The sequence below is a fragment of the Sminthopsis crassicaudata genome, chromosome 3, assembly GCF_048593235.1.
Source record: "Sminthopsis crassicaudata isolate SCR6 chromosome 3, ASM4859323v1, whole genome shotgun sequence".
In the NCBI taxonomy this organism is placed as follows: Eukaryota; Metazoa; Chordata; class Mammalia; order Dasyuromorphia; family Dasyuridae; genus Sminthopsis; species Sminthopsis crassicaudata.
In genome coordinates, this window is record NC_133619.1 from 165,812,538 (window position 1) to 165,884,626 (window position 72,089).

Below are 72,089 nucleotides of genomic sequence, written 5' to 3' on the forward strand. Positions count from 1 at the left end.
CCAATTTTTCTTCCCTGTTCTGCTGTCTTTTACACTGTTGACCACCCTCTTCTCCTGGGTATTCTTCCCTCTTTGAGTTTGCATGACACTGCTCTGTCCTGGTTCACCTACTTTTTGTCTAACTGCTCTGTCTCATTCTTCTATGCTATATCATTATAGTTGAGGGTGATCCTCAAAATTCTGTCCTAGAACCTCTTTTCTTTTCTCCTCTACTCTGCCTCTGTATGTCTGTCTCCTTGTCGCGTTCTGTTTTTCTCTGTCCTCTATTTCTCTGTGTCCCTCTGTTTCTGTCTTTGTCTCTCTCTGTAACTGCATAAACTTCCCTGACAATCATCTCTGTGCAGATGACTCCTGAATCTACTTATTCATTCCTGCCCTTTCTCCTGAGTTTCAGACTTGCATCATCACTTGCCTAATAGACTTTTTAAGTGAGATATCCCACTTATTCAAACTCAGTATTTCCAAAATTGAACTCATCTTTCTCCTAAACCTTCTTCTCTTCCAAACTTTGTCATCTCTGTCAAAAGCACAAGCCATCTTTCAATGCTTCCAGGTTCAGAACTTCATACTTGTTCTCAAGTCTTCATTATTCCACACCCTATATATTCAAAAAGTTGATTAATTTTGCCATTTACGTCTTCACAATATCTTTCACATATAACCCCTTCTCTCTGTTTCACACAACTACTATTCTTAGATTGAGTTTTCTTTACTTCTCATCTAGATTATTGCTAATTGGTTTCTTTGCTTCAAGTCTCTCTTCACTATAATTAATCTTATATATTAATGCCAAAGTAATTTTCCTTAAACACAATTCTGACTATGTGATTCTCCTGATCAGCCAACCTGCCTCAGGCTTCTTGTTGATTCTAAGAAAAAATACAAAGTTCTCAATTTAGCCTTTAAAGTATAATATAAAAATGTAGTCCATCTTTCTATAATCCCTGGATATTTTTCCTTCTGAACTCTGTAATTTTGGTATTCTCTATGTTGTTTATACATGAAACTTCATTTCCTTTCCCAATGCCTTTGCATTAGTTTTCCTGATGACTACTGACTCCTTAACTTTCTTTATATTTGTCATATACATTTACATACACACACACACACATATATGCCTATCTCTTCCATTAAAATATAAGTTCCTTGTTTGTTACCAACTATTTCATTCTTTGTGCTCATATCTATAGGAAGTAGCACAAGTTTTAGAACACAATTTTCTTAATTTGTGCTTAACAAATATTTGTTGAAAACCTAAACTCAACAGAAAATTTATAATCTAAGAGCCAATATCAAAGATTAATTTAAAGGGACTCAATACAGATTGTTTATGTTCTATATGTGGAAATGTAAACCATATGTCTAAGATTGACATTAGTAATTGGGTAGTCCAAAAGAAAGATTGTGATAGAACTCAATGTGATGTGACTCTAAAAAGCAAAATAACCTAGAAAAAAGTAAAAATAATTATTATGCTATATGAAAGAGGCACAAGAACTGACATAGAAGAATTAGATGGGAGAGGTGGACTAGTAGTTCTGAAAACCTACACTCACATCTGAAATATGGGATAAAAGAGGGAACAATATGTATATATGTCAGTATACACATATGTATGCATACAAACACACAAATAGAGTGTAGCACCCTCCAAAATTTATAAAGAAATAAGTGGGGTGGGAATAAAATAAGGTGGGGTATAGAAGAATGTGTAAATTAGTGGAATTAGGATAAGGTGTGTATATGAATGGGAATGGGATAAAGAGAGAGGGAAATGGTGGGAAGAGAAGATAAGGAACTGATCCATGATGAGGGCAGGAGGTATATGGTGGGGTGACAGGGAGACTAAGTAATAGTAAGGTAGCAATTATTGCTCTCAGATGAAGTCAAACTTAAAAATGATTCAATCAAAAGAAATCTACATTATGTAAGCCATATTATTATTTTAAATGTATATATTCATAAATATGTATGTCTATGTATGTATTTAGGTGTAGGTATATGTATATGTACATGTAAATATGTGTATGTATTTATATTTGTACAGACATATATGTATGTTTGTGTATGTGTGTATCTATGCTTAATTGTAGCCTGTTTGGGGAGGTGTAGGGAAGAAGAAAGGGGGGAAAAAGAATAAAGTAAAAAGTGCACTGCAGAAAACAAAAGAAAACCTATAAGAAAGTAAAGAAAAAATGGACATTCCTGAATATAATCTCTTCTATTAATATATATACTATCTTGAATTGGAACTTTACTTTTACTCCCTGATGTTCTGGTGGGCAATGACAGTGTTTGGTTTTTTTTTTTTTCCCTTTATTTCTTTTTTTTTCTATTTTGCTTTTTTTCTTATTCTGCATTTAAGTTTTTAATAAATAAATATTTGTTGATTGAAGAGTTGATTTTGGGTTTTTTTGGATTTTTTTAATTGTTATTATTATTGTTGATTGATTTATTTCCAATCTGTGACTTTTTTATTCTCTGATTTGGAAAATTTTCCTGGAGTTCATCTTGGAAAGATGGATAAGATTTGAACAGACAGACAGAAGGAATCTCCAGTATGAAAAGGATGGTTAATGTACACAAAATAAAAACAGGCATAAAGGTGATACTGAGCATAGTATATGACAGGCATAAGGTGATACTGAGCATAGTATATGTGGAAAACAATGGAAATTCTAACCCAAATAGGTAATTGTCTCTTGTTGTTAAAGAGCTTCAGTATGTCTCTATTTGTAATTTATGCAAAATCCTGCAAGATATTTTCAGTGAGGTAAAATATTGGATTTTTTTTCCCCTTCATCATAGCTTATTTAAATTTATCTTTCAATTTAGGCACATTTCTTATATTGTTAGATGGAATAAAAACTAGTGATTTTCATTTCTCACATAATAACCCTTCATCTGTTTTTGTGCTTCAGATCACTTTTGAATCATTCCCCAGAGAAAACTACATTGTACTTTATTTAGTTGACCCTACCTAATCTTTATTAGTTTAAGTGCCCAGGATTCTTTCTAGAACTCTTTCCAGGTTTTCCTCATCTATCTTAAAAAGTGGACAGAGCCCAACTAGAAATAATCTATTAAGGATTTCATATACGGCTACTTAAAAAACACTGATGTGTTTTTGGGGGGGTCTTAAAATATTTTCCCTGATATACCTCTTAGTCAAAGGTCAAAGCTGTTTAAGAAAGAAGGACTATGAAACCCATTTGCTCCTAGAACTTTTAGAGATGCCAATAAAAACATATAACAAAAACTGAAAGTGAAAAGAGGAAGGCTGATTGAGCAATAAAAGAGGAGAAAACGTTAGTAAAAAACCTATTCTATGGTAACTACAGAGATGCATAGCAGAGGAAGGAAGAAAATTCAGGAGAGGCCTCCTGATGAGGCAAGAGAGGCTCTTAGATCCCCTCAGTGCTGGACATCAGCAAACAAGGCTAACAGGAAATGATCCATTCCATGTGGTCACTTATTCTGCCTTCTCTAACTCTCAAAGTTCAAGTAGTGAAATGGATGACGACAGAGAAAGAGGAGCAGTTAAGTTTTACTTCTTTACTTCTGGCCTCAAGAAAAGAGAAGAAATGAAAATCATGGATTGTATGTCCACCCTTCCTCAGAGAAAAAGCTCTGCATGGCAGTCTAGAGAAGGACTCCTGTCAGCCACTCTATTACTGACACTTCTCTCTGGTGGCCTGGCTCTGATTTCGTTGTACCAAGTGTTCACCCTGCAGGCTGAGTTGGGGAGTCTCCGGCATGAACTTCAGGCTTATCAGAGCAGGACTGAGCAACTGCAGGGCCTGCAGAGTGAGAAAGCAGGAACCTATCCTACTATTCTTCAGTCAGAAGCTGCTGCCATCACAGGACAAGTGAGTTACCAAGAAGCTGGCTAGCTCTGGATAAGGGTTACTTTTTCCTACCTCTATTTATTTATTTTTTAAATATTGGGTCTTTTCCATTAACAGGAGTTCGGAGAAGCCCCTGTCACAGGAGAAAACAGTCCCCAAATCAGCCTTAGACAAAGCAGAAGGAGCAGAAGAGGTGTTCCGGACTCAGGGGAAACTAGTAAGTTGAGGGGAAGCAGTCTTTCAGAAACTTCCCAACTGGGGCAAATATCATAACGCAAAAGTGGGGACAGTTAGGTGAATTCATTTTCCTTCCTGGATCTCTGATCTGCATGTTTGCTCCTTGCAAATAAAACCTGACCAGCTATGCTGCTAAAACAAGGAAGCCCTTTACAAGTATTGGTTCAATTGTTCCAGGTTCTAATGAAGAAGAGATTTAAGAATTAGCCTTCATGAGCTCTGGAAACATTTGGGGAAGTGGAGGAAGGGAAGGGAAAATACCTTTTTTATTATTCTTTCTCCTTATGGTGAACTTATTAAGCTTTCCTAAACAACAGATTTCATTGGAAGAATAATACACCTCTGAATGAGATAAAGGAAGCAGTTTGTTTAATCTTCAAATAAAATAAAGGCCACTTTGTCAGAAGCATTGCCCATGACTCACCTAATAAAACCCCACCTTTTCTTACCCCATTTTCAATTCTGAAACTATAATCAAATTAGGAACTGTCTTTGCTTTTGTATTTGTATGCTCACTGTTACACACAATGCTTGGTACATAAATGTTCTTTTTTTTCCCCATTCTTTCATTCAAATGCTTTCATCTCACTATTATTAGAATATGCCTATTTGGGACAGAAAGTTGGCTAAATACATTCTCTTCCAGGTGCCATTTTGTTATACTTATACCCAAACAGGTGTATTGCTTTAATCTTCTTGTTTCTCTCTAGACATTGTTTACAGACACTCCCTATAAAAACTGAATATGATGTTAATCTTTTTAAAAAATAATTCTTCATTAAATCCTTAATTTTAAAACATCTCCTTATATTAGAGATATGACATGTCAGAATGAATAGAGATCTGGCCACTGAATCAGGAAAACCTAAATCTTCCTGCTGTTGATACATACTGACTATGCAAATATGCAAAAAATATTTTAAGTAGTTCTCTAAGACTATTATTTACAGTGAAGGTACCTACTTATAGTCTAAACAGAGTTCCCTCTTCTAAGAGTTTCCTAATCTAATATAATCAGAGGTTTAATCTTTATTCTTCTGCTAGTTAATCTTTTCCCAGCACACATTTCCTAGAATAGTTTATAGTATCACAGGGTGTTAGAGATGACTTAGAATCCTCCCTATTTAGTGTATTTTAATGTAAGAGAAAAATTGAGACCCAGAGAGATAAAATATCAGATCTGAGATCACCAGTTACCTTTAATTATTTGTACTGCTTTGCATTTAGCCATCCAGAGCTCATTTGCACACGATCAAAAAATATATAATTCATAATCATTTAGGAATTTATGTTTTAGAATTGACAAAGTATGATTTAAAATATAATGTTTGCCATCATATTTTTATTAAAGCCCCAACTATTCCCTTTTAAAAGATGTGCTCATAAAATGCAATCCCTCTTTCAAATCCAAATTTAAGATATATCTTCTTTGTGAAGCATTTCCTTACCAATCCAGATCATTATAAATCTTCCCTTTTCTGAGTTCCTAGAGTAACATTTATCATTTTTACAAGTCATACTCATTTGGGATTTATGACATTTTACTTTTCACTCTTGGTTATATTTGTATGTGTCTGGTCTACTTACTAATAGAAACAGAAGCTCTGGGAAGAAGGAAGGAGAAAAGAAGGATAAAACCTGGTTTTTCAAACAGTAGCTACTATAATCCCTTGCACATAGTACACAGTAAAAACATGTTTGTGATTGATTCAATAGGAATTTTAAAATGACTTGGAGGTTACTTCTCAGTATATTTCTTCTGAATATCTTCTCATTTCTCAGTTTGAATTTAATAAGAAAACATTTTATGAAATATTAAAAGTTTATATTTAATAAATGTGATTGAAAAACATAAGAGCACTGCTATGAAGGCATAGAGTTCCAGCCAGGATGGTCTAGGTCTTTTGGCTGCGAAGGTGACCCAGGGAGGATAGCTCCCTGAAACTTTCAACTCAATGGCCACAGAAACAATTACTTTCAAATATTTCTTTAGTGAGAATTCTGATGAATTGGAATTTAGCTTCCATTTCATTCTTCAGTGCCAATATTTTTTCTTAATCATTTTTTTAACTTTTCAAATTAAAGACTTAGCTGGGTTCAAAATATTTCACAAGATTGTTTCTGATTAAAATATAACAAACAGAAATGTGGGGAAATCCAGTATAAAAGAGGTGCCAAATAGCCCAGAGTATCTCAAATTAATTTCATGCCCAAACTCATAAATATATCTAGAGTTTGACTATTTAGTAGTGGCTTACTCTAGTACAAACTGCTTTCTGCAATAGCAAAGGCAAATAAGTACCACTTTTTTAATAGATGAGGGCTTTACTATCCAACTTTCCAATCCTACTTGTTTAAATCTCTTTATTCTTAGATATCCAAGGAGTACATCTATTTTCTATAGCTTGCTCCTCTTTCCATGCTTATTTTTGGAAAAACTTCAAATTTGTCTTCTTTACAGTTCTAAATTTGTTGTGACCTGTGAAGCTACAGTGAGAAGAGATTATAAAGATGCTTAGCCTGATAAGTTTAATGGGTGAGTACAGCATTGAGTTTCAGGAGAAGCAAGAGGCCCTACATTCTTGTCTATATAGAAAGCAATCATGAATCTCTTTTCCACCAATCCATACAAAAGCTTATATCAAAGAGCCAGCTGGCTACTGACACTGTATCCTTTGGCCAAAATTTGTCCCTGAGATTTTTTTTTCTTCCCGTGCATCAGAAATTTGGTCTCCAATGTTTGCAAAGAAAAACATCTGTTTTATTTGTTAGAGTGGAATATACAATTGATAGCTGTGTCCTAGCAACCATATTTTTTTAAAAAAATAGTTTTCCCCCCCCAGTTACATGTCAAAACAATTTTAAACACTTGTTTTTCTTTAAAGTTTTGAGTTCCAAATTATATCTTTTCCTCCTTTCCTTACTCCCTCTCCTTCCTCTTTTGTGAGATAGTAAACAATCAGATATAGGTTATACATGTACAGTTATGTAAATAATTTCCATAATAGTAATTTTTTTTTACAAAAAAGCTTGAGTAAAAAAAAGAATGAAGGAAAGAAAGCAAAAAATAGCATGCTCCAATCTGTTTTCAAACAATATCAGTTCTTTCTCTAGAGGTGTATAGTATACTGCATTCTTAGTCCTTTGGGATTTTCTTGGATCATTTTATTGCTGCAAATAACTAAATCATTCCCAGTTCTTTATTGAACAATATTGCCATTACTATATACAACATTTTCCTGGTTCTATTTACTTTACTTTGCATCAGTTCATGAAAGTCTTTCCAGGTTTCTCTGAAATCATCCTACTTGTCATTTCTTATAGAGCAATAATATTCCATTGTGATCATATAACACATCCTGTTTAGCCATTTCTCAATTGATGGACATCCTTTTGATTTCCAATTCTTAGCCATCACAAAAAAGAGCTACTATAAATACTTTTGTACAATATGCCCTTCCATCCACTCTTTTTTTTTTTTTTTTTTTTTTTTTTTTTTGTCTTTGGGATATAAAACTAACAGTGGTAGTGGTGGATTGAAGGGATTGCATAGTTTTATAATCCTTTAGGCAGAGAGGAAAACCAGTCATTACAGTTGTCTGATGAAGTGTCTACATGAAGAGTGTACATGCATACAAACATACATTATGCATAAACACAAGTGAAAGTCATGGACATGACTAAACAACAACAACTGTACCTCACTCCTTCCTTCCCCAGGCTTAATATTCTCTTGTATACTTGGTCACAGCTTCAAGCCCAGCCTTATCCCAATTAGGAGGACTAGGCTCCATAAATATGAGACTCTCCCTAATGAGAGAAGAAATAGCCAGAATAACGATTCCAAGGAGTAATCCCTTATTTGAGAAAAAATCAGTAAGGTTTGAGATAGTGGTTCTTAATTTTATCTGGTGAAATCTGGGTTTCTCAAAATAATGCTTTCAATTGCATAAAGTAAAATAAAATACAAAGGAATACAAAGAAAAACAATTGTAAGTGGAATGTATTACTTTTTTTAAAAAATGGGTGCTGGATGACTGCTGACTCCCCATTTTGGGGTACTGGGTCAATTACTGCTGATCTCACAAATAATAATAAAGAACTATGCTGTTTTCCAGAGGTATCTATGCAAGATGTAAGAGGGCTTCTCAAAGGTTATCACACTTGATAATTAATATCAACTTCTGGTAATGCAGTAGTTTTAGGATCCAGGAATTTACTCTGGCTTCTTTTTATCTCCCACATCTTAGATTAGGTGATGAAATCAGCAAAGTTAATTTCTGGCTATTTTCCACAATTTTCCATGAATCATTTATTCTTATTTTATCCCCACAAATCATATTTTAGTGAATCCATGACTTTATCAGTGTAAGTAAATTTAAATTAGATCACACTCCCATCAAACTTTTCTCATGATGGATAATGGATATGGATATATCCATATTTCCCAATAAATGTTCCAAAAGGAATTTATTCAATAAACCAAAAGGTTAGTCTTTTATTTTCTTACTGCATTTTTGTATGAGGACCAATACACAATTCAAGTTGTCCTTCCATTATTTTTCATTCTTCTTATATGACCGATTTTTGAGTTATTCTTATGCAAGAGTACTGAATTTGGTCAGAGGACTTAGACTGGTATCTTGCCTTTTCAAATCCTTTTTTTTGACAAGGCAGTGGGGTTAAGTGACTTGCCCAGGGTCACCCAATAGTAAGTATTAATGTGTGAGGCTGGATTTGAACTCAGATCCTCCTAACTTCACAGCTGGTGTTCTGTCCACTGTACTTTCCAGGTGCCCCACTCTTTCAGATCTTCTTATACCTTATAAGGTATAAGGTTTATACCCTTCAACAAGTATTCTTTAACTCAGTGATAATGGTCTGGCTGTTCCATGAAAAAGATTCTATTTCTCAGCTCTGGGCATTTTTTCTGCCTCCCCTGTGCCTAGAATGCTCTCCCACATCTGCTCTTCATAATTTTTTTTGAACTTTGTTATTATTAAGCTTGATATTTTAGAAACATAAACAGCCAAGAAACAAGTTAAACATTTTTTGTAAGTCAACTCAATCAAATGAGATGTTATACATCAATGTGCCATTCATTTGGTTAGAAGCAACAGATTAAACAACTAGTATTTCTTCATACATTCAAAATTTTTTTGAACTCATATCAAGGTCAAGGTACTAGTAATAGGCTAATTTTCCAGAAGTTTCTACATTTTGGTAGACTATGTAATAATAATTTTCCAGATGTGGCTGCTATTGTTAATATTTGTCAACTGTATCTTTTTCTAGATCAATTCCTATTTATAAAAAGCTCTACTAATCTTTCTTTTCACACTGTTGTAATAGAATTTAACAAGCATATTTCTGGAAATACTAATACAGAAGGATTAGAGAACAAACAACTGACATCTAATTTCTCTTAGTCTAAAAAAAGTTCATTCAGCAATTTATCAATAATGAACATTTTCACTGAGTTTTCACATAATTTGTATCTCTAACATATTTATTCAGTGTTATTTTGTATATTATAATTTTCTTCTAATCAATCATATATCCATGCTGAATTTTATGTGCGAGAGCAACTGCTACGTTTTGTCTAACTTTTCTACTTTACCCAATACTCCACATAATGATCTGTATATAATAAATACCACTCTCACCTCCTAGATATTCTCTCCCTGATACTTTCCAGATACTTCTTTCACCTGATTCTCCTCTTTCCTGACTGTCTCTTTTCAGAGAAGAGAAACTCATTATATATACTATGTCTTCTAACCTTAGGTATTACTCAAATTCTGTCTTGAGATTTTTTTTTCTTCTTTTTCTGAACTCATGGTGATTTGACTATTCCCAAAAATTTAATTCCTATCTTTGTGCATATGACATTCAGATGTACATATAGTCCCAGTGTCTTCCCTGAGCTTTAGTCTTGTACTGATAACTGCTTTATGGAAATTTTGAACTGGATGTTCCATAGATATTTCAAATTCAGCATGACACAAACTCTCCTCCCCAAGCCTTTCCAATGTTTTCTATTTAAAGGCACCACCATTGTTTTTCAGTCTACTAAGTTCATAACTGAAATATTATCATTGAACTTCTCACTTTCCCTTATGTAATTTCCATTATTACCAGTTGCCAAGATTTCTACATTTATATCTGACCCCTGTTTTCCATGCATATAACCAATATCTTACTTTAGGCCTTTATCACCTTTCAGCCAGTTTATCTCAGTCTCCTAATTAATTTCTCTGCCCTCTTTAGTTTATCATTGTCAGAAATGCTAATGTAATTTTCTTTAGATTCAGATATGATAATATAATTCCTCTAATTAATAAATTTATGTGACTTCTTATTGCCTCTAGAATAAGATATGAACTCATCTCTTGTACTTTTAAGCTGTTTACAACCTGGGCCCAAATTATAAATGACTCCCCTTCCTCTATTATGTGTTCCACAAACTACTCTTCTTTCTGTTCCTCACACCTGATATTCCGTCTCTTAGTGTTTGCATTTTCATGGATTGTTTCTTATAACAGAAATGCATTCTCTCTTTTTTCTCTGCCTTAAAAAAAAGTCATTATTTTCCCTCAAGATGCAACTTAATAGCTACTTTCTTCTAGCTTCTAGAAGCTTGTAAATGGAGCTTTTCCTGATTGCCCTAACAGTTAGTAATCCTTTTTGTATGCAGGTTGCTTATATATATTCTGTACATACTTATCTATGTATATATTGTCTTCCTAAATGAAATGTAAGTTCCTTAAGAGTAGAGATGATCACATTCTACATATTTGAATCCTTGGTGCCTAGTATGGTGCCTTCATAGTGGGTGCTTAACAAATGCTTATTGATTGAGTTATGGTTTTAGGGAATAGTCATGATCAGGTTGTGCCTTGGAGATTGAGTAAGAGCTGAATGAATGTAGGGTAGAAGAGGGGATTTTCAATGGTAGAAATGACACTAAATAAGCAAGTTTGTGGGAAGAAAGATGCATCATTCCCAATAAATTACATTTGCACCTTTGAAAAATATGTCATTTAAAAAAATTCATTTATTTTTTAGTAGTTGTGGTAGATGATGTCATTTAGGATATTTGATGTATAGACAGATGTGAAAAAGTATAGTCTGATGAACTTCAAAGATGATAACAGTTTATAAGGTCCATAATAACAACTCTTCTCTTCCCATCCCTCTTAAGATTTAATATTTATACTGAATTAAATGAGATCAAATCAGATATTTTGTAAATCGAAAAGTATAAGGTTTTATTATTTTAATGTGTTGCTATTTAGGAATCATTTAGATTCTGAATACTAATTGGAAAATGTCCACACTTTTAAAATAGTTTCCAACTTCATTATTTGCCTTGAAGGAATTTTTCATTTTGCCTTTGTAAGTTTCTCTATTTTGCTGGCATTAAGCAATAATTGAATAAACCTTTTTTTTTTTTTTTTTTGTATATCTACTACATCAAAACACTTAGATTAGGTACAAAAGACAAACAAAAATTACTAAAATGAAGTGACTATGTGATTAAGAAGTTGGTATCAGAAAGAATAAGCTATCTCCTTCATCAGAATGTGATATGTAGGGGGTCACAAAATTATGATTTGTTATTAGTAAATATTTTATTTGTATACCTATTATGTATATACCCAGGTCACAAAATTTTCTTCTGTAAAAAGGAATAGCTAGTGGAAAAAATTTTAGAAGCTCTAGGTTAGACTAATGAATACAATATATAATTGTATTATATATAAATATGTAATAAATCTTACATGTTATTTTCAAAATTATCCTGCTTATTTCCTTCAGTTTGCTTATGTGCATTTAAAAAATGTTAAAGGAGACCCTGCTTTGTCACCACTATTGCAATACTCCTATCCTTGACCCCCTTAATTAAAAATGGAGAAAAAGAAATAAGAAAAAAGAAACATAGTTAAACAAATTAATCCATTCAGTGACCATGTTTTATATATATATATATATATAAAATCTGTACCTGCTGTATATTACCTCTCTATCAAAAATGGTAACATGCTTCATAATGGGTCCTTCATACACAATATATTGAATTGAGTTCTTTAAAAAAATTGTTTTTCTTGACAATGTTACTCTCCTTATATAAATTGTTCTCCTGGTTCTGCTCACTTCACTCTGAGTTGGTCCTTAATATCCTAGATTCTCTGAAATCATCCCATCATTTCTATATGTATTAATATTCCTTTAAACTCATTTGCTACAATTTGTTCAGTAATTATTTAGCTAAATTTTAGTTGTTTTTTTTTTCTTTCTCCATTTTTTTTAATCTCCCTTCAAGATTAGGAAGTTTTTTTGTAAATATTCTTTTCCCAGTATTTTTCTTCTTTCTTTTTTACTCTTCTCCCATCCCTGCTATCATGTTCTACCCTAAATTTTCTCAAGCCTGATTCCTTCAGGTGATCTTTACATGGGATAAGCTTGAGTTCCTTTACCATTCTGTCTTCCTTTTCTGGAAGCTCTCCAATGTATCATTGTTCTTGTGTATAATGCTCAGAACTAAATACCCCAGAAACCTATAGATTAAAGAACAGCTATCCACTCCTTTTGTAAAATGGCTCAGAATCTCATCAGCTTTTGGAGCTGCCACATTTTTTTAAACTGCTAATGCATTTTCCAATTCATTCAAACAACTAGATCTGTTTCCAACAAAATTTCTCTAGCTATGGCCAATTCTATCTTGTACTTGTGAATTTTATTTTTATTTTGATATTCAAGCGTAAAACTACAAATCTCATCTGATCTGATTCAGCTCAATACTTTTACTTGTTGAGATATTTTGAACCTTGATCATCATTACACAGTCACTAAACATTAATTAAACACTCAATATGGGCCAGGTATTGTACTGAACTCTGGAGATTCAAAGAAAGACAAATGCCTGTCCTTAATCTCAAGGAGCTTATTCAGTTTAGTGACATCTATAAATCTGATGTATATGCCATCAGTACCTTTAAATAAATAATTAGTTAAGAAAAATAAACAGCACAAGTCCAAGCATAGATCTACAAGATAATCCAATGGAGTACTCCTGCCAGTTTGCCATTAAACCATTAACAAAATACTCTGTGAGTCAAGTCTGGAAATTAGTTCTGAATGCATAAAATGTATTCTTTCACAAGTTTTTATTTTGCTGTCCAATTAGCATTTTCTTTGAGATATTGATTATAGCTATTTTTATGTTCTTAATTTCTTTTGAGTTTATGTTTTGGTCTTACTTGCCAGTATTACAGCTTTTAATTGTCAAGATTTTTTTATTGTTATTGTTTGCTCATATTCCTAGCCTATTTCTTGATTTCAAATTTTATAATAAAGTTGAACTTTGCTCATCTTGGGGAGGGGAAGCACTTATTCCCAAACTTTCAGGCTTTTTCATGTTACTGTTAAGTGATAATTCTGGAGGTATGAGATTTTGGTGCTTCCAAGGTGGTGTGATCTGTCCCTCAGACTATGCTCTGGTCTTTAGGAAGGAGTCCTGTTCCTCTGAAGCTACAAGTTCTAGCATTCCCCTTGGCCTTGAATCTGTGACCAGATCTCTTGATCTCCTGTAACTGGAAGTACTAGTGCTACTTTTTGCCTTGAAATTGCTCTGGACCTTTCTCAACCAAAAGCTGAAAAAAGGAGGAAAAAAAAATTACATATAATCCTCTACTTATCTAGTTGGGGAAATTATCAGCTTTTCTCCACTAATTAACATCCTGTCCCCTCCCATCTGTAAGCCCCTGTTTTATTTTATTTTGAGGGGGATGGACCTTTTTTCTGATTTTAATTTGTGGAGAACTGTATGTCATGGAAAGTTATGGGAATTAGTAAGTTTAGCTCTTTTTCAATGCACCAGAAAGGTGATCAAAATGGCACAATAGTATATCTTGCCTTTTTGTCTAGGTTGTAGTAGTGGTAGAAAGCTGGATGAAGAATAATGTTACATATATCCTCTGAAATGTGAAAGAGAAAATTAAGCTATTTAAGATATTTAGATACTGGTTTTCTAGCAAATAGTATAATACATGACCTAAAGTAAGCACTTAACATTGATTATTGGTCAACTAGTTGAAATTGCTTTTTTTCTTTAAAAAAAAAAAAATCATTCATTGCTGAAGTATTAGAAAGTCAAACATTTTGATCTCTGGTATATTAATACTTCAATAAACCAACAGTAGCCAAGTCTAATGAATAGAAAGAATATGATTGACTAATGCTATCAATAATAGAGTAAGGCATCTTTTTCTGAGGAAAAAAATATGGATGTTTGTACTTTGATTTTGATTTAATTCATATAGCAGTATGTGGGATTGGTGCTAGACCCCCTTTCCCAAATTAACTAAGCAGAGACATCTTCAGGTACAAAGAGAAAACATTTATTTAATCCTGAAGAGAGAGGCCCAGGAGTCATCCCAACTCCCAACATGTGCTCCTGAACCTGGCCAGCAGGAAGTAGAACAAGCGGTTAAATAAGAAAAAACCCAAGCCTTTTCATTGGATAGACTAAAAGGATATAACCATCCTTGACCAATGGTCACCAATGTTGTCTGCTTCCCACAGGTCACATCACTTCCTATAACTTCCTGTCACTTCCTGGAACTTCACTAACTTCCTGCATTCCAGGGTTTAAGACTAGGAATAGGGATCATGTGACTTTCTAATAAATCACTAAAATAACCCAGCAGTAAATCTAGTTATACTGTAATCTAAAAACACATCAATGCTATATTTTCATGCTTACTTAATATATATTTTTATATTAACCTATGGTAAAAAACAAAAAAAAACATTATTAATATTTACATAGGATTTTCTATTCACAAAACAATATCTCATAAACTTGTTTAATGTGGAATTAATTCTTGAAAGTTTTTTTTTTAATTTAGAATCAAATAATCAGTATTGCAAGAGTAGCAAACATATTTAATATGTTCTTTATTATATTAGTACATACTAAGCTAGATTTTTAGGTATTTGAAATTTTATTCTATTTTTTTTTTCTTTACTGGAAGAGACAGCAGGGGATTATTTTCCAAAATATAATTGCTTGATTATGCAATCTTATTAAGAATTCATATTTTATTTGGAAAAAAGTATTGATTTCTTTTTTGGTTCAATACTGTAAAGTGAACTCATTTTCACTGTTAAGTTTTCCAGCTGATTATGCTACATGTTAAATATAATTGAAGTGGATGTTATAGTTTCTCTATATCCCAGTGCATTTTACAGACAATCCTACTGAAGCTTCTGAGATAAACGCTTAACATTTTAAATGAAACTAGATTAAAAACTAAAGATGAATAGAAGACTTCCTTCGATTTCTGTAGCTTTTCTAGAACCATATGAATATAAGTGTACATCATATTGAAAAATTGGTCTTTATATGTGTAGCTACACATCTGATAATTATATCAACAGCAGTCATGGATTCCACTGCAAGTGGTAAGAAATATTTCTTAGATATTATGCTGACATGTTGATTTGAATATTATCAATCAAATAAGAATTTAATATGTTGTGGCATGTCCCACTATGCTATGCTTTGGAGATACAAAGACAAAAATGAAATAACATAAATATCTACATATCTCTACATGTGCCCAAATGTTATAAATAGATATATTTATGTATGCATGTATATTATAATTACAAAGTAACTTTAGAGATGAAGACTGTAGCAGTGGGGAGGACTATAAAAGGCTTCGTGTAGAAAGTTGTTTTTGAGATGACTCTTGATGTAAAACAGAGATTCCAAGAGGTAGAAGCAAAGAAAAAGGCATTTCAGACAAAAAGGACAGAAAATGCAAAGTTATGGAGTTGAGGATATTCATATGCAAGGAACTGAAAATAGACTAGTATGAATAGACCATAGGATATTTTGAAAGGAATATTATGTAAGAAGTCTGGAAAGTAGGAAGGGACCAGGTTGTAAAGAGTATTTTAAGTGTCAAACAGAAGAGGATAATATTTGGTTGGATAGAGACAATAGAGAGTCAATGGAGTTTTCTGAGGTATAGGAGGAAGGGGAGGTAACATTGTCAGATTTTGATTTTTATAAAAATCACTTTGGTGTTTGTTTGAAAGATGACTTTAAGTGGGGAAAGCCTTGTGGTCAGAGAATCAATTCATATTGCAATAGTTCTTCTAAGAAATAATGAATATACTATTAGCTTTATTTTTCAGGAGAAGGTAATTTGTATTAGTTTCTTATTGTTTCTACTGACATAACATTTTTGTGTTTTAGGAATACAAGACTGCTTGCAGTTAATTGCTGATGGTACAAGTCCCATGATACAAAGAGGTAACAATAATGAATCATATTTTGCCCCATTTAGACACTATATTAAATGTCTAATGCTATCATCCTGAATTACAGGTCAAACAACATAGCATATGTTAAAAACTAGCATATCTAATACTTGCATGATGGGCCTTAAAATTCCTCCTATAGTGGATCCCTTCCCCCAACTCTTTTCTTACTTGGGCTAACCATACCCAATTTCTTAATTTATTTCTAATATGAAATAATTTGAAAGTTTTTCTTGACTCTGTGGATTTTTCTCTAGACATTTCTAGACATTTCTTTCTCTAGACAGCTTATCAATATTCTTCCTAAAATGGGTTACCCAGAGTTGAATTTAATACTTCATATGTAATTTGACTCTTAAATAATATTGAACAATTCTATCCTGGCAGTTTGGTTCTGTTAATTTAGCTCATTTTTATTAATCTTACATATCCAGTAGGAAGTTTGAATAAAAAGACTATGACTAGTGTCCTATAGATTTCTAATTTCTTGGGATATTTGTAAAACACTAATTTAAATTAATAAGGTGACCATGAGTAAATATATTGAATATATAATATACTTAAGGCAATACAGAAATGGAATGGTATTATAACTCTATATAAAGAACTATAGCTAGGCCTTTTGGGAAATAAATTCAGGGAATATTAATAACAAATCACTTTTTTTCCTTTTGTAACAATCTCATTAGCCTTCTGGTTTGTTATTTAAATAATACATAGTATTCCTAATTGAGGGTTACTAAAACTAATATGATGCTGAGATGGAAAGGACGTTAAAGTTCCTCCACTACAACAATCCTTTTGTTTTACAGAAGAGGAAACAAAATTTAAGTTTATGCAACTGTATTAAATGATAGAACTAACATTTAAATCTATTTGTTGTTTTTAATTCAAGGTTTCTTTAATCTATTGATCATTAGGCATGGAGCTATTTCTTCCATAGTCATAAACATCAAAATGGGTTTATGATGTCATATATATGGCCATTCATCCAGTGATGCAGAACAAATGACATGTTTTGAAAATATGTTTACTTAACAATATAATGGGAAGGAAATTCAGTAAAGAATGCAGTGTTAATTTTTTTAAAGCAAATTATAATATTTTAAAATGTTTAACTTAAAAAAAAATTGAGTCCCAAATGATCCCTCTTCCTTACTCACTGAGAATGAAGGCAATATGATATGATTGTACATATGAAATCAAGAAAACATTTCCTTATTAATCATGTTATTAAAAAGCAAGAAAAATAAAGAAGATTATACTTTAATTTGGACTCAGAGTTAATCAATTCTTCCTCTAAAAGTAGATTGCAATTTTTATCATGAGTCCTTACTAATTGTCTTGGATCTTTATTTTGCTGAGCATAGCTAAATCATTCACAATTGATCATCGTTCAATATTATTTTTTGCTGTATACAATGATCTCAGTCTGATTGCTTCACTTAGCATTAATTCAAATAGATATTTCCAAGTTTTTTTGAAGTCATACAAAAGGGATGACATTTCTTATAAAACAATAGTGTTTCATCATAACTTGTTCAGCCATTCCCCAACTGATGGGTATCCTCTCAATTTCCAAGTCTTTGTCACTGTAAAAAAGCACTGCAATTTTTTTTTGAACATATAGATAGATCATTTTTCCTTTTCTTTTATCTCTTTAGGTTACAAGCTTGGTACTAATATGAGGTCAAGGAGTATGCAGTATTTTTTGGGCATAGTTTCAAATTGTTCTCTAAAATGGTTTGACCAGTTCATAACTCCACCAACAAACAGCTCATTAGTGTAGCCATTTCCCCAAATCTCCTTCAATATTTGGTATTTTTGATAGTTGTGAGGTGGGTACTTCAAAGTTTTAATTTGCATTTCTCTAGTAAATTGTGATTTAGGACTTTTTTATGACTGTTAATAGATAATTTTGATTTTTATTCAAGATTGCCTGTTCATATCCTTTGACCATTTATTTATCAAATGAAGAATGACTTATTTTTTTATAAATGGGATGAATATTAGAGAAAAGAGGACTTAGTCTGAGAAATTTGCAGTAAAAATCTTTTATACTACTTTGTTGTCTATGGTACTATTTATCAAAAATATAGTTTTCCTATTTGTATCCCTTTATTAGATCTATTTTTGCTTTTTCTTTGAGATTATAATTGGTAATAAAAAATCCTTTTTTCCTTCATTTGAACACAATAGATTCTACTCCAACTTATTTAACTCTGTTAAAACTCTGTCTCTCTCTCTCTGTTTAAAGTGTATCTCTTGTAAACTCTCTTGTAAACAACATATTGTTGAATTCTGTTTTCTTTTTTCCTCCCCTTTTTATTGTTTTGTTTTTTTCTGATTATATATGTATATTAATTTTAAAAAATACATATTTCTTTATGAATAATGTTGGGAAAGAAAAATCAGCACAAAAGGGAAAAACCATGGGAGAGGAAAAAAAAAAAGCAGAAAGAAGAAAAAAAAAAAGAAATGACTATAACATGTGTTGACTTACATTCAAACTCCATAGTTCTCTCTTTGGATGCAGATGGCATTTTTTCTAGAGTTTATTGGAATTGTCTTAGATCATTGAACTGCTGAGAAGAAACAAGTCTTTCATAGTTGATCATTGAACAGCCTTGCTGTTACTGTGTATATGTATTCCTGGTTCTACTTGTTTCACTCAGCATCAGCTCATATAAATCTTTCCAGCTCTTTCTAAAGTCAACTTGTTCATTTTTTAAATAGATTCCATATACCATAACATATTCAGTCATTCCCCAATTGATAGTCATCTACTCAATTTTCTAATTCTTTGCCACCACAAAAAGAGCTGCTACAAACATTTTTGTACATATGGGTCCAGTAGTGGCAGTGATAGATCAAAAGATATGCACAGTTTGATAGCCCTTTAGACATAGTTCCAAATTGCTCTCCAGAATGATTGAATCATTTCACAATTCAATCAACAATGCATCTGTCCCAGTTTTCCCACATCCGCTCCAACATTTATTATTTTTTTTCTGTCATCTTAGCTGATCTGAGAAGTGTGATGTGGTACTCAGAGTTGTTTTAATTTCTCTAAGCAACAGTGATTTAGAGCATTTTATCATATGACTATAGATAGTTTTAATTTCATCATCTGAAAATTGTTCATATATTTTTTACCATTTATCACTCGGGAAATGACTTGTATTCTTAAAAATTTGCCACAGTTCTTTAGAAATGAAGCCTCTGTCAGAAAAACTAGCTAGAAATTTTTTTTTCCCCTGCTTTGTACTTCCCTTTTTAATCTTGTTTCTGTTGGTTTTATTTATGCAAAGCCTTTTTAATTTAATGTAATCAAAATGATCCATTTGCATTTCATAATGTTCTCTAGTTCTTCTTTGCCATAAATTCCTTCCATCTCTAAAGATCTGACATGTGAACTATCCTTGATCTCCTAATTTGCTTATTTATACTCAAATCATATACCTATTTTGCCCTTATTTTGGTATGGGGTGTGAAAAGAAGGTCATGCCAAAATTTCGATCTATTATTTTCCAGTTCTTCTAGCAAGTTTTGTGAAATAGTGAATTCTTATTTCAGAACTTGGAGTTTGAAGGTTTATCAAATACTAAATTACTATAGTCATTAATTACTGTGTCATGTGAATCTAATCTATTCCACTGATCTACCACTTTGTTTCTTAGCCAGTACCAAATGGTTTTGATGACTGCTGCTTTATAATATAGTTTTAGGTCTGGTACTGCTAGGCCACATTTTTAAAAATTAATTCCCTTGAAATATCTTGACCTTTTGTTTTTCCACATAAATTTTATTATTTTTTCTGGCTCTAGAAAATAATTTTTTGGCAATTTGATTAACATGACACTGAAAAAATAGATCAATTTAAGTAGAATTATCTTTTTTTTTTTTTTATTAAATTAGCTCAATCTATCCAGGAGCAATTGATAATTTTCCAGTTGTTTAGATCAGATTTTATGTGTGTGAGAAGTGTTTTGTAATTGTGTTCATATAGTTCCTGGGTTTGTTTTGGGGTAGACAGCCAAATATTTTATCTTATCCACAGTAATTTTAAATGGAATTTCTCTTTCTATCTCTTGTTGATGGCCTTTGTTAATAATATATAGAAATGTTGATTATTTGTGTGAGTTTATTTTATATCTTGCAACTTTGCTAAAGCTTTAATTGTTTCAAATAGTTTTTGGATTCTTATTTAGAATTCTCTAAGTATCTCATCTTATCATCTGCAAAGAGTGATGATTTTGTTTCTTCATTACCTACTATAATTCCTTTAATTTCTTTTTCTTGGTCATAATGTAGTATCCTGTGGATGAGTTGCTGTAATCTCTTTGCTAATATTTTGTTTAAAATTTTTGCATCAGTATTCATCAGGGAGATTGGTCTGTAATTTTCTTTCTCTGTTTTGGCTCTGGTTTGGATATCAGTACCAAATTCATGTCATAGAATTTGACAGGACTCCTTTACCAATTTTTCCAAATAGTTTGCATAGTATTGGAATTAATTGTTTTTTTAAATTTTTGGTAGAATTTGGTAGAATTAATTTGTAAATCCACCTGGCCTTGAGGATTTTTTCTTAAGGAGTTGATTGATGGCTTGTTCAATTCTTTTTCTAAAATGGGGCTTTATTTAAGTAATTTATTTTTTCTTTTATTAATCTAAACAATTTATATTTTTTGTAAATATCCATCCATTTCATTTAGATTGTCAGGTTTGCTGACATACAGTTGGGCAAAAGAGCTCCTAATTATTGTTTTACTTTCTTTTTCATTGGTGGTAAGTTCATCCTTTTCATTTTGATGCTGGTATTTTTTTTCCTTTCCTTTTTCTAATCAAATTAACCAAAGGTTTAACTATTTTTTGCTTTTTTTTTTCATAAAATAAATTCTTAATTGTATTAATCAGTTCAATAGTTTTCTTAGTCTCAATTTTATTAATCTGTCTTTGAATTTCAGCATTTCTAATTTGATAATTAGGGGTTTTTAATTTGTTCTTTTTCTATCTTTTTTAGTTGCATACCCAAGTCATTGATCTCTTCTTTCTCTATTTTATTCATATAACTATTCAGATCATATAAAATTTTTCTCCAAAACTACTTTGGCTGCATCCTATAGGTTTTGTATGTTGTCTCATTATTGTCATTTTCATAGATGAAATTATTGATTGTTCCTATGATTTGTTGTTTAGCCCCCTCATTCTTTAAAATTAGATTTAATTTCCAGTAGGCTTTTAATCTATTTTTCCTAGACCTTTATTGAATATAATTTTCATTGCATCATGGTCTTAAAAGGAAGCATTTAATATTTCTACATTTTTGCATTTGATTGATTTATGTTCAATACATGAGATCAATTTTTGTGTAGGCGTCATATACAGCTGGGAAAAGGGTGTATTCTTTTCTGATCTTATTCATTTTTCTCCAGAGGTCTATCATATCTAAGTTTTCTAGCATTCTGTCAACTTCCCAAGTTTCTTTCTTGTTTATTTTGTGGTTAGATTTGTCTGATTCTGAGATGGGAAGTTGAGATCCCCTACTAACATAGTTTGGTTGTCTATTTCTTCCTATAACTGGCTTAATATCTTCTCTTAGAATTTGAATACTCTGCCAAGTTACCTCCCAGCTGCTCACCTCATCAGGGGTCAACTGGCTCTTACCTTCACCAAGTCTTCAGACATCTCGGCTCTGATTATCTCAATCAGAGAGCTACCTCTTTAGAGGTTCCACCACAGAACACCCAAGTCACTCAAGTATGCAGCAACAGGTCTTTATTTTAACTCTTTACATAGAATTCCCTAACATTCCCTCTAGCCTTCCCTCCAGAGTTCTCCTGGAGTTCCCTCCCCCCACCTTCTGCAAACCCCTTTTTATAGTCCCCAGATCACGTGACTAAGAGTGCACAAATTTGAGCATAATCCGCAAGAGCCAGGAGGCTTTTCCTCGTTAATGAGGCTTACTCAATACCTCAATGTCCTGTTATCAGGCTCAGGCAGAATAAGCCTTCGAGTGCCTCTTATACTCTGCCCTTGAGATCTGCCCCTGACTCTAACACTACCACTTGGTGCATATACATTTAGTATTAATATTACTTCATTATCTATGGTACCCTTTAACAAGATATAGTTCCCTTCCTTATCTCTTTTAATTAGATCAATTTTTGCTTTTGCTTGATCTTTGCTACCCTTGCTAAATTTTTTTTTGCTTAAGCTGAAGCATAATAAATTCTACTCCAGCCTTTTACCCTGATTCTGTATGTATCCCTCTGTTCCAAATGTGTTTCTTGTAAACAACAAGTAGGATTCTAACTTTTAATCCAGTCTGCAATCTGCTTCTATTTTATGGGCAAGTTTATTCCATTCACATTTATAGTTATAATTACCAGCTCTGTATTTCCTTTCATCCTATTTTCTCCCCTATATATACTTTTATCCTTTCTTTCCACCCTGTCCCTCCTTACTAATATTTTGTTTCTAACCCTTTCTGCCCTCTTTCTGCCTTCCCTTCTATTACTCCTCCTCCCTTCTCTAATTCCTTTCTCTAGTGTTTTTGCCCTATCTTTAATTCAGCCTCTCCCTTTTCATTCCCCTCTCTCCCCCTTGTTTCTCTATAAGGTAAGATAAATTATATGTATATATATATGTATATATATATATATATATGTAAATATGGATATATTTTTCCTGGTTTACCCTGCTATGCTTCTCTTGAGTCCTGTATTTGAAAAGCAAATTTACTGTTTAGTTCTGTTTTTATTTTTTTCAGTAAGAATGATTGAAAGTCTCTTACTTTATTAAAGGTCCATCTCCTTTCCTGAAAGATGACGGTCAGTCTTACTGGGTAGTTTATTCTTTGCTTCTTTAATATGGAAACTGCTAAATCTTGCTTGATTCTGACTGCAGCTCTTCAAAATTGTTTTCTTCCTGGCTGCTTATAATATTTTATTCCTGATTTGGGAGCTCTGGAGTTGGCTATTATATTCCTAGGAGTTTTCAATTTGGGATTTTTTTTAGGAGTAAATTGATGGATTCTTTCAATTTCTATTATGCCCTTTGAACCTAAGATATCATGGCAGTTTTTCTTATAATTTCTTGAAATGTGATGTGCAAACTTTTCAAGTTTTCATGTAGTCCAATATTTTTTAAATTCTCTCTCCTAAAACTATTTTCCAAGTAAGTTTTTTCCAATGAAATATTTCACTTTTTAAAAATCATTGTGACTTTGTATTATTGTTTCTTTATGTCTCATGGAGTCATTAGCTTTCAACTGCCCAACTAATTTTTAAGGAATTATTTTCTAATTTGTCTTCTCTACACTTACCTCTTTCTTTAACTCTTCCAGGGATTCTTATTGGGCCTTTCTCCTGAATGTTTTTTTTTTCTTTGAGCCTTTGGATGTAGCTGTTTTCACATCATTATTTTCTTCTTCTGAATTTGTATCTTGGTCTTCCCTACCTCCATACTGTTTTTATTGTCAAGTTCTTTTTGTTTGTTGCTCATTATTCCACTCTGTCTCTTGATTCTAGAGTTAAATTGGGCTCTGCTCACCTGGGGTTGTGTAAGCACTGTCCCAAGCTTGAGATTTTTTCTTTTTATTTTTTCGTCATTGTAGATTTTCTGCTGCTTTCAGGCTAATTCTGGGGGGTCTCAAAGTTTTCAGTGCTTTCCCTGATAACAGGGAAAGGCATGATCATTGCTCTCCTTGTCTGTACTCTTGTTTTTTTTTATCTAGGAAGGGCCTTGTTCCCTTTCAGCCACAAATGCTGGTGCTCCTCTTCTTTTTGGGACTGGGACCAAGTTCTGCATTGACTTGTGACTGACCACAAGGGCTTCTTTCTGTCCTTGAACTGCAACCCAGCAGTGCAACCCAGAACTACAGACGAGCAATAGAGTTACCAAACATCACCAGGTCCTACATCCAGTGCCAACAAAAGGTTCACTATTATCTCTTTCTCAATCTTGTCCCCACCCCAATCTCTGGATTGAGAGTTCCTGAAGCTGCTGTTACCATTGTTGCAGGAACCTCAAAGACCCACCACTTGTGTGGCTACAGTTGCCTCTATCCCAGATCATAGACTTCTTTTGCCTAAATTGTCTTCATTTGGGTAAATTTCTCATATTGATCTTCTGTTGAATCTACTGCTCCAGAATTTTTTTTGAAGTATTTAAAAGATGTTTGAAAAGTTATTTTGAGATCATTCAGCTACATTGCTGCTTCTAATCTTCCATTTTGGCTCTACTCCCCTCATCTTCCCAGTCTTAATAGGTATTTCTCCTATTACAGACATTCACAGTGAAGACATCTTAAAGCAGGTTTTGGTAGTTGAATTGGGATAGAATGTAATCAACAAAGGAGAGAGTTTGGAGAGATAGGAATAGACATTGGAACTGGGTTTTGAAGAGTAATATTAGGGGTTTGATAAGAAGAAAGAAATAACTAAGCAAAAAGAAGTCAGGGGATATGAGAAAAACTAAAAGAATGCGGTGTCTTTGAATCCAAAGGAAAATATATTCCAAGAGAAGAGACAACAGTGTTTAAGTTCTAAGCACTTTAGGCAGTGTTTGAGATGCTGTTCAAATTGCAAGGGGATGGTGAGGGAAAACAGACTTCATATTTGTCTATTTTTCAACTAATCTAGATTGATAGAGACAGAAGATAGGGTGATAGCTTAATGTGGTAGAAGAATTAAAGAAAAACTTTTTAGGATGAGGGAAACCTAAATAGAAAAGAATTGCTTTAAAGTGTGATACTGAAGAAACACGATAAGAGATGATTAATGAAGTAAAGTCCCCAAAGGAATTCAGAGGGGATGGGAACATGTATATAAGTGGAGAAGTTAACACTGCCAAGAAATACTTTATCCTCTAAGTTAGGAGGAAGATGGAGAGAATAAGTGGTCATATTGAGGTTTTAGGCATAGAGGAAGCTTTTCAAAAGGATGGACTTTAAACTGTCTTAAGTGAGATAGTAGAGTGGGTAATTTTCAGTAAGTATAAGGCCTGGAGGTGGACTTGAGAATTTGAAGAAGGAAATGGGTTGAGATAATCATTGTGGAGAGCTGAATAGAACTGCTGACCAACAATAAAGGCCCAATTTAAGTTATACATGTTTATCCTGGGTGAAGTCAGATGTATTGTGTGACTTTCTCCAGCAATGCTAGAAAATGGAAGAAGAGATGGTTGGGTGGGTGGATATACCTACAAGCTTAAGAACGGACTGGAACATTTTGTGTATTGATGAGGACCAATCAAAAAAGAATAATTGGGTTTCCTGATCACCAGTCTTTTAGCTTTAACCCCACATGTTGCTAGAGCCATTTGGTTAATTTTCAATCTTGGGTACTTTTCTCTTTTATAGTTCTTCCTGTGTCATTCCTAGGCTGTCTTAGAGACACTATAGAAATGTGAATCACTGAAATCTCATTTTAGTCTTACTAGAAATAACCATGTTGAGAAGATCCCAGCATTTATGAAAAAAAACCTCACTCACCACCCTGAGTACTTCACCATCCATCACCACCCTCTCAGCTCTTTTTAACTCACAGTACAGAAAAATCAGGGCTGCAATTAATAATCACACAATCTTAAAGGAAATTGTTTCTTTTAATAGATAGAAAACAAAATAAATTTGTCAAGATCAAAAATTAACAAAGCAGAATCATCCCTTTATTGACTGAGAGAATAAAAAAAAAAAAAAAAAAGCTATGGATGGGAGAGTAGAAATCAGATTTTAACTCCAGTATTGTGGCAATTTGCATCAGCTTTCTCTGGCATCTGGGTGGGGTGTTCCAGGCAGCAGTAATTCCACTTTCCCTAGTTTGTTCTGGCAGTGGCAGTTCCTTCAGGGAACTATCTTCTTCCTCCTCATTAATGATTTCACTGCTGACATTACTAACACACACAGGCCACACACACATCCTCTTCAGGTACTTTGCTCACTTTTTAATCTCTTACAAGCTTTTGTTCTGTATATTCCTTTAGGATAAGAGAGACAGACAGGGAGGCACTAAAATAGAGACATTTAGACTTACAAAAAGACACAGTGAGAGAGACAAAGATTCAGACTTATTAAAAAGACAGAGAAAAATAGAGCCCGAGAGCCAGAGATCAGAGATGGACAAAGATGGGGAGAGGAGGAGAGAAAAGGGGAGGAGAGGAGAGAGATTCTGATTGACCACACCTTTCACTTCCTCAGTCCTGACACACAGGCTTCTGAAAAAGAACAGCAGAACTTCAAGGAAATAAAGGATTTTAAGAAATAGAACTATAGAAAGCATATGAAGCCAGATTGAAGCTAGAATTTGTTTTGGTTTTGGTGATACTGGTATTGTTGCTTAAAAATTATTCCTTTTTTTAAATTAAAACTTTTATTTTCAAAATATATACATGGATAATTTTCAACATTCATCCTTATAAATTTTGTGTTCTAAATTTTTCCCTTCCTTCCCCCCCCAGATGGCAAATAATCCAGTATATGTTAAACGTGTGCATTTCTTCTATACACATTTCCACAAATATCATGCTGCACAAGAAAAATCAGATTAAAAAGAAAAAATGAGAAAGAAAGTAAAATGCAAGCAAACAACAAAAAAAAAGACTGAAAGAACACACTATGCTGTGATCCACACTCAGTTCTTAGTCCTCTCTCTGGGTGTAGATGGCTCTCTTCATCACAAGATCACTGGAACTGTCCTGAATCATCTCATTGTTGAAGAGAGCAATGTCCATCAGAATTGATTGCCATATAATTTTACTGTTGCAGTATATAATGATCTACTGGTTCTGCTCATTTCACTTAGCATCAGTTCATGTCACTCTCTCCAGGCCTCTTTGAAATCATCCTGCTTATTGTTTCTTATAGAACAATGATATTCCATACTATTCATATACCATAATTTTATTCAGCCATTCTCCAACTGATGAACATCCACTCAGTTTCCAGTTTCTTGCCACTATAAAAATGGCTGCCACAAACATTTTTGCAGACGTGGGTTACTTTTCCTCCTTTAAGATCTCTCTTGGTTACAAGCTCAGTAGAAATGCTGCTGGATCACAGTTTGATAGCCTTTTGGCCATAGTTCCAAATAGGTCTCCAGAATGGTTGAGTCAGTTCACAACTGCACCAACAATGTATCAGTGTCCCAGTTTTCCCACATCCTCTTCAACATTTGTCACTATCTTTTCCTGTCATCTTAGCCAATCTGAGAGGTGTGTAGTGGTACCTCAGGGTTGTAATTTGCATTTCTCTGAATAATAGTGATTTAGTGCACCTTCAAAAATAATTCTTTTAAATCAATTTATATTGTCATTATTTGTGACTTTGTCATGAAGAAAATCTTTTTAAAAAATCATTCCCCATGATTTTCAACATTCTTATGTTTACAAATTGAAGAAAAATTATTTTATGCAAAGTGGCAAATAAAACCAAGCTTTCCTTAAGAATAAGCTTTAGATCATATGTATGCCATCTGAATGTAAAAAAGTCTGGCACAGTAGATGCAATTCTGGACATAGAGTCAAGAAGACTATCCTCTGATATTAATTCCTACCTCTGATATTAATTAAATATTTGGTCATGGAAACTTTTGCTAACCTCTATAATCATCAATTTCTTTTTCTGAAAAATAATGAAAATGATACCTGTAAAACCTAATTAACAGGGTATTTCAGGGCTCAAATGAAATAATGTATATAAAGTACTTTGAAAATGTTTAAGTGAAATATGTGTCATTTATTAATATCTGTGAGATACCTAATTCAAAAGGGAAAAATGCACATTGTAACAGAAAGAAAGCCACAGTTTAATTTTTGTTTTTTCTAGGGAAAAATTACTGAGTTGATTTATGAGTTTTTGTTTTTCTAAAGTGATTAAAAATATTTGCTATCATGACTTTGGATTTTCAAAGATGTAAAAGTTGATTTTCTTTACAAAACTTTCATCCACTTAAATATGATATGAATAACTAAAAGATTTTTTAAAAAAGAAATACTTGCTCTTTGCTCTGCATTTCTGACAACAAGTATGCAACATTTAACTGGAAGTAAAAACAAACTTCTTAGAACTAAATAAAACCACAAAAATATATTCCTGTCAAATTCTAGCTTTAAACAAGTTGGAAACTTTTTGAAATTGTTGAAAAAAGTCACCACATTTGTCAAGATAATCTTTGGCAGTTCAATTCACATGAAGGAAGGATTTGTAGAACTTGGAACAAATATATACTATCTTTCATGTTTTAAGATGATATGTTGACCTACTGTCAGTGAAGGCTTTATTTAATTTTTCTACAGTTAATAGGGACTCACTTTTGATGACATCTGGCACCTTCTCCACTTGGTCTCTTACAACATTGCATCAATAAAATTATTGACTGAGATTAAAAATGCCCTCAAATTCAGCAGGACAGAGTAGAACTAATTGGTTCACATGGGATAGGATCCTTGATTTTGCAACTGTGCTGTATACTATTATAATAAATATAGAGTTATCCAAGCATCCAAGTATTGGAACATCATATGGGAAATAATTGTGAAAGAAATAATACAGTTTACAAAGTGTCTATCTCACCATGACATAATGTACCGTGAGACTCTAGATTCCTATGAAGTATTGTCTGTTTTTTGTGGAAAGAACACTAAGACTTGGAATCCAAATTCTGAATTAAATTCTGGCTTTGAAGCTTATTAATTATGTGACTTGGGCCATGTCATTTAATCTCCTTTTGTTTTATTTTTCTTTTTTATGCAAAACATTTCCATAAAAGCCATATTGTAAAAGAAAACAATAATATTCTATCATAATCACATACTACAACTTATTGAACCATTCACCAAATGATGGATGTTCCCTTAATTTCCATTTTTCCCCTGAGAAGAGAGTTACTATAAATATTTTTATACATATATGTCCTTTTCATTTAAAAAAATCATTTTGGGAGATTTGTGACTAGTAGTGATATTGTGATATTATGCACGATTTTATAGTTTTATCATTTATCTATTGGAGCATGGCTCTTATTTTTGATAAATTTGACTTTGTTTCCTTTATGTTTGATAAATGAGGTCCTATTATATAAACTTGCTTCAAAATTATTTTTACAATTACTATTGCTAACTATTATTTCCCATTTATTCTATTCTATCTCTCCTTTTACCGTGTTTCTGCTCAAAAGCATTTTGTTATTGAACACTCCTTTCTCCAATATGCCCTCTTTTCCCCATAAACCATTCCCCTCCTACTTTTCTGCAGGGTAAGATAGATGTCTGTACCCCTATTTCCTCTTTGAGCCAATCCTGATGACAGTAAGGTTCCCTTACTCCTTTCCTTCCCCTCTTCCTCTCCATTTTAAAAGCTGTTTCTTGCCTCTTTTTTATGGTAGATAATTCACACCATTCCACTTCTCTTTTTTCCTTTCTCCTAGTACATTCTTCTCTTACCCCTTAATTTCATCATTTAAAAAATATTATCCCTTCATATTAAATTCACATCTGTGCCCTCTGTCTAAATACACTCTTTTTAACTGCCATAATAATAAGAAAAATCTAATGTTACAAGTATCATCCTCCCAAGTAGAAATGTAAACAGATAAACCTTATTAAGTTCCTCATGATACCCTTTCCTGATTATTTCCTTATGCTTCTCCTGAGTCCTGTATTTGAAAATCAAATTTTCTATTCAGCTCAGGTCTTTTCATCATAAATGCTTGAAATTCCTCTATTTCATTGAATTTCCATCTTTTCCCCTGAAGAACTATATTCAGTTTTGCTGGGTAGATGATTCTTGGTTATAACTCTAGCTCTATTGTCTCTGGAAAATCATATTCCAATCCCCCATATCCTTTAATGTAGAAGCTGCTAAATCTTGTGTTATCCTGACTGTGGCTCCATAGTACTTAAATAGTTTATTTGTGTTTGCAATATTTTCTGTTTGACCTGGAAATTCTGAAATTTGATTATAATATTCCTGGGATTTTTCATTTTGGGATCCCTTTCAAGAAGTGATTGGTGGATTCTTTCTATTTCTATTTTACTCTGTGGTTTTAAAATATCAGAAGAATTTTCCTTGATAATTTCTTGAAAGATGATGACCAAACTCTTTTTTTTTTTAAATCATGACTCTGAGGTGGACCAATTATTTTAAAATTATCTCTTCTGGATCTATTTTTCAGGTCAGTTGTTTTTCCAAAGAGAGAGTTCACATTTTTCCTATTTTTTCTTTTTCTTTTGGTTTTGCTTTATTATATTTTGATTCTCATAAAGTCATTAGCTTCCATTTGCTCAATTCTAATTTTTAAGGAATTATATTTTCTCAGTGAGCTGTTACACATCCTTTTCCATTTGGCCAGCTTTGCTTTTTAAGGCATTCTTCTCTTCATTAGCTTTTTATATTTCCTTTTACACCACTCTCAATTCTCTTCTTAATTTTTCTTCTATCTCTCTTACTTGATTTTCAAAATCCCTTTTGAGTCTTCCATTGCCTGAGCCCAATTTTTATTTTTCTTAAAGGCTTTGGGTGTGATTTTTGTTTTCTTCTTCTGGGTGGGTGTTTTTATTTTACTTGTCACCATAGTAAATTTCTGTGGTAAGAATCTTTTTTTTTTTTTTAATTGTCTGCTCATTTTCCTAGTCTATTACTCAGCTTTTAACTCTTTGTTAAGATAGGGCTCTTTTTCCAGGGGTGTAAAGTGCACTGTCCCAAGCTTGCTTCAGGGATTTTGTACAGCGTTTTTAGGGATTCTTCTAAGGACCTGACCACAGGCACTCTTTTCTGCCCTGAAATTATTAGGAGTGTCCCTACCCCACTGTAGCTGTAAGATCTAGTGTGCTAAAACTTCGGATGTCCCTAAGCCTCTGGGGCTAGGACTAAGGCTGGGGCTGGGACTGGATTTGGGATCGGGATGCACACTGCATGGGAACTACACACTGGACTCCTGTCCTGGTTCCACCTTTTCTGCTTACCTTCTAAGTCATTTTTGGTATCTCTGGACTGAGAGATCTGGAAACCACAGTACTGCCACTGATTCAGAGGTCTATAGCCCATTCTTACTTTGCTGGTATGAGGCTGGGGCTGGGGCAGGATAAAGGCCTATACTGGAACTATATGTTGGACTATATGCTACCCTTGTAGTGTGCTTTCTAGAGCCCCAGTGCTGTGATGCCAAAATATGCCATTTGGACTAGCTCTCTGGAGGATCTCAGGACCAGCCCAAGTCCTTGGTCTTAGTGGAGTAATGATGAAGCAGGAGACACATGAGAATGGTCAAAGATGGAGTCCTTTTATTTCAAGTCTTCTCAGCCCCTAAATACCTTAGTACAATTATATCACTATAGCACACAGTGTGCTAACTATAAACACCCTGCTATTAATATGTAAATGCCTCTCTTTACTTTAAGTTTCCCTTGCTTCAAAAGTAGAACACAGGTGGTCATGGCTCCCTGACTTCTCAGGAAGGGTCAGACATCCCAAAGGGAGATGAGAGCCAAACCAGACATTGCCAACGGGTCCTTCTGGGCTGAAGGGTTTTATATCTCACCAAGAGTTTCCTCACTATTTATGGCTTTCTACATACCCTGGTACTACAAATCTTTCCTGCTGTTCTTAGTTTTCTTCAGATGGAAAATGTTCTTTTTGGATGTTCTGATGTTCTAAAATTTGTTTAGAGTTATTATTTAAAGGAATTTGGAGCAGTTTAGAGTAGAGGTCTGGTGAGTTCCTGCCTTATTCTGCATCTTGGCTCCACTTCTCCCAATTTTCTTATATATTATTAGAAACAAAAATGTTTACAGTACCTGTTTCAAAGCATTGTAAAGTAATTATAATTTTATAATTCAAAGTTGTTATTTTTGCATATTAAATTGACACTACTGACTTATCTTATCCCTTCAAGGATTCAATAAACTTTTGTTAAGTACTTAATAATTACAGAAAACTGAGGTAGATACTGGAGCAGATATAAAGTGAGGCAGTGAGCATGAAATAATGAAGAAAATACTAGAGTTAATTTGAATCCTACACAGGGATTTGCTCACTGTATGAGCAAATCATTTATTTTAGTAATTTTTAATGTAGCATTATAGTAGGTTGCTCATATCTTTCTTCCTCTAAACCTTAACTCTATCTACTGTGCCATCTAACATATAGGTGGTAATTTAAGCTATGGAAACAAAAGTGTATTCTAAGATGAGACAAGGAATAAGGACATTACTTTGAATAACAACCAAATTAAGAGGTCAGGAAGAAAAGAACCAGAGAAGAAACAGAATGACTATTTAGAGAGTTTAGAAAAAAATCAGGAAAACATACTGTCTCTGAAGTCAGGGGAGCAGAGATCACATAGTTATAGGGAGTGCTTAATAGTGTAATATGCTGAAGAAGGGACAAAAAAAGTAGGGGCTAGAAGAAGACAATAACATTTTATAATTAGCAGTGAACTTTTGGCAAGAAGTTGCAATATTATGTTGAGGGTGGGAAGGTCAGATTGGAAGTAGATGAAGAAAGTTGATGGTAAGGAAATAGAAGTATTTAATCTTTTCTTCCCCAGAATGTTAGTAGTATAGAGTAAGAAGAAATGAAATAGTATTTGGATGCTAGAAATATCAAAGAAATATTTTATTTATTTCTTCAAATATTAGAGAAACTTCAATGTTTTGGGGAAAATCCGAAGATTCAGTGGCAAAGATAACAGGATTTAGCACTGAAAGAAATTATTGAGAATTTTTTTTGTATATCTCCCTCTTTCTGTAGCTTAGATCAGAAATTAAATGACTTGTCACACAGCTGGTAAATAGCAAAGCCGGTGGTTTAATTTAGGTCTTTTGACTACAAATCTAGTAATTTTTTTCACTTTTCCATAATAAAGAGGGAAATTGAAGATGTGTGAGACAGGATAAATGATTGCTGGAGAAAATAAATAGGAAAATTGCCTTCACAGCATAAATTAAGCCATAGTCATAGGAAATTTGTAAATAGGATTATATAATTTGCAAGAAGCATTTAGGGGAAATCCCAGAATTATATTTCTCCAAACTACACCCTATTTATGTGAAGCAATAATGTCTAATATGAAACAAAAGTCCTTTAAATTTAGAGTTGTGAAACATCAGCAGTAAGGAGAAGTAATACAACTTTGATGATAATAATAATAATAATAATAACTTTGATAAGTTAGGAACAACAATGACTACAAAATAAAAATCTCTATCTAAGAATAGTAATCTCCTTTAAGACATATCCTACTTGGTTTTAATCACCTTTGTACATTAATATTTTATTTATAATAGAAATGTCTCTGGTTTGGGAAGGATTTCATCAGTTCCTAACCATACCAGATTAAAAAAAAAATCATCTCTCTACATCATCTCTGACAAGTTGTTATCCAGCCTTTGCTAGGAGGCCTCTGTTGAGAGGAAAGTGATGGGGGTTGAGGTCCCTTTAAGATTCCTCTCTGACTGCCCAACCCCCATGGCTGACCTTGATTCACAAATCCTGGTCAAAAGCACCCTTTTGAATATCCAGGCCCAACCCCACCATCAACTCAGCTTCCCCTGTCCCCCACTGGATCTGAGATATCTGAAAAGCCCGCCTAGAACTTGGGGGTACCTCCCACAATCCCTTTCTAGGTATAAAAGAACCAAGCCAGAGCACTCTCTTTGAAGGAACCCTCCCAGCCAACACATGGTATCCTTCCAGTCATGTAAGGGTTCCTTTCTGCCCAGTGGCCACCTCTGGCCCTAGCGTCTTTCTAACTGAGCTTTACTTCCAAATTTCTACAATAAACCTTTTATTTATCAATCTAGGTTTTTGGGCCTGTAAATTCATTTATAGGGGACACTGCACCTCATGGGATTATCTTACTATCTATGCACCGACAAACGGGGTTCCCCCTTCCCCTCATTAAAAGTACTGCCTATCAAGCAAATCCACTTCACTTTTGATTTGGTGATTACATTTTTCCTTATATTGAACTTACATATGTGCTTCATCTTTTTATTCATTGTACATTGTTCTTTTCTCAGGAGCCAAGAAGAACAAAGCAAATGATTCTTCTTACATAATAACCTTTCTTTAAAAGAGTTTTATTGGGAAGCACTTATAACAACACCTATAAGTGCTTCCTAGTAAAGCTCTTATAATTGGTACCATACGTTTCTAGATTTTTCTGGATATTTGTCTTTGGGTTCCAAAGGTCCTCCAGAAAAGATCCTCAGAAAAGCTTCAAAGTATTCCATTGCATTATAGAATAATGCTTTCTTCTGTGGGATTACACTCAATTTTGCAGAGTGTAAGCTTATATCTTAGAACCTGTAATCCTAATTATAATTAATATTAGAACTGTTTCTTTCTAGATGCTTTCAATATTTTTTCTTTTCTTTGAAATTGGAGCCTGGGGCTATGCCATTCCTGGGCTTAGTTCTTTTGGGGTTCCTTTCAGAAGATGATCCATGGATTCTTTTTATTCTTATCTTATTTTCTAATTTTAATAGATCGGGACAGTTTTCATTTAAAATTCCTTAAAATATAATTTCCCTGTTTAAAAGGAAAAAAAAATCATGATCTTCAGGGAGATACACTGATCCTGTAAGGCTGGAGAAACTGAGGCAAGACAGAGATTAGAGGGCTTTTAATATTTTAAGAGTGGAGAGTAGAACTGGCGGCCATACCCAGAGCTAGGGACTCTTGTCTCAAAGCATTCAATGACTAGGAAAGGATTCCAGAGACTCTTAAAGGGCTGGAGCTATCAGGGAAGCAAAAGCAAGAGGGTGGGTGGGGCAGAGCACTGGTGAGCCGAAACTCCAAGAAGGACTATAACTTTTTAATTCTGACAAGTTAGGTGTGAAGAAGGAAGGATCATAAATTCTGATAAGTTGGGAGGGAAGAAGCAAGGAGACTGGATGTCTGAACCAAAAAGATGCCCAAACGTTTGAGATAAGCCATCTGGAATTGTATGACTCCTTGGAATGCCAGAGTAGCCAGAGCTCCACAGTCCTAATTATCTTGGTTCTAATAGCCAAGAAAGAGAAACCAGGGAAACTGAGGCAGAACAATTCAGGGAAACTGAAACATAACAATCCTTAAATTACTTTTCCTTGACTTTCCCCCATTACATTACATTAAATACATTACATAATATTAGATATCAGATTTTCAGTTCTAGTACCTTTTTTTTTGTTCTAGTACTTCTTGCTGTGTTGTTGAATGGTTAATTTTTATTTGGTTTATTCTAATTCTCAGCAATTTTGTTTTTTGTGTAATAATTACCATTTTCTGATCAAAGTTTTTTGTTCTGATTCTTTTTTTTTCAGAGTTTTTGGTGTGTATATATCTCTGGTTTTGTGTCTGTGTGTGTATTTAATCTCTTGCTTTCTTTTTTATTAAAGTTTTTTTAATTAAAAGTTTTTTTTAATTTTCAAAACATATGCGTGCATAATTCTTCAACATTAACTCTTGCAAAACCGTGTGTTCCAATTTTCCCCCTTCCCCTACTCTCTCCCCTATATATGTTAAACATGATAGAAATAAATGTATGTTAAATCAAATATATGCATACATATTTATACAATTATCTTGCTGTTCAAAAAAAATCAAGTCAAACCAGAAAAAAAATTAGAAAGAAAATAAAATGCAAGCAAACAACAAAAAAAGTGGAATTTTTTTTTTGTGTGTGTGTGAACCATGCTCAGTTCCCACAGTCCTATTTCTGGTTGTAGATGGGTCTCTTCATCATATGATCATTGGAACTGGTCTGAATCATCTCATTGTTGAAGACAGCCCCGTCCATCAGAATTGATCATCATATAATCTTCTTGTTTCCATGTACAGTGATCTCCTGGTTCTGCTCACTTCACTTAGCATTGAAACAGGAGGGAAACTTTACTGAAGCTGTTCCCTTTAGGATTATCACTCTGAGACTGTGTCTCTTTTTTTGATCTCAGAGATCAGGATCTCCCAGGCTCCCTCCTGGAGACAGGGCCCATCCTCTCAGGATGAGAGAAGTAACACTATTCAGGGGCAAATAAACTCCCATAGAAATTCTAAATTCTCATTCAATTGAGAAATCCTGGTCAGATTAGCTGGGACTGGCCCATCCCCCACCAAGATGTACACATAACAGCTTTCTTCAGCTAAACTCCTTGCAAACTACCCAAGCAACTTGCTAGGACCCTTTTTGCCCATTGAGCATTCTCAGGATAAAATTCCATTTCCTAATAGAATTCTGCACCATAGAAGTTAGTCTCTTACCAAACTGATTTCTATCTAACAATAAACTTTCATTTTGCAATTAATAATTCGGGAATAAGTGAGTTCTTTCACTTTTAAACCTGTGCCGATTAAAGGGGATTTTTAACAATTCTCTTATTTCCACTAACTTCATCACCACCTGGAATTGAGGGGATTCAAACCTCATCAGCATCAGTTCATGTAAGAAATCATCCAGCTGAAATTATTTTTTACACAACAATAATATTTCATACCATTCATCTACCATAACTTATTCAGCCATTCTCCAACTGATGGACATCCATTCAATTTCTAGTTTCTTGCCACCACAAAAACTTCAGTTCTTTAAAGCATTCATGTAATCCTTGTGGAAAATCCCAATTTTATTCTTTGAGACTGGTATTGTTGTAGAGTTATATTTGCATTTAAAAAACACTGGCTAAGTTTTTAAAAATTGTATTTACTTAACTCTGCAACTTTAATTCCTGATTGGGATTTTGAGTCAGAAGCAGGCTTTGATTCTTGCTTCATTTTTGAATGGGGTAATTGGCCCTACTTAGTCTTGTAAATCCTCTGGGTTCATTTGTTAATTTCCATCTCCCTTTGTTCATTCCCCCTCTCCTTGGATCTTTGTTATTCTCAGGACTGTCATATGCAGGACCCTCTCTTATATTGTAGGACAGGATATTAGGGTAACCTTAGAGTTCTTGATCTGAGTACTGGTTTGCACTGTACAGGTTCACTCCAAGATTCCCACATTGAGACTTTCTGACCACACTATGTTTTTTGAGGGGGATTCTCTACTCTTCCTATCTCTGTATCCAGTTCTCTACATGTGTCCCATCTCTGATCATGCTGGTGCTTTCTTTGCTTGAAAAAATTCCATTTTCTATTTTCCCTGAGTTTTTGACTGATTTTTTTGTATACTTGTAGAGTAGAAGTTGCCACTGTAGTTTCTCCTTGGATTATCTGATTTGGCATGAATTCAAAGGCTTGAAATATAAATATGTGTCTGAATAATCTTTTGTTCAGGTAGCCAATTTATCCTAAGGGTTACTGGCATCCAGAACCGAACAAATCCTTCATATATAATCTAACTATGATAGAGTGCAGTAGAACTATTATTTCTCTCTTTCATGGCACTTTAATACCATGAGTTTGGATCAGGTTTTTTGGGGGGTTTTTTGGTTGTGATATACTGTGTTGACTCATATTAAGCATTCAGTTTACTGAAACACCCCAAACTTTTGGGAGGTACTCCATTCTACTTCATTCTGTACATCCTTTCCCATTTTGCAGCTGTGAAGTTCAACCCAGTGTTGTAACTTGTTAATATCTTTTTGAATTCTGGCTTTTTCATCTAAGAAGGTACCCATCCTTCCTGTTATATTATCTGATGTGCATTGATGAGGTATAACCAAATGTTGAGGTCTAGCTAAGGGGTACCTAAATAAAATTAGGATTAATTGAGGTCTAGTGGCAGGTTTGGGGTACAGGGAGTCAAATAGAACTCCCCTGCAACCCCTTTGGATTCGGCGCAAGGATACAGAGTTAAATGAGGTCTAGTAGAGGTGTAAGAGTCCCCTGTAAATGAATTTACAGGCCCGAAAACCTAGATTGAGTAAAAAAAGGTTTATTGTAAGGTTTGGAGGTTAAAGTCTGGTTAGTAAAAGATATTAGAGGAAGAAAGACACCATAAGTGTCAGACAGAGAGTCTGTGATGCAAAGCATGGTGCTTGCATGTTTCAACTCTTTGCGAAGAGATGATTCCAGCTTGGCTCTTTTATTTGCTTGAAGGGGCCTATGGGCCAGTGCCAAGTTCTTGGAGGGCTTTTCAGATAAGGAAGAAACTGTTTGTTGGGAGTTGGGGAAACCTGAGCAGATAGTGGGGGCTGAAAGCCCGATCCAGCTCAGATCCAGTGGGGGCTGGGCCCCGATATTCAAAAGGGTACTTTTTGATCAGGATTTGTGAATCAAAGGTCAGCCATGGGGGTTGGGAAATCAGAAAGGAAATCTTAAAGGAGCTACTACCCCCATCATTAATATCTATATTTTGACCCAAGTCTTTAAAAGTTGAATAATAAAGAACTAAGGACAGACCACTGGGCCACTGTAAAGTTCCTCCTTTGTGAATGTTGAACCATTAACTAGTACTCTCTAAATATTCAATCATTCCTGAATCCACTTAACTACATTACACTTTAGTCTCTTTCTCTTTAATTTTGTCCACAAAAAATAGCTTAAAATATGTTGTTAAATGATTGCCTAAATGGAAGGCAAACTATAGCATTTGGCTACCAGCTAGAAATAATGTCAAAAAAAGGGAGATGAAATTAGTCTGGCATGATCTTTCTTATATTAATGAAACTCTAATGATTTGTGTGTGTGCATACTAGATGCTAAATCTTCATAAGCCATCTTCTTAGTAATATGCTCTATAATTTTACCAGAAATGGAAATTAATATCTATTGGTCTACAGTTTATATAGTTCATGCTCTCCTCCTTTTTAAAATTTTAAAATTGGGAAAATTATTACCTTTCTCCAGTGCTGTGTCCCATCTTCCATACTCTACAATTCTGCAGTGATCACTGACTTTATCTAAATAACCACATCTACCAGTTATTTCAATTCTCTGAATAGAATTCTTCTGTATTACACTGGACTAGGGAACCTAATTGTTGTTTTGCTTGTTTATTATCTCTTTACTACTGTGAACATTAACATGTGTACTTATTTTAGATACAATAAATAATGGTCAGAGTGTAATACCCTAAAGTACAAAGACACACTTTCTAAAATAGAAATAATATCGACCCTATCTACCTCATAGGACTACTGTCAGAATCAAATGAGTAATTGAAGATAAAAAACAAAGTACTATGTGCCAGATATTTTTATTACTATTGTTATCATAACTAACATAACTCTAGCTCTTCAAAATATGCAAAGCAGTTCACATATCCTCTCATTTTTGAAATATTGTTTCTGACAAATGAAAGGGATTGTTCTTATTTCATAATAGGTTAGGTGAAAGTAGAATTTGGCATCCCTATTTAATGATTCACAGTAACTCTCTATTCTGTATGATTTTACTATTTCCCTTTTTAAAATTACAATATACATTTTCCTTTTTATGGGATCTGTTTCTTCAAAGTCAGACACTTATGTATAAGGCTTCCTAATTCCACAGTTTCCTAATACCCCCCTTCTTTTAAATTAATTTGTATTTATTTTATAGCTATTTTTATTATACTTATATTAATACATATTTCCTTCTATAGAATGTTAAGCTCTTGGGAGAAGGGACTATTTTGTTTATAGTTTTGTGATCTCAGCATGCATCAAAATATTTGGCACATTTTGTTGTTCAATAATGTCCAACTGTTCATAACCCAGTTCAGGTTTTTCTTGACAAAGAAATTGGAATAGTTTGTCATTTCCTTCTCTAGCTCACTTTTCAGATGAAGGCAAATAGAGTTAAATGATTTGTCCAGGGTAACACAGCTAGTAACTGTCTGAAGCTGGATTTGAACTCACAAAGATGAGTCTTTTGACTCTAGCCCTGGCATTTTATCCACTTGCATCACTTAGCTGCCTGTTTTATCACATAGTTGTCAACTAATAGATATTTGTTGATTAAGGGGTTTTGTGGTGGTTGTTTTGTTTTGTTTTTGTTTGTTTAATTTAAAGAATATAAATGAGTACTTTTTGGATTTCTGTCATTTGGAAATTAATTGATGTAGCAGGTTAATTGTCTAAGCAAGTCAGAATAATGCCAATAAAAAGAAATTAGAAAAAACCAGCAAAAATGTTAAATCTTGAGTCTATCCATTTCTGTTTTTTAGCTGTGGGGTATCATTGGAACATAACAAATATCATGTTTCTGATGGGATTTACTTAGGTAAGGCATCATGTGAAGTACTATGTGAGAGAAATAACAAATTTCTTCTGCTACTAAAAGATATCTAAACTGAATTTGAGTTCTAATCTACCCAAATTAAATACTTTGACTCTGTTATTGTCACCTTCTCTTTCTGTATTTTTTCATTATCAACAGCAACAATATTAATTGCATGACACCCATTGCTGTGTTAAAATGGACATTTTATTTGAATTAGAAATGTAGGACAAAATCAGGAAAATATATTCACCACATACTTTCTTTACAGCACCTCAGAAAGTCCTATCCTAATCTCCAGATTGAGAATCCAGATTTATTTTTTCCTTGTGTTTTGATCCAAAAAATTAAAATCTAAACACTTTGTATTTAATCTGAATAGATAAGAACTCAAGTTCAGTTTAGATTTCTATTAATAACAGAAGAGATTTATTACATTTCTTTTTCACAGTGCTTCACACAATGCCTTACTTTAGTTTTAGGTGCACAACAGTCAGAAGGAATATTTAATTATTCATGTTTCTATAGTAGCTATTCTGCCATTTCTACCCTTGATGATAATCTCAGCAACATAGATATCACAATATTCTCCTCTTTGTACTTTTATCTATCACCTTCCTTTGGTATTCTTTACAAAACTTCTATGCATCTTGCTAGCCACCATTAGTAACAGCATGGCAGTAGGAGTGGTGGGGGCATAATTATCTTATGGAACTGATGGTCTTCAGAAAAACATAATTTTCCAGAAGGATTATAACCATTTATTTACACAGCTCTTTAGGCATTTAAAATATGATTGTATACATAAAAGTCAGAATATAGCAAATACCAAAAGATAGGCTCAGAATGCTATGAAATATCCCAGAAAAGAACTATTACTTTCAGAATGTAACACACTCATTAAGCTTCTGAAATTCAATAGTTTGCATTGATTAGAATAAAGTTGACTTTTGCTCTACTTAAATTTTAAAAATAACCTTCATAACTATGTTTCTTTGGCACATTTTTTTAGAACAAACACGGGACCTCTCATTTGTTCTATTTCTAGTCCTACTTAAATGGTATTTAAATTAGCTACAGTGATGAATGAATTAACTGCTTATTCCAGTGTGATCTGAAAAGATAAAGTGTCCTAGGCAAACAACTTGTGGACATTTCTCGGCTCTCTGCTTGACACTGCTTGACCTCCTAAGTAATGGCATGTTTAAACCAAATTCTTTTTTTTAAATTTATTTTAATATAGAAGAGTAAATAGAAGAGAAAAAGAAAAAAATATTGCCATGTGCATAGTAAAACATAAGAAAGAATTCAAAATATTACATGATAAATTTACATTTCAAGAAAGTATTAATAAATACTACACATTGTATTCAGAGATATCCATCTTTTCTTTGCTTTCTTGTACGTTTTCTTTCATTCTGTTGTACACTTTTTACTTTATTCTTTTTTCTTTTTCCCTCCTTCAGGAAGGCTATAATTAAGCTCAGATATGTATATATACATATATATTATATATGACATATATAATACGTACATATACAAGCAACATATACATATACATAAATATCAATAATCATATACATATATATACATACATGTACACATATATACACATACATCTATGTGAAATCATACTATATTTGTTTGTCCTGTTTCTCTGAAGATGGATAATATCATCCTTTATAAGTCCAAGTCTTTTCATATTTTTCTAGACTACCAACTAATCATTCCCTACTCCATAGCAATATACCAACCTTGTACTGTCTAGTTATTTTAAATCATTGAAAACAATATTGATTAATATGGCTGACATGTGGTGTAGTTTCCCTATTTTTTTTATTAAATCTATTTTAGCTTAAACTTTGTCTGAAATCAATGATTACTAGTCCTGATTTTTTTCTAATAAATTCTATCCTATTCATTGTTATTATGTTTCTATGTATCTCTTATTTCCTATCCCTTCTGATTGCTCTACTTTACTTCTACCAACTACCTTGCTTCACTATTAGTTCACCTACCTGACCAAAGGATCCCTCTCTTACCCAGTCCCCACTTTCTCTTTCTATCCCATTCCCATTAACCTATACACCATTCTATGCTCCCCCTCTTATCCTATTTCCCCCTTTTTTCTTTATCACTTTAGAAGACTTTTATACCCATTTAAATATATATATATACATACATATATATATATGTATGTATGTATGTATGTATGTATTATTCCTTCTTTAACCCATTCCTAAAGTGAATAGGATTCCAGAACTATTAGCCCTCCTCTCTCATCTAATTCCTCTGTGTCAGTTATGGTTCTCATACCTTATTGATTTAATATAATTACTCTTTTTTACCTATCCAAAGTCTTGTTCCAGTTAGCTTCTATCTGGGAATTATGTGATTTACCATTTCTCAGTTCCAACCTGAAAATGTAACATTCCTAGACTTTCTGTTTTCCTTTTATTTTTTACTTTTTGATATTAATAATAATATGAGTGAAAAGTGAATAATAATACAAGTGATTTTTTTTCCTGAGGCAATTGGGGTTAAGTAACTTGAATAGGGTCTCACAGCTAGGAAGTGTTAAGTGTCCGAGGCCAGATTTGAACTCAGGTCTTCCTGACCTCAGGGCTGGCACTCTATCTATTGATCCACCTCACTGCCCCTAGTGCAGATGATTTTTAAAAGTATTTTATTTTCCAAGTTATAGACCCTGGAAATAAAATTCCCATCTGTGGCTAGTAAGTAGTCCTGACCTGATCAGACAGCACTTATTTCTACACTGCTGACGTTTTATGTTTAGAAATTATTTCAAAGTATAATGTAATCCTTACCATAATTTCAGAATTTTAGATAAGGCCTACAATTGTTTTTAATTAATTTTATTAAAAAAAAAACAATAAAAAAAAGAAAAACAGAAAAGGAATGCAAAGCAAAATAAAACAAAACAAAAGAGAACATTATCATGTGTCTAACAAAACATCAGGGAGGATACAAAACATTTATATATATACATGACTGTCCATTTTTCTTGACTTCCTTGCAAATTGTTCTTTTTTTATCTGTTGTACTTCTTATTTACTTTATTATTTTTCTTCTTTCCATCCCCAAAATAAGTTATAGTTAAGATATATTTGTGTATATATAGCTAAACAAACACACATACACACACACACATCTTTCCTATCCTTGCTTGATGAGAGATAGGAAAGGGGGAACCCCATTTGGGTCGGTACAAAGATAGTTCCATGACAGCACAGAGTCCCCTGTAAATGAATTTACAGGCCCGAAAATCTAAATTGATTAAAAAGGTTTATTATAGGGATTTGGAAGTAAAGCCAAAGGTAGAAAGATGCCAGGGCCAGAGGTGGTTGCTGGGCGAGCAGGAACCCTTACATGGTTGGAAGGATACCAGGTTGGGGGCAAGGGCTCCTGCAAAGAAAGAGCTCCAGCTTGGCTCTTTTATACCTAAAAGGGGGCTTGTGGGTGGAGTCCCAAGCTCCTGGCGGGCTTTCAGCCAAGGTCAGCATTGAATAGAATTCAATGAGTTTAAACTGTGGGGGTTGGGAAAACTCAAGTTAGTTCAGATCTGGTGGGGGATAGGACAGCTCATTGATCAGGATTTGTAAATCAAAGGTCAGCCGTGGGGGGTTGGGGAATCAGAAAAGAATCTTAAAGGGATCTCAACCCCCATCATATGACTTTGCTTTAATTCTTCTTGCCTTGCTATTACTTAAAACCTCCCCACACTCATGGATCCCTCCCTTGTCTTCTTCTCACACCCTTAGCTTCCCTATGTACCCATCCCACCCTCCTTCTATCTTTATAGATTTTGGAGAGTGCTATAGCCTTCATGGAATATATATGTAGAGTTTCCTGTTAAGCCCATTCCTGATGCGAGTAGGTTTTCAGATCTATGAGCTCTTCTCCCCCTTCCAATGCTTCTCTGTCTATTCTTCCCAGTTTTCTATTAAGGTTGGGTTTGGTTGGACTTTCTGTCCTGAAAACCTGCAAGTTCATTGAATATCCATTTTTTTTCTTGTTAAATATTATGAATTTTCCTGGACGTGATATTTTTGTCTGCAGGCCTAGTTCTTTTGATTATTGGTAGATATGATTCCAGGACCTACAGTCTTTTATTGTAGCTAATGATGAGTCCTGTAAAATTCTAATTGTAGCTCTAGCATATTTGATTTAATTTTTTCTTGTTTCTTGCAAAATTTTCTCTTTGATCTGGGGATTTCAAATTTTGGCAGTAATATTCCTGTGTGACTTACACAAAGGATCTTATTGAGGTAGAAATCAGTGGATTTTTTCTATTTCTACTTTCCCCTCATGTTCTATCACTCCAGGATTGTTAGGTTCTTACTAATGCTAAGTCGGTACTTAACAATTCTCTAGTTTACACTTTTGGTTCAGGCCTTTAAGAGGAGTTTACCCCTTTGAACTTCTGAGGAAGAGTTTACATATGAAAAGGAGTTTATACAACCTTTAAAAGGAGCAAGTTCATTGGTTGAAGTAATTTTCCCACAAGCCTTTGAGTTCTCACACACTCATTCTCTAGTAGGATAAAAGAAGACAACACTGAGCAAGGAGTGAGTCTACTCTGGAACAGAGTTGGGACAGCAGCGTGGAGGAAGAAGGGTTAAGTCTGGGATTGAGTTGAGACAGCAGATCTCCTCCCAGAGAGTGATTGGAAGTTTCTGGAGACAACAGAACATTATATTTTGGCATCCACAACGTGGACTTTTGCTTATCCTGACAAGGACTTATTCTGAGCCCTTCAGAGGAGCTAGCCCGGATCTTTGCACAGGATAATTTTCTTGGATTATGTCCTGCATTATTATCTCAATGGTCTTTATTTTGGTCACAGCTTTCAGGCAGTCCAATTATTCTTATATTTTCTCTTCTTGATCTTTTCTCCAGGTGTTTTTTTTTTTTAAATAAGATATTTCACATTCTGTTCCATGTTCTTATTCTTTATAATGTTTTTTATTTCTTGGTGTTTTATAGCTTCACTGGCCCTTCTCCTTGCCCAATTCTAATTTTCAAAGAATTATTTCATCTTTGAGATTTATCTTCTTTTTAAGTTAACTTTTTTTCATAATTTTGTTTTTCTTGGATGGTTTTTATTTATTTAAGTTTTTTCTCAATGTTTCTCATTTGATTTTTAAATTATTTTTTGAATTCTTCTATAAATTCTCTCTGGGCAGGGAGCCATTTCACATTACTCCTTGGGGTGGAAGGTTTTTTTTTTACTTCAGTGTCCTCTGAAGATGAACCTGATCTTCCTGGTTCCCATAAGTATGTTTCTATAGTAGGGTTCTTTCTTCTTTGCCGGTTCATTTTTTTTTTTGAGAGGTATTAGTGTAAGCATTAGTGTAAGTGGGGTGGAAGGATGATGCCTCAAGCTTCCCTTCAGCTCTCCCCTTTGATCAGGAAACCTTAACCAAGAGCTCCACCCTCTTGCAGGTTCCCAAAGCCAGTAGAGTCCCTGCCTCACTGCCTCTCTACTCACCAGATGTGCTGGTTCCTTTTAGCACAAGGCCAGCACAGCTGGGTCTGGCATTCCTAATCTTCCAAGGCTCCCTAAGTCTTTCCAAACTCAGACCCCCACTCCACAAACAGTTCAAAAGAAGAAAGTCTCTGAGGTTCCTGCTGAGGCTCCAGGCACACTCATCTAGCACATTTGGTGTTTCTGTGGAGCAGCCAGGTGTTTGCAATTCACTTGGGTTAATCTTGGCCTGGGGTTTTTCTTCAGAACTTCTTGGGTTGTACTGGGAGGACCTCGGTTCTGCCCCAAATCTTGATTTTTCACCAGTGGAGGCACAAATTTCTTCTATTTATAGGGGAGATCTGAAGAGCTTGAAATTTACAGACCTACTCTGCCATCTTCCCAGAATCCTTCCCCTACATTTGTAATATATATGACTTGACCTTTGTCTACCTCAACCACTCCTTCGTGAAAATAAAATAATTTTTAATCTTTAATTATGTTACTTGTAGTTTTTTTTTCAAGATTTATGAAACAACATAGGATTGCATAAGATTGAGGGTCATTTTATATTTTTCTTTGGAGAGAAGGTGCTAGATAAGAATAAAATCATTTTTAGATTATCTGTAAATTTTAAGTTAACTTGCTGGCCTAATTAGGAAGTCTACTCAATGATGATTGATATGCTACCATAGCAACTGAATTTTATAAAACTTTAATAAAAGCAGAACTTTTTTTTTTTTTTTTTTTTTGATGAGGCAATTGGGGTTAATTGACTTGGCTAGGGTTACATTGCTCACAAGTGTTATGTCCAAATCTGGATTTGAACTCAGGCCTTCCTGATTTGAGGGCCTATGCTCTATCCACTGTGCTATCTAGTGCTCCTAACAGAAATTTCTTAATAATTAATACTCTAGTTAACATGTATATAAATGCATGGTTTATAATAATTTGCTGTTCTGGACTTGTAAATGGGAAATTAAAGGAAAGCCCTCCCTTAAACTTGCTATTGCCTATGCTGTTTTCTTACTATATCCTATTACTCACATCTCTGTCATTGTCATATTTCTGCAGAATAGCTTCATACATTATCTTCACATACTAAAAACCTTGCAAGATATTTGGAATTTTTGTTTTTCTTTTCTTCTTTTTTCCTTAAAGGCCATGCCATCTCTGTTAGAAATAAGTTGACTCTGAAAGTCAGGTAACATAGAAATTTTATTGAGAAAGTCCAGAGGAATTGGTTTCTAGCCAGAAGCAGGCTCCACTTCTCTGACAGGAAGGGGGAACACTAGGTAAAGAAGCAGACAAGCTTTATGCTATTAGTTTGTTGCAGTTCCCTTCCCCAAAGATAGGATTGATCAATTACCCTTAAAGTTATATAATTTCTTACATGCTACTTCTAAACATGTCCCCCTCCCTCATCACACATCACATTTCCGCTAATAAGTTCTAATTCTATGAGTGTTCCAGCTTATGTGCATAAAGCTTATTAAACAAGTACAATAAAGAAAAGTCTTTTCCTGGTCCTTGAATCTTGCCAATTTAGACCAGTTTCTAGCCTAGAAATCTTCTTCTTCTTATTATTATTATTATAGCTTTTTATTTACAAAACATATGCATTGGTAATTTTTCAACACTGACCCTTGCAAAACCTTCTGTTCCAAATTTTCCCCTCCTTCCCTTCACCCCCTCTCCTAGATGGCAGGTAGTCCAATACCTGTTAAATATGTTAAAGTATATGTTAAATCCAATATATGTATACATATTTATACAGTTATCTTGCTGCACAAGAAACATCTGATTTAGAAAGAAAGAAAAAAACCTTGAGAAGGAAAACAAAAATGCAAGCAAACAACAACAGAAAGAGTGAAAATGCTATGTTGTAGTACACACTCATTTCCCATAGTTCTCTCTCTGGCTGTAGCTGATTCTTCTCATTACTGAACAATTGGTACTGGTTTGAATCATCTCATTGTTGGAGAGGGCCGCATTCATCAGAATTGATCATCATATAGTACTGTTGTTGAAGTATATAATGATCTTTTGGTCCTGCTTCATTTCACTCAGCATCAGTTCATGTAAGTCTCTCCAAGCCTCTCTGAAATCATCCTGTTGGTCATTTCTTACAGAACAATAATATTCCATAACCTTCATATACCACAGTTTATTCAGCCATTCTTCAATTAATGGGCATCCATTCAGTTTCACAAAGAGGGCTGCCACAAACATTTTTGTACATGTGGGTCCCTTTCCCTCCTTTAAGATTTCTTTGGGATATAAGCCCAGTAGTAACACTGCTGGGTCAAAGGTTATGCACAGTTTGATAACTTTTTGAGCACAGTTCCAAATTGCTCTCTAGAATGGTTGGAGCCATTCATTCACAATTCCACCAACAATGCATTAGTGTCCCAGTTTTCCCACATCCCCTCCAACATTCACCATTATCTTTTTCTGTCATTCTAGACAATCTGAGAGGTGTGTATAATGGTATCTCAGAGTTGTCTTAATTTGGATTTCTCTGATTAATAATGACTTGGTGCATCTTTTCATATGGCTAAAAATAGTTTCAATTTCTTCATCTGAAAATTGTCTGTTCATATCCTTTGACCATTTATCAATTGGAGAATGGCTTGATTTCTTATAAATTAGAGTCAATTCTCTATATATTTTGGAAATGAGGCCTTTATCAGAACCTTTGACTGTAAAAATGTTCTCCCAGTTTGTTGCTTCCCTTCTAATCTTGTCTGAATTAGTTTTGTTTATACAAAACCTTTTTAATTTAATATAATCCAAACTATTTTGTGCTCAGTAATGATTTCTAGTTCTTCTTTGATCACAAATTCCTTCCTCTTTCACAGTCTCAGAGGTAAATTATCCTATGTTGTTCTAATTTATATATAATATCATTCGTTATATCTAGATCATGAACCCATTTGGACCGTATCTTGGGATATGATGTTAAGTGTGGGCCAATGCCTAGTTTCTGTCACACTAATTTACAATTTTCCCAGCAGTTTTTGTTAAACAGTGAATTCTTATCCCAAAAACTGGGGTCGTTGGGTTTGTCAAACACTAGATTGCTATAGTTATTGTCTATTTTGTCCTTTGAACCTAATCTATTCCATTGATCCACTAGTCTATTTCTTAGCCAGTACCAAATGATTTTGATGACCGCTGCTTTATAATATCGTTTTATAGTTATAGTTTATAGTTTTAGGCTATCTTCATTTGATTTTTGTTTCATTAGTTCCCTTGAAAGACTTGACCTTTTGTTCTTCCATATGAATGTTGTTATTTTTTCTAGGTCATTAAAATAGTTTCTTGGGAGTTTGATTAGTATAGCACTAAATAAATAGATAAGTGAGTATTGTCATCTTTATTATATTCACTTGACCTATCCAAGAGCACTTGATATTTTTCCAATTGCTTATATCTGATTTTATTTGTGTGGAAAGTGTTTTATAGTTTTACTCATATGGTTCCTGATTTTCTTTTGGCAGATAGATTCCCAAATATTTTATACTGCCAGTTATTTTAAATGTAATTTCTCTTTGTATCTCTTGCTGTTGGATTTTATTAGTAATGTATAAAAATGCTGATGATTTATGTGGATTTATTTGTATCCTGCAACTTTGCTAAAGTTGTGGATTATTTACAATAGTTTTTTAGTTGATTCTCTGGGATCTTTATAAAAAGTTTGAAACCAAGTGTGTCTCTTCTCCTGAAAGTTCATTGGTCAAAGATACTTCTTATCTTACATTATTACAACATTCTTTGAAAACTTACTTTTTTAGTATTTCTGAGAAATTGAATTTTAAGTGTTCTGTGGAAACTTAACCCTAATTTGTCTCTCACATCAACTAAAATTACTCTGGATCTTCTTGATTGGCTAACAATAGACTAAGCCCCAGTTGATCATTTTTTGGGTCCTGATTGCATCAGGGTAATGTAAATAATAATAGAATACTTGAGAGTCTCCCTGCCCCAGGTCTACCTAGTTACCTATCTATCTATCTATCTATCTATCTATCTATCTATCTATCTATCTATCTATCTATCATCTATCTATCTATCTAATTTATCTATTTTTTGACTAGGTAAAAGAAGTCATATTCTGCTTCATGTCTTTCCTAGCCTTAATCACTGATTGGATATTGCTTCAGTCAAACTGAGACTTGTTAAAAATCCTTGGTTTAAAAAAGCCAAGGCCTCCCCTGCATCTAAGACCAGTCCAATTGTCCTAATCTATGTCTTGACACTGGACCCAGATAACTCTAGAGGAGATAGTGCAAACTGTTGACTTTGCTCACTCACTTAAATCCATTTCACTTTCATGTCATGGCATCACCTTTCTGAAGTCATGATCATCTTTGAGAATGAAGGACAAACAATATAAACTCCTAGCAATATATTTCTCCAAGATCTCCAGTGATCTCCTGATGGCCAAATCAACGACTTCTCAGAACTCAGTTTTCCTTGGCCTTTCTGTAGCATTTGGCACTCTTTTCTTCCTTTTCTTTTTGATAATTCCCTTGGCTTTTGTGAAACTACATTCTCATAATTCTCCTACTACTTCTCTGACTTTCCCTTTCTGGTTCACTGAATGTTAGAGTTTTTCTTTAATAATTTAAAATTTATACATTTATATATTAATCTATTATTTTATACTTACTATGATGTTATTAGTTTTATAACTTTAATAAATTTCATTTATTGATAACTTAAAGCTACATGAAGAAACCCCATATTTATCTTTGGAATTAAGCATTTGAATTTATAAGAATTTGTGTTTTTATCAGTATAGGGAACTCCTTGATCAAGAAGATCCCTCTATCTGTGTTAGCACTTTCTCTTTGATTTTTAACTTTGACTAATTTCCCAGAACACTGAAAAATTAAATGACTTGCCACAGCTATAGGGCACATGAGGCAGAATTTTATCTCTGCTCTTATTTGGTTCTGAAGCCAGTTCTCTAGCCACTTGCCCCTGCCCCCTCTCTAAAACAATAGAAATAATACAAAATGTTATGATTGTGAAAAGGAGAAGACTATCACTTTCTTTTTCTGGTTGGAAATAATCAAGAAATTTACCTGAAGATGGCATTTGAGCTTTGATTTTCCCTATCCCAGTCACCCAAGTACAGACCTCCCCCAAACTTAGTCCTTTCTCTCTTCTATGCTGCTCCCATGGCTTTAATGAAAACTCTCCATGAATGCCTTACAAATAAATACTTCAAAAAAGTCTGTCTTCTATCAAATTTGCTTTCTCATTTCATACTCTTTGCTGAATGGTCATTGATTCCTTTAGTTAACATATCTTCCAAAATTTAGTTTTGCTTGTCACACTAAGTTAAAATCAATTTTTTCCATATATTTCTTAGAAGATTTCATCTGGCTCTCTTTTTTATTTTTATGATATTTTGATCTTGAATTATGCTTATTTGGGTAATGTAATAATTCCCCTCCTCCATATCCATTACCACAGTGCCAGTAAATGTATATTGAATTTAATGGAACAGTGGTGACATCACAAGAAATTAGGAATTGGTGGGGGCAGGGGAGTGAATAATGAAAAATGATATGTTTAATTAGCAAGTCAGACAAGCACTAGACTAAGTCCTAGGGATAGCGAAAAAAGTAAAAAATAGTTTTTGTTCCAGGGATAGGCTGAAATCAACTCTTTAGTTAGAGCATTTGTGTTGTGATACAGGAACCACCTGCCAGTGGCTGCTGGAGGTCTAACTAAGACTTATAGAATGGATCTCTTCATGTGAGAGGATGATGACTGAGAGGCAATTGTGTTTTCTGACCTCTCCACTGAGAGGCGGTTGCATTGTCTGACCTCTCTCCTCTTCTCTCTGCCTCCAATTTATTTCATTCCCAATCCACAAGGAATACCTGCCTCAAAGGCTTCTTTGCAACTCCTTCAAGTTTATGATTCACAGCTATAGAGGCTTTCGGAGAATTAACCTGCCCCTTCAGTTAAGAAATTAAGCTTTGATTTATTGTTTTGTTGATTGTCTAGATTTAGCAAAGTGGTACTAATGAAAATTGGAGTTTATGAGGTATTCAAGGAGCATTAGTACTGGGTTGAGAGCTTGCCACGCCTTTTTCAAGTCTGCTCATCTGACTTTGATGTCTACCTTCACTCAACTCTCGTCTGTGGCTTTAAGAATCTGTAGCATGTGCAGCATCCACATTTGGGTAAAGCCATCTAAGCAAATGGCCTAAACCAGGTTAAGTATAGTTGAAAAAAAAAAAGATTTATTCAAGTTCCTGTAATCCTTTTGGGATAGCTTCTGGTTTTAGAATTTGTCTTCTAAGAATACTAAATAGGAAGACATGATACACATGATAATCAATCTTTGGGACTGATGAAGTATTTTAAAAGATTGTTATGATTTCTCTCCTTATAATTAAAAGTTAATGGAAATGAAAAATGAAATTGAAAATATAGCATCTTCCATGTTTGTGTGTGTGTGCCTGCATGTGTGTGTTTTGCCTTATGATAAATTACAATAAATTATCTTTAAAAGAGGAAATCCTGATGTGACAGACTAATGGAATTTAAACCAGCAATTATATATTTTAAGTCTTTTTAAGTGCAAGTATTGTTTAGGGACTGCTATATTCTATTATTATTGTATTATTTACATCCCAGACACATTTAATAAGTACCTTCTATCTTCAAGTTAATGAAAAAGGACCCTGCCCTCAAACAACTTATATTTTTCTAGGGATGCAACATACATACAAATAAGTAAATATAAGGATGTTTGAGATTCAGCATTGAAAAATGGGAGGGAGAAGAAGTGGAGAAATCAAGAAAGATCTCATGTAGGAATTAACTGAGCTGGGACTTAAAGGAAGTGAAAGATTACAAGAGCTAGAGGTGAGGAGTTAGTGCATTCCAGGTATAGGAAATGATAATTTTTATTATGTTGAATCTATTTTATTTTCACTCGTTATCTATTAATATTAGAACCAAAGTAAAAGGAACAAATTTTGTTTATAGAGGATATATTTAATTTTAATGGTTTGATGGACCCCTTGGCTAGACACTAATGAATGTGGTGGGAAATTCCTCCCCAAGTGGCATCAAATTAAATGGAAATTTAAAAAATCAATCCTGCATCTTTCATGCATTTTTCTTGTAATAAATTATCTTTATTATAGGTCCTTATACCTTTGTTCCATGGCTTCTCAGTTTTAAAAGAGGAAAAGCCCTAGAAGAAAAAGAAAATAAAATACTTGTCAAAGAAACTGGTTATTTTTTCATCTATGGCCAGGTATTTCTATGGATAATTTTATGTCCAACTTTGTATGTTGATGATTTTCCATCTCAATGCTTAAAAGACTGTATTTTTTTTTCAGGTTCTGTATACAGATACCACCTTTGCTATGGGACATCTTATACAGAGAAAAAAGGTCCATGTTTTTGGGGATGAACTGAGCTTGGTGACTTTGTTCCGGTGTATCCAAAATATGCCAACTACTATCCCTAATAATTCCTGTTATACAGCTGGTAAATGTTGGCTTTCAAACTTGATTATTGGGCATTAAAACAAAGAAATTCCATCAATAACAGCTAATGTCTAACAAGGATACTACATTGTGACGATTTGAAGGATATTTTTCCTTTTGGTAATCACATTTAATTTTAGGTATATTTATTGAGAGACAAAATGAGAATATGAAACTTGGCTTAAGTCATAATGTGGCATTAAAAATAAATTCTTTGAAATCTTTTTTTTAACTTCATATCTCATTTCCCAATCTTTCTCTTTCCAGAAAATAATAGTTCATAAGAATAAAAAAAGAGAGAACAAGTTTAACAAAAATTATTAGCATAACAAAAATTTCTGCCACCATATGTAGGGATCCATATTCATTGGCTCAAACTCTGCTAAGAAGGAAGTATCTTTTTAGGTTTCTTCTTTGGAGCTAAGCTTGGAAACTATAATTTCATGGCTCTCAATATCACATTTTTGTTAATGTTCTTTCCATTTGCTTTATTATTTTGTGTCTATTGATTTCTTGGTTCTATTTTTTTCCTTTTAACATCAGTTCATGTGTCTTCCTATGCTTCTCTAATTTATTATATTGATTTCTTCTCATAGGGAAGCAATTATTCTATTACATTCTTGTATTACAGATCAATCAATGTGGACCTATTTTGTTTCTCATTCTTTGCTACCAAAAATATATGATAAAAATATTTTGGCAATATATGGGATCCTGTTTATCATTGTCATCATTGAGTTATATACTGAAATCTCATGGGCAGTATAATCCCAAAATGCTTTCCAGAATGATTAGAGCAGATTATAACTTTACTAATAGTGTATTCTATGTGCTAGTCTTTTTCAACCCTGTTTAACATTAACTATAACCATCTTTTATTATCTTTGTCAGTTTGCTGGATATAAAGTGAAATTTACAACATTTCTTGGAAAGAACACAGCATATTTTTTAGCCAAATTCTTTTCGTAATTTTTGCCTTTTATAGAATCTCAGGGTTGGATCTAAGAGGTCAGTTAGTCTAATTCCTGTCTAAACAGTAGTCTCCTTAATAGCATTTGCAAAAAGGAGATGATTAAATACGGTTTTTAGAAAAGTCCTTATTTTATGCTCTGTTTTTTTTTTTATTGAAAGCTATTCATAATTGTTTTAATATGGCATTAGGAGTGAAAAAAATAAGCATTTATTAAGTGCCTAACATCTGCCAGCACTATGCTGTTTTGCAAATGTTTTTTCATCTGGTCTTCACAATAACTTTGTGAGGTGGGCACAATTATTATTTCCTTTTTATAGTTGAGAAAACTGAAGCACACAAATGTGAAGTGACTTCCCTAGGGTCATATACCTTGTAACTTGAGGCTGGATTTGAACTCAGATTTTCCTAAAAAAAGTTTGCTATTTCTTATTTTTATATAATAGTTACAAGATATATCACTTCCTTGCAGTACATTTTCTCTTAATAAAAAAAAATAGTTAAGCAAACCTCATCTGAAACCTATGGTTCTCTACTATAGCAATGAAAGGTGGGAGATTCTTTTGCTTGTATCTTTTCTGGATCAAGATTAACTATTGCAATTATCTAGCATTCTGTTTTGTTTGATTATTCTTGTCATTTTATATTTCTAAAGTCATGTAGATTTTCCCTGGTTCTGGTTCCTTATTTTCTTTGCTTCTATTCATATTTCATTATTTCTAGAAATTACTCATAATTGCTATTTTCTTATAATGCAATGATTCTATTTTATTACCGCTTCTTACTAGAATTTCTTTAGCTATTCCCCAATTATTGGGTAATCTACTTTGTTTCTCATTCTTTGCTTCCATTAAAAAGTGGTATAAAGGTGAATACTTTGCCATAAATGGAAACCTTTAACATTTAACATTTAAGGTGAATATCCATTTCAAACTTAATGTGTTTTTATGGTATATATAATATGAAGGCATAATTTTATTTTATTTTTTTTTTTACTAATACTTTGCTTTACCACTCTTTCTTTTTTTGTATTCTTTTTAAACTGAGAAAGAATTCCTTTACACTTGGAGTCAAGTTTCTGAATCAATGCCTTATAATATTAAACTGTTACCACTTAATTGTGTTCTTATTACAGGGATCTAGATCTCAACTAGGAGGAGATAAGTAGGTGAAAGAAGGGATTGAGAAGTAAACATTTGCAAATAGTCAATCCTTTAATACCATCTTTTCTTCCTTCCTCACTGCCATTACCTCTTCCCTAAAGATATTACCTTTTCTTTCCTAAACAAAGTTGGCATATCTACTTATACTAATTATAGATGGAAAGATTTCTAGTAGAGTCTGGAAAATTTAAGGATTAAAGATTATTCCTTAAAGCACTGAAAATAATGTAATCATATAATTTTTATAATTATTTTTATTTCTATTTGTTAAGATATTTTATAGCTAAATTGAAAAAAATTTCTTTCTGGATAATTTATTTAGTCTCACTCTGGTTGTCTTTTTTAAATTTAAATTTTAAAAATTATCAATGAAGTAATTTGGTAAAGATAATGAATGATGGGATTATTTATGAATTGTTGAGTAGAACTTTCAAGATGTGCACTTATCACTCTGGGTTGCTCTTCATCTTGAAAAAAATGGAAGGATTATCTTTTTAAAATTTGAAATTTATACAATGCATTAAAAACTAGCTTATTTATTTTTGAAGTTTGTAGCTCTCTGTTAATAATTTTTCCAAACGAATAGTACCTATTTTAATTTTACTTTAGACCCTAACTTTAAATCTGTCTGAATAACAAATAACTAATAATCAAATCCATTTCTGCTTCTGTTTAAAGTGTTTAATTCTCCTTTTTGCACATCCCCTTAAAGTTCTTCTAAATTGTTTTCCCAGGCATTGCAAAACTAGAAGAAGGGGATGAACTTCAACTTGCAATACCTCGGGAGAATGCCAAAATATCCCAGGATGGAGATGCCACTTTTTTTGGTGCACTGAAGCTGCTGTGACACACTCATTAGCACCATGTTTGGGGTTATTTCCTTCTCTTTTCTATACCTCCTGGGAGGATAGAGAAGGAGAACTACTAAAAAGGGGTTCCATTAGTCTTTTTCTATGAACCATTTGTCCTGGTTTGATGAACCCTGACCCAAACAGGAAACCCAACAGATAATCACACCCAAATTATAGTCATATGAATGATGACAATTTTAGTCCATTCTAATAGAGAGGGAATTAGAAATAATTTTTTTGACTTTGCTGGCATATTTTGTCTTTTGTCTCTGTCTTCATAATCAAGGAGGTCACAATTAACTTAAAAGAGACAATGAAGATTCATTCAAATGTCACACTCCATAGTTTCATAAAACAAGAGAAGGTGTTTACAAAATATGTTATTGATAAGAATAATATAGAAGTCATTTTTATGTTTATGTCCATTTGGCCAGTTTTTTCTTCATAATAGTCCATAAAATAAGACATTCCACAACAAAACTATAAATATGAAACAAAAATAAAAGGAAAATTTAAGGGGTTAACAATTATAATAATATATTATTAAACATTTTATCCAAAATATTATCTTAGCTGTATTAGAACTTTGACTTGTATCATGTTATGTTTATCTTTATATTTACTTTTCTGAATTACTTGATAACACACAAACTTCTCATAAGCAAACAAAAAATTAAGTATGAAGATATATCAAAGTCATCAGAGAAAATGAAAAGGAATTAATCTGATATATGAGTTTGAATAGACTTGAGGATATAAAGGAAGATAGAAGGTCCTGGTATGGTCATGGGACAAGAAGAGTTGGACACAACAAAAACTAAACAGAAAGCAATTTGATGTGTTGTTTGGTTATAAATCAAATCTAAAATTTGGATATATGTGCAACATGAACTTCATGAGTAATTATACTTCCAAACTCTATTGTTAGAAGTTGATACCCTATGACATCATTTCCTATAATTGTTTCAAATTGTTTCTATTGTAATTTATAAGTAAATAGCACTGAAAATTAGCCATCATAGCATTCTATCATGTACATGTCACGTGACAGTCTATAACTGAACTTTAATTGTGGAAATCTGGAAGTCAAACATATATCATGAGTTTTCTTTCATTAAAAAGAGTGTCTAACATTGGTGCAACTTTTTTTCTTATTTTACAGCATTCATTGCAAAGAACCAATTGAATTTGTTAAGTCCCCAAATGGGAAGATTACAAAAATAAGAAACATCATTTCCAACTATGCCTCATTTAAATTAATTTCTACTCCCCTTGTTTGAAGCTAAATTTTATAGTTTTTATTTGCAAATCAGTGCATTTCTCCTCACAACACATAATTTAAAAAGAGGAACCTTTGCTAAAACATGCCTAATGCCGAGTTCTTGGTTATATTTCTTATGTTGATAATTTGAATTAACTAAATAATTTAATTTTTTTATTCCCTATTTTCCTTATATACATGACAGTCTGGTCTATAACAAATATATTTGGTTTGTTTTCATGTGCCCTCAAATTAATTTTTCATCTTCACATTTATAAAATAATTCAAAATTCACATAAGTTCATACTCTAAATGAATCATAAAATCTGGATTTTTTTCTATATTTGAAAATCATTGAATTTAGTATTATACTTGAGAGAGGCAACATGACATATAATGGACAGAAGGATGGCCTAAGTCAGGAAAACCTGCATTCAAGTCCTTCCTCTGAAACATATTGTTTGTAAATAAGCCTAAGGGAAAAATCACTTACCCAGAAATTAACATAAGTATTATTATTGCGATTTTGCAGATGAGAGGAGCTCAGAACAATTGTGACTCCCCACAAATCATATAATTAATAGATTTCAGAGCCAGAACGTAGATTAATTCAAGTGCAGTGCTTCTTATTTGACATCCCTCTTCACATAACTGATCATGAACAACAAAAAATATTACAGTAAGATATAAGTAGGATGGAATAATAGAAAATTGGTCTCTGAGTTAGGGATCTGATTATTGACATATGTTGAGATGTTTGATCCTATCACAAGTCATTTAACTTTTTCTCATTCTTAACAACTCTAGTTTATTAAGTTATGGAACAATTCCATTTTTTTAATGGTTGAGGAAGTTTCCTTACTGGGGGTTCCTATACCAATGAAATTATTATATATGGACCAAAAATGAAAACTAAATTTGCAACTAAACAAAGATCTGGATAAAGGTCTTATTTTGTACAGTTCAAGAGAACATTAGAACCTCATAGTGGTTCTAATATATAATGATAAATATATACAGACAGATATCACACTCTAGAGTGTACATCCTTAAAAAAACAATTTGAACAAAATCTAATTGTAGAGAGAACAAATGACAGCATTAAACTTTTTTGTTTTGTTTTTAAATTCATTTTTCCAAGAGATTTTGAGTGTGGTTTAATTTGGCTTAATAATGTTGTGAAAAATAAACAGACAAATTAGCCCAATTTATCAAATTCTGTTTAATGGCCATTCTTTTAAAGTGCCTGCTATGTATAGTACATTATGTTAGCTGTTAGTGAGGAATAAATATAGAAGAAAGATTGAATCTGTTACTCTTTATTTCAGGAGGTAGATTTTGATTCAATAGGAGGGAGTGAAGTAAACAACTTCCTGGAAGTTTCCTCTCTTGGTTTAGTGAATCCCTTGTCACTAGAGATCATTAAGTGAAAAGAGAATAACCATTTATTGTTGTTAATAGGATTCCTGGCTTGGTTCGAAGTTGGATTAAATGACATAAATAAAGGTCCCTTCAAATCAAGTTTCTCTAATTATTTTAATAATAACTAGCATTTATATAATGACTACTATGTTTCAAGCATCATCCTAAACTCTTTAAAATATACATATTATCTCATTTGATCGCACAATAATTCTGTAAGATACTATTTTTATCCTATTTTAAAGTTGGGGAAACCATAGGAAATGATTTGCCCATTGACTGGCCATCTAAGATTATATTTGAACTCAGGTCTTCCTGACTCGAGGCCCAGTGCTCTATAATCCTTAAGTGCTTTTCTATTTTAAAGAAAATGCAAAGTTTATAATCTACTGTGGGGATATCACACACACACACATACACACACACACACACACACACACACACACAATAAAACAGGAACAAATTAAATGATGAAAGGTCTATGGAAGCATAAAAATCATTAAGAAATTAAAGGAGGGAGATACCAAAGAAGATTTCATGGAATTGAGCTTGAAAGGACAGGTAATTTAACAAGAGTAAGACATTCCAATCAAAGGGAATATCATAAGCTAGGCATAGAAATGGGAAATACACAGTATTTGAGGCTTAGTAGTTCTTTTAGGTTTCCTGAAAAATGGAGTACATGGAAAAGGGTAGTATGAATTAACTCTAGAAAGAGATTTGAGTTAAATTGAAGAAGGTCTTCAGTGTCAGAATCAGGAGTTTGAACTTACTTGAATTATTTTTGAGCTGAGAACTTCTTCCTAAATGTATCTATACAAAAGAAATGGTTTTGTTTGATATTCCATTGCACAACACATTTTCCCAAAATAGCTTATAATCCTGTCCTGACAAAATTCTGATTTATTAAGGTACTATATCATATACCTGCTCAGTGATAGACTAGAGAAGTTAATATAGTTTCCAGTAATATTTCATTTTATATAATGGAATAATAAACGTCCTTAGAAAATTTATTTAAATATCTTCAGGTTCTTGGAAGTAGAGATCATCTTTTTAATATAATTTCACATGTTAATAAAAGCATTCAAAATTGTTTTCATGATTCTAATTCTAATAAATAAAAATTTGCACTATTGACTTCATTGCTCTAGTGTCTTTTTGCTATAATAAAAATAATCATGTCAACTTCTATTTATATGCTGCTTTAAGTTTTACATAAAACTTTACTCACAATATTCTTTTGAGGTAGTAAACATAAGTATTATTAATGCCATTTTGCAAATCAGCAAACAAGTTTATAGAAGTAAATTTTTTTTCCACCACACAGCTAAGTGTTAGAATTAGGACTTTAAACCAGGTCATCTGATTCTAGATCCAGTTTTTCTGCCATAATATAACTCTTCAAATAATACTGATATTTAAGAATAAAACATATTAATCCAGTTTTAGGGCATGGACAGCACATGGACAGCACAGTTAGATAGAGGTCTTGTCATAGAAAAGAAAGACCTACTTGTAAGTCTCATATTTGACAGGTACTAATTGTGTGATCTTCAGCAACTGCCTTCACTTGACAATTCTGAAGCTGTAAATGCAGGACAATTGCAATTTTGCATTGGTAGAGAGATTTATACCTTATTTCCTCTCAAAGAAATTTCTATAGCCATAAAATCATAGGACTAACTCAAAAAGGGGAAAAAGAACTTATTTATTTTACTACCATAATTAATTTGTAAAGTTAGCCTTACTTTGTAATCAAACTTATCTTATAAACTTGTATCAGTGAATTTCCACAAAAAGTTTTTAAAATACAGTAATGAATTGTGATATTTGTTATTGATTTTTATATTAAACCTAGGATTGAAAATTTTTTGCTTTTTTTTTTTTTTTTTTTTAATTTCTAGGTCCAAGGATTAACACTTACTCTACCAACAACAACATTTGCCTCTTGAGGCAAGCAACAATTGTTATCTTTATTATCATTTAAAAAAAAGCACTATTAGAAATGTCTGACTGGTCACTCTTAGATTTCTTCATTATTGAGGACATTATGGAATGACAAAACCCAGTGGTGATCTGTTTGAGATGACTGAGTTTAATTAACAATACCAACAAAAAATTAGTTTGCACCTAGTTACAAATACAAATATAGGAACTATGTTAGGGGATACATAGCTTTGAACAAGTTATATTTTTTATTTTACTTTCCTCTTTGAAAAAAATCTCTAATAGAATGAAGTATTTCCACATACCAATGGCACTATAAATATGTAAAATACATTTACTTCTAAAGAGTTGAGACAATAAAGCCTATATTTGTTATTTTGGTGTTATTTTTATTTTTAGTCAATATAGTAATATGCTAATATAACTTACTTGGCATGGCTCTCTCCTAGATTTTTGGAGAAGATAGTAATTAGAAAATAAGACCAAAACAATCTTTGACCAAAATTAGGATAGGACAATTATGTCAGATCACCATGATGATGCTGAAAACGATATCCCAACAGGTGTGGTTTGTATTAATAAATTTCCCCCATCTATGAATCATTTGTTTTGGGGAACTGTTACCACATCTCCATTAATAGGAAGTTCTGGTTGTTTTCACTAGTCTTCCTTTCTATTTAATCCCACAGACATTCTATGTGCTGAAACACTTCTGGGTATTATAGAAACATGTGGAGGGCAGAGAGAAATAGGGTAATAAGGGAAAGAAATATGAAAAGTGAATCATTAATACTTCCTGGGTTTGTTTATATGTATGCAAATGTTTTCCACAACTTTCAAATCAATTGCAAACACAATACTAACTATATTAAATCTTCAGTAAAACCCACTTTGATACATAGGGGATAAAATAAATGATCAAGACACCAGAGTAAATAATTAGATACAGCCTAACATTATATATGCAATGTCTCCAAAACCCTATTTCTTTGCATATAGAGATAATTTTTTGAATTTCCATTCTGAAATGAATAGGCATCATAGTTTAATGGGAGGTTCACTAGCTCTAGGTTTGAAGATCTGAGTTCAAAAACTCTCTGTCCCCTATGTGAATTTGAACAACTTACACTTTCTAGACCCCAGTTTTCTCATCTATAAAGTAAAGGGTTTAGAATAAATGACCTAAGAAGCTATTTTCTTTAAGCATAGATCTGATTTTGTCACATTTCTGATAAATAAATCCCAGTAGCTCTCCATTATTCCATGACTTGTCTCCATGCCTTTGTATTACTTGTCCCTTAGAATGCCCTCCTTCCTTATCTCTATGAATTTTTAATTTGTTTTACATATTCTGCTGAAATTCCACCTTCTAGGACTTCTGGCCAAGATGGCGGCGTGGAGGAAGACAGCTGCTTGAGCTCCGAATTTTCTCTCAGAATTTAATTCAAGCTTTGGAATTAATGCTTGACCGGAAAAGCAACCCACAAATAATCACCAACAGAAGATATTCTTGAAATTCACCAGAAAAGGTCTGTGTTTGCTCAGGGGAGGGGACGAACAGACTGGGCACAGGCTGAGGACAAACAAGAGTGAGGCAGACAACTCACACTCCTCAGACCAGAGGGGGCAGGAGTGCAATCTCTGCATTTCTGCTGAATGACCTTTACCCCAGTGTGAATATTCCTCTTGGCAGCAAGCCAGGATCATCAGAGAAAGTGTAAACACTGGGTAAAGAATAAAACCCAGAAAGCTATCTTCTCTCGGAACCGACCACCCTGACTCCCACCCAGAGTGACTCAGTGCGTTCTTAGAGCCTCAGAGCCCAGACTCAGCACAGGCATCGATGTCCTATTAGTGCCTCGCTACTTTCTCCTGCAGTCTGTAGAAGAAGCCCGGTTTTCTTCGATTCCCACTCTGACAAAATGAACAAAAAATTTAAAATGGCTCTAACCATTGACAGCTTTTGTATGGAGAGAGAGCAGACTTCAAACCCTAAGGAGACTAAAAGCAGATTGTCTCCAGAGGAATCCCCTCAACACACAATGCTCTCATAGAGGAAATCAAAAAGGCTCTCACAAGAGAGTTAGAAGAGAAATGGGAAAGGGAAAGGGAAGCTTGGCAAGAGAGTCTGGAGAAGTCATCAAGGGTGGATAAAGAGATCAAATCATTGAGAAATAAAATTAGTGAATTGGAAAAAGAAAACAGCTCTCTAAAAAATAAAATTGATGAAATGGAAAAAAAATCCATAGAAGATAAAAACTCAATTGGACAATTACAAAAAGATATAAAAAAAGTAAGTGAAGAAAATACATCATTGAAAATTAGACTCGAACAAGTAGAAATGAATGACTCAAGGAGAAACCAAGAAGTAGTCAAGCAAAACCAGAAAAACAAAAAAATTGAAAAGAATGTCAAGTACCTTATTGGAAAGACAACAGACCTGGAAAACAGATCCAGGAGAGACAATTTGAGAATAATCGGACTCCCTGAAAAATGTGAAGAAAAAAAGAGCCTGGACACTATTTTCAAGGAAATTATCAAAGAGAACTGCTCAGATGTTTTAGAAACAGAGGGTAAAATAGACATTGAAAAAAATTAATCAATCACCTACTGAAAGGGACCCTAAAATCAAAACGCAAGATATATAGTGGCCAAGTTCAAGAACCATCAGACAAAGGAAAAAATATTGGAAGCTGTTAGAAAAAAGCAATTCAGATATGGAGGAGCCACAATAAGGATAACCCAGGATCTAGCAGTGTCCACATTAAAGGAATGAAGGGCCTGGAATATGATATTCCAAAAAGCTAAGGAACTTGGTATGCAGTCAAGAATAACTTACCCAGCAAAAATGAGCATCCCTTTCCAGGGGAGAAGATGGACATTTAATGAAATAAATGAATTCCATCTATTCTTGATGAAAAAACCGGATCTACACAAAATGTTCAATCTTCAAATACAGAACTTAAGAAATTTCTAAAAAGGTAAAAGCAATCTTGAGAACTATATTTCTGCCATAAAGATATGTAAAGAACACATGTATAATTTGTCCTAGAAACCAGAGGTGGAAAGGAAATTATATCATAAAAAAGGGTAAAGTGGTGGTACTATATCTCATGAAGAGGCAAAGGTAATCTGAGAAAGAAAGGAGGGGGATGCATATAGTGTGTATCAATAGACATATTCGATTTATGGTGAAACTTGTTCCACTTCACTGAAAAGTGGGAGGGAAGGAGTAAGCTAAGGGGGAGGGAATACAGAAATTGTGAGGAAAAGGGGTAAAATAGGGGGAGGAACTTTAAGGTGGCGGAGGGATACTAAAAAGGGAGGGCTGTGAAAAGCAAATGGTGCTCACAAGTGTAATACTAGGGAGGGAGGTAAGAGGGAAGGAAAGGAGAAAAGCATAAGCAGGGATTAACAGGATTGCAAGCAATATAGAATTAGTCATTCTAACCATAAATGTGAATGGGGTAAACTCCCCCATAAAGAGGAATCAGTTAGCAGACTGGATTAAAAGCCAGAAATATGTTGTTTACAGGAAACACACCTGAAACAGGGTGATACATTCAGAATAAAAGCAAAAGGATGGAGCAAAATTTACTATGCTTCAGGTGAAGCCAAAAAAGTAGGGTAGCCATCCTCATCTCAGATCAAGCAAAAACAAAAATTAATCTAATTAAAAGAGATAAGGAAGGACATTATATCTTTCTAAAGAGTAGCATAGATAATGAAGCAGTATCAATATTAAACATATACGCACCAAGTACATCTAAATTCTTAAAGAGAAATTAAGAAAGCTGCAAGAAAAAATAGATAGCAAAACTATAATACTGGGAGATCTCAACCTTGCACTCTCAGAATTAGATAAATCAAATCACAAAATAAATAAGAAAGAAGTCAAAAAGGTAAATAGAATACTAGAAAAGTTTAATATAATAGATCTTTGGCAAAATCTAAATGGAGACAGAAAGGAGTACACTTTCTTCTCAGAAGTTCATGGAACCTATACAAAAATTTGATCATATACTAGGACATAAAAACCTCAAAATCAAATGCAGTAAGGCAGAAATAGTAAATGCATCCTTTTTAGACCACAATGCAATGAAAATTACATTCAATAAAAAGCCAGGGGAAAATAGACCAAAAAATAATTAGAAACTAAATAATCTCATACTAAAGAATGATTGGGTGAAACAGCAAATCATAGACATAATAACTTCACCCAAGAAAATGACAATAATGAGACATCATACCAAAATGTGTGGGATACAGCCAAAGCAATAATGAGGGGAAGTTTTATATCTCTAGAGGCCTACTTGCATAAAATAGAGAAAAAGAAGGTCAATGAATTGGGCTTACAACTAAAAATGCTAGAAAAGGAACAAAGTAAAAACCCCCAGACAAATATTAAACTCGAAATTCTAAAATTAAAAGGTGAGATTAATAAAATTGAAATTAAAAAAAAATTATTGATTTAATTAATAAAACTAAGAGTTGGTTCTATGAAAAAACCAATAAAATAGACAAACCCTTAATAAATCTGATTTTAAAAAAAAGGAAAGAGGAAAAGCAAATTGTTAGTCTTAAAAATGAAAAGGGAGAACTCACCACTAATGAAGAGGAAATTAGAACAATAGTTAGGAGCTATTTTGCCCAACTTTATGGCCAAAAATTTGATAACTTAAATGAAATGGAAGAATACCTTCAAAAATATAGCTTGCCCACATTAACAGAGGAAGAAGTAAATAGTCCCATTTCAGAAAAAGAAGTAGAACAAGCTATTAATCAACTCCTTAAGAAAAAATCCCCAGGACCAAATGGATTTACATGTGAATTCTACCAAACATTTAAAGAACAACTAACTCCAATGCTATATAAACTATTTGAAAAAATAGGGATTGAAGGAGTCCTACCAAATTCCTTTTATGACACAGACATGGTACTGACATCTAAACCAGGTAGATTGAAAACAGAGAAAGAAAATTATAGACCAATCTCCCTAATGAATATTGATGCTAAAATCTTAAATAAAATATTAGCAAAAAGACTTCAGAAAATCATCCCCAGGATAATACACTATGGCCAAGTGGGATTTTTACCAGGAATTCAGGGCTAGTTCAATATTAGGAAAACTATTAGCATAATTGACTATATCAGTAACCAAATTAACAAAAAACATATTATCATCTCAATAGATGCAGAAAAAGCATTTGATAAAATCCAACATCCATTCCTACTAAAAACACTTGAGAGTATAGGAATAAATGGACTATTCCTTAAAATAATAAGGAGCATATATTTAAAACCGTCAGTAAATATCATATGTAATGGCGATAAACTGGAACCTTTCCCAGTAAGATCAGGAGTGAAACAAGGTTGGCCACTATCACCATTACTATTCAATATTGTACTAGAAACACTTGCCTCGGCAATAAGAGCCAAGAAAGAGATTCAAGGAATTAGACTAGGTAATGAGGAAATCAAACTATCACTCTTTGCAGATGATATGATGGTATATGTAGAGAACCCCAAAGACTCTGCTAATAAAGTATTAGAAATAATTCAGAACTTTAGCAAAAGTTGCAGGATACAAAATAAATCCACTTAAGTCCTCAGCATTTTTATACATTACCAACTCAATCCAACAGCAAGAGATACAAAGAGAAATTCCATTCAAAATAACAGTCGATAGTATAAAATATTTGGGAATACATCTACCAAAGGAAAATCAGGAATTATATGAGCAAAATTACAAAACACTTGCCACAAAAATAAAGTCAGATTTAAATAATTGGAAAGACATTCAGTGCTCTTGGATAGGCTGAGTGAATATAATCAAGATGACAATACTCCCTAAACTAATCTATTTATTTAGTGCTATACAAATTAGACTCCCAAGAAACTATTTTAATGACCTAGAAAAAATAACAACAAAATTCATATGGAAGAACAAAAGGTCGAGAATTTCAAGGGAAGTAATGAAAAAAAAATCAAATGAAGTTGGCCTAGCTGTACCTGATCTAGAACTATATTATAAAGCAACAGTCACCAAAACCATTTGGTATTGGCTAAGAAATAGTCTAGTTGATCAGTGGAATAGGTTAGGTTCACAGGGCAAGATAGTGAATAAAAATAGCAATCTAGTGTTTGACAAACCCAAAGATCCCAACTTTTGGGATAAGAATTCATTATTTGACAAAAACTGCTGGGAAAACTGGAAATTAGTATGGCAGAAACTAGGCATGGATCCACATTTAACACCACATACTAAGAGAAGATCAAAATGGGTCCATGATTTAGGCATAAAGAATGAGATCATAAATAAATTAGAGAAACATAGGATAATTTACCTCTCAGACTTGTGGAGGAGGAAGGAATTTGTGACCAAAGGAGAACTAGAGATCATTATTGATCAAAAAATAAAAAAATTTGATTACATCAAATTAAAAAGCTTTTGTACAAAAAAACCTAATGCAAACAAGATTAGAAGGGAAGGTAACAAATTGGGAAAACATTTCTACAGTTAAAGGCTCTGATAAAGGCCTCATCCTCAAAATATACAGAGAATTGACTCTAATTTATAAGAAATCAAGCCATTTTCCAATTGATAAATGGTCAAAGGATATGAACAATTTTCAGATGATGAAATAGAAACTATTTCCACTCATATGAAAGAGTATTCCAAATCACTGTTGATCAGAGAAATGCAAATTAAGACAGACAACTCTGAGATACCACTACACACTTGTGAGATTGGCTAAGATGACAGGAACAAATAATGATGAATGTAGGAGGGGCTGTGGGAAAACTGGGACACTGATGCATTGTTGGTGGAGTTGTGAAAGAATCCAACCATTCTGGAGAGCAATGTGGAATTATGTCCAAAAAGTTATCAAACTGTGCATACTCTTTGATCCAGCAGTTCTACTACTGGGCTTATATCCCAAGGAAATACTAAAGAAGGGAAAGCGACCTGTATGTGCCAAAATGTTTGTGGCAGCCCTTTTTGTAGTGGTTAGAAACTGGAAAATGAATGGATGACCATCAATTGGAGAATGGTTGGGTAAATTATGGTATATGAATGTTATGGAATATTATTGTTCTGTAAGAAATGACCAGCAGGATGAATACAGAGAGGCTTGGAGAGACTAACATCAACTGATGCTGAGTGAAATGAGCAGAACAAGGAGATCATTATACACTTAAACAACAATACTATACGAGGATGTATTCTGATGGAAATGGATATCTTCAACATGGAGAAGAGCTAATCCAATTCTAATTGATCAATAATGGACAGAATCAGCTACATCCAGAGAAGGAACACTGGGAAATGAGTGTAAACTGTTAGCATTTTTTTGTTTTTCTCCCCAGGTTATTTTTACCTTCCGATTCCAATTCTTCCTTTGCAACAATAACAACAACAACAAAATTCGGTTCTGCACATATACCTAGGATATACTATAATATATTTAATATGTATGGGAATGCCTGCCATCTAGGGGAGGGAGTGGAGGGAAGGAGGGGAAAATTCAGAACAGAAGGGAGTATAAAGGATAATGTTGTAAAAAATTACCTATGCATATGTACTGTCAAAAAATGTTATAATTATAAAATTAATTAAAAAAAAGAAATTCCACCTTCTACATGAAGTCATTTCTGACCTCTCACTGTGCTTTCTCCTTCCCCTGCACCCAATTGTATTCTCTTTTGTATTTATTTATATATATATATATATATACATTTATATATATATATATATATATATATATATATATATATTTGTGTGTATGTGTGTGTGTGTTCATGTTGTTTCCTCAAGGATAGAACTTTTTATTTGTTTATCCGTCTTTTTCTTTTTGTATCCTCAGTGTCTAGTACAGTATTTGGCACACAACCAGTGCTTAATAAATGTTTATTAGTTACTTAGATATCTCCCATACATAAATTTATGATCCTCTCTAATTTTTTCTCTTTATTTTCTTGGTGACATTATCAGTTCACAACAATTTAATTAGCATCTCTATCATCGTTAATATCCAGTACATGTTATGTACACATAACTAGAAAATAAGAATATGGGAAATTGGGACAAGTAATGTAATGACATTTAAACATATATGATTGAATATTGTTGTTCTTTCTGGTTCAACAAATTGGGACACAATAATGTGGCATCTCAGTATGGCCCTTTATTAGTTTGTAGATCCCAGGGAATAAAGACAATTTCTTTTCTTAAGGTTTTTCAGTGCCAAGAAAAAAATTTGACTTACAAAAAGGTAAAAAAACTACTGTGGATGAGAGGAGGAGTGAACCCATCCATCACCTATCAGCAGATAGGTTATTTGAGCTTGGCATCCATTCAGTTAACAGGGCCTCATTCCCTGAAATGAAGATTAAAATAAATGTTAAGGAGTGTATTAAGCAGAGAAAAATCACAACAGGACAGCATGCTAGGCAGGTATCTAGAAAGGCAGGAAGGACTTTGTCTCATAATGAGGGGGATGAGTGTGGTCCAGAGAAATACTCCCTGCTGGCAGATTCTCTACAGCACAGCTCAGTTCAGATATCACTCTTATCTACTCCAATACCCTCAATGTGCTTTGCAAGCTATTATAATTGTTTATTTGTTTTACTGGATCTGTGATTTCATTATAATAAGGAACTCCTAGTTAGGAAATTCCCTCTGCCAATATGGGTCAACATGTACTCTGTATTTCATGGTTTGGGATATGTAGAGTCACAACAGACTCTCCTCTCAGAAATGAGATATGAACTCAAATTTCCATCATGTCACCCTTATTAAATTTTGATTATACAGTTATAGTAGCTCAATTCTTAACTGTGGACAAATCTAACAGTGAAAGGAGACATTTGAATGTTCATATCAGTATATGAGGTAGAACTCTTGGTTATTTTTCATCCTTCCACCCCAATGATCATATCCTTATTGGGGGAGGATAAAGAAGGGTAGTTCATCCATCTGATTACCTTCATATGGGTAGATTCAAGAAAGTTGCTGTTGCTTTGACATGAAATTTGATATTCAAATAGAAACTGCTAATGACAATAAAGAGGAAAAATCTTTGATGTCGTCCCTAACCACAGGTCTTGACTCAGAGCTCATCAGCTTCTGCATTGACTTCCTTCCTTCTTTTCATTTTTTCCTCTTTTATTGTGCGTATGAAGCTAAAGAGAATGTGGCCAGCTGATTACTGCTTCTGTTGCTGAATAACCCCTTATGCAACTCACAAATGGTGCCAGGGATAATTTCGGGGCTTGTACGGCAGCAACAATATCGGCCAATGAACAGGTTTTCCTGAGTCAATATTGAGATATACCCTTCAGGGCTGTAGTTGCTGAGATAACATTTCTTTTTTTTTTTTTTTAATTTTATAATTTTTTTGACATTATATATGCATGAGTAATTTTTTTTATAACATTATCCCTTGTATTCATTTTTCCAAATTATCCCCTCCCTCCCTCTACTCCCTCCCCCTGATGACAGGCAATCCCATATATTTTACATGTGTTACAATATAACCTAGATACAATATATGTGTTTAGATACCATTTTCTTGTTGCACATTAAGTATTAGATTCCGAAGGTATAAGTAACCTGGGTAGATAGACAGTAGTTCTAACAGTTTACATTCACTTCCCAGTGTTCCTTCTCTGGGTGTAGTTGTTTTTGTCCATCATTGATCAACTGGAAGTGAGTTGGATCTTCTTTATGTTGAAGATATCCACTTCCATCAGAATACCTCTTCATACAACATTGAAGTGTACAGTGATCTTCTGATTCTATTCATTTCACTCAGCATCAGTTGATGTAAGTCTGAGATAACATTTCTAAAGGAATAACCAACTGTGATGTCTAGACAGCCCATCATTAATGAGTTTGGAGACTTTCTTGTTCCATACACTTTCACATAGCCTTTGAAGCTTAGTCTTTAAGACACTTGAAATTCCACTGAATTGTTGTTTTTGTATCTATCATCTTTAATCAGTACCCAGCAAACATGTGCATAAAGAGGAGGAGATCAGAAATAAAATACATACTTAGGAATAGCTTTCTTGTCATTTTAATTAATCACACTTAATGGGGCCTCTAAACATAGCTTTATATGCATAAGCCTGGATGTGTGTATGATAATCTTTATAATTTACATATGTATTTAAGTTGTGGTTCCTAGAACACATTTAGTAGTTTCACATAATAGGTGCAATCTGTGGCTGCTGGAATGGAATTTAATTACCTGGAAAATTCAGTATCTTAATGATGCTACATTAGAGGGATTACCATTTGTATTACCCTTTATGGAATGTAATTTCTGGCTTGTTAATTTACAAAATAATCATTTTTTTCTTCCAGTTTTTTTTTAAAAAGCAGTGCTTTGTTAGCAAAAATTTAAAGGTATTTCTGTCACTTTAAGGTAAAAATAATGATTGTAAAATCTCTTCCAGCAGAGTTATCAGTAAGGAGTTTGATTCATATTAAAGATGTTTTTCATTTCTGAAGTCTGGAGTCTTTATAGACTGATTGCTTTTTCCATGAAATATGCCCAAAATGCAGACACTGTAATTTGTTTGGTAGAGAAAGACTGATTAAATAGGCAGCCTGATTCTGTATTTCCAGATGATTATTTATATGTAGCATTAAAGTAGGTATGGGAAGGGGATGATTTTGTAGAAAATTTTATAATAATCTTTAAGATCACCTCTCTGTCAGGAGATAAGTAATTTCTTTCATCATAGGTTCTCCAGACATATGGTTGATCTTTGCATTGAAAGGAGTACTTATCTTTCAAAGCTGTTTTTTTTGTTTGTTTGTTTGGTTGGTTGGTTGGTTTTTTTTTTTTTTTTTTTACAATGTTGTTAATGTATAAATTGTTCTCCTGGTTCTGTTCACTTCA

The 72,089-nt window shown here is 33.4% G+C and overlaps 1 protein-coding gene across 1 annotated transcript; it reads left to right on the top strand.

Annotated features, from left to right (window-relative positions):
• The first annotated feature begins 2,716 nt into the window (after window positions 1-2,716).
• TNFSF13B (TNF superfamily member 13b) lies at window positions 2,717-59,918 on the top strand. The gene is made up of 6 exons (XM_074299514.1): window positions 2,717-3,869; window positions 3,966-4,065; window positions 16,357-16,413; window positions 53,212-53,324; window positions 53,410-53,560; window positions 56,427-59,918. The coding sequence occupies exons 1-6, from the start codon at window positions 3,387-3,389 to the stop codon at window positions 56,537-56,539; spliced, it is 1,017 nt and encodes a 338-aa protein (XP_074155615.1). The 5' UTR covers window positions 2,717-3,386; the 3' UTR covers window positions 56,540-59,918.
• The last annotated feature ends 12,171 nt before the right edge of the window (window positions 59,919-72,089 follow it).

What these genes read in the sequence shown, in the direction of transcription:
- TNFSF13B (XM_074299514.1), top strand. Translation starts at nt 3,387, where the DNA reads ATGAGGCAAGAGAGGCTCTTAGATCCCCTCAGTGCTGGACATCAGCAA. An exon ending in CTGCTGCCATCACAGGACAA is followed by an intron (nt 3,870 to 3,965) that starts GTGAGTTACCAA and finishes TTCCATTAACAG; the next exon opens with GAGTTCGGAGAAGCCCCTGT. An exon ending in AAGTCCCATGATACAAAGAG is followed by an intron (nt 16,414 to 53,211) that starts GTAACAATAATG and finishes TCTTTATTATAG; the next exon opens with GTCCTTATACCTTTGTTCCA.